We start from the raw sequence: 72,089 nt of genomic DNA, 5'->3' as shown, positions 1-72,089 counted from the left end.
TCATAAACTCCATTACCTATGAAATTTTATAATATAAAAGCAATCTGGACTAGACATAATCTAGCAATCTAGATTATGAATACCTAGAAGTGGCACTGTGTACTTTGGCATGTAAGAGAAGGGACCTTGGAGCCAGATAGCCTGGGTTCTAACCCAAAACTCACTATTTGAAAGCTGTATGACCCTTTGGTGCCTCAATTTTTTTAATCTATAAAGAAGGGATAATACTAGTACCCATATCACAGGGCTTTTATGAGGATTAACTGCGTTAACATTTGGAAGTGCTTGGCAGAACAGTGTGTGGCACATTCTATGCTGCGTGCTTGTTGTTGTTTAATTATTATTCACTTCAGTCGCTCAGTCGTGTCCGACTCTTTGCGACCCCATGCATTGCAGCACGCCAGGCCTCCCTGTCTATCACCATCTCCCGGAGTTCACTCAGACTCACGTCCATCGAGTCGGTGATGCCGTCACCTATTGAATTCTGTCCCCTAAACGTTCATAGGTTGAAACCTTAATCCCCAGTACCACAGAATGTGATCTAATTTGGAAACAGTGTGGCTGCAGGTGCAATCTGTTAAGACGAAATCACACTGGAAACGGGGAACCTGGACACAGACAGACATGCCTTCCAGGGAACACCCTGGGAGGATGAGGGCAGAGACAGGGGCGATGCTTCCGGTAGCCAAAGGATGGCAGAGATTTCCAGTGAACCTCCAGAAGCTGGGACAGGGCTTATGGGACTGATCCTCCCCCTGGGAAGGAACCAACCCTGCTGCCATCTTGATCTTGGCTTCCCAGCCTCTGGAGCTGCGAGACAATACACTTTTGTCTTTAAGCCATCCAGTTTCTGGTATTTTGTTACCGCAGCTCTGGCAAACGAATACATTAGATAAAATGCTCCTATCTAAAGAAATGACCAAGAAACCTGCGATAAACTTGCTTTCTCTTAAAAAAGACATCCACTTTCCTTAAAACACGGTGAGATATGACAAAGAATAGCCTCCCCAAATATTGATCACAGCTAGAGAGAACAGTGGCCATGTTCTTCACAGACAACCCACCCGTGGTGATAAGACACCGGCAGCCTGGGAATTCCCGGTGCCTGCCACGCAGCTTTCTGCATGCACACATACGGCCAGCATAGGATTCAATGTGTGTGCATTACGCCTCCTTCTGACTCAGAAAAACACCTGAGCCAATATGTCCAACATTTAAACTCAAGATCAACTACAACTCAGGATGGACTCAAAATGATCTGAAAAAGTATTTCTTTTCTCGTTGAAAAACCAACAGAGGGATTATTGATCAACATTTTCATCTCTCAGGTGATATGTCTTGGCATCTAATTTAATTGTTCATTTCTTCATCTCTACGTGAATAGCTTCTGCTCTTTCTTAGTTCAGTAGTTATGGCTCCTATACAGAATATAACCTTTAATGTTATGATTTGCTTCTGAAAGAATAATGCTAATTTTGCCTTCCTTAGTTGTCAGGAAACTAACAGAGTCTCTTTTTTTTACTCTTAAAAAAAGAAAAATACATATACATTCCCCATAGTCATGACCTCACAGAATTCAATCAAGAATATTTTATTATGAAATGCTCAGAAAAGATTAATCTATAGAGACAGAAAGTAGACTAGTGGCTGCCAGGGGCTGGGGAGAGGCTGCAATGGGCACGCAATCTTTGGGGAGTGACAGATATGTTCTGAAATTAGACTGTGGTTTCAAAATGAGTGAATTTTATGGTATATGAATTATTTCTCAATAAAGCTGCTGAAAATTTTTAATAAATATGTCTCCATGTGATTTGTATTTTCATAGCCAGCAACACAGAGCTGTAGACATATAGAATGGTAAAGTTTACAGTTGTTAAAAAAAAAAAAAGAAAAAACTGTTGCCATAGTACAGCTAATTAACATCTTTACTATCCCATTTCCTTCAACGAGCAAAAGTATCTCTGGTCATCTGCGCCATGGAAATATTCCTAGTATTGGCTTATATGTGTTCCTTTATTAGCTTTACAATCTCCATTTAAGGAAAAGCTAGTTGATTCCACGCCAGGACTGGCTGCCTAACATTCAGACAGTATCCACTCTTTCTTACGTTCAAGACATTGCCAATTGAGGAAGGATTATTTATCATGACAAATTTTAAATGGAGAATAAAACATAATTTAACTTGAAAAATGTTTCTGTGCCAGAATCATAAGTGCCTTGCCAGAGGGAAATCAGACTTCCCTTTAAAGTGGTTTTAATTATTCAGTCTATGACGTGGTTTCAATATAATCCAACCCAAATGCTGCCTGACTCTTCTGTGCAGCTCTGAAGAGCAGTCTGAAAGTGCACTGCGCTGTTTGGGAAGAATCCTTTTCCCTTCCCGACCGTGTGGGTTCCATACTCAAGCATCCTGAATCCCCGTGAAGACTGAGTCAGTGAACCGGAGGAGCTTACGTTAACTCAGCTTCCTGTGTATCTTAAACCCTCTTTGTATTCTTTTTTGGAACAAACTTTCAAGGGTCAGATCAACACAGGCTACAACCCCAGGTTCCTGGGCTGCCAAGTCACTCTTCCAGGAAGTCTTCACGATTTCCCCAGAAAGACACAGTCCTACAGTATCTTTTCATATTATCTTGCATAATTATTTTGTTTTTAAATTGAGGTGTAGCTGACTTACAACGTTATATTAATTTCAGGCATACAACACACTAATTTGATAGTTTTATACAACTGATCACCACTATGGGTCTAGTAAACATCTGTCACCATGCAAAGCTGTTATAATGTTACTGACTATATTACTGTGCTATACATTATATCCCTGTGACTCTTTATTTTATGACTGGAAGTTTGTACCTCTTAATCTCCTTCCCCTATTTCTCCTACTCGCCTCCCATTTCCTCTGGCATCCATAAATTTGTTCTTTGTATTGATGTGTCGGTTTCTGTTATGTTTGTTTGTTTGTATTTTAAGTTCCACATTGAAGTGGAATCATGCACCTTTTGTCTTTGTCTTATTTATTTCACTTAGCATAATACCCTCTAGGTCCATTCATGTTGTCACAAATGGCAATATTTCACTCTTCTCATGGCCATGTAGTATTCCATTGTCTGTACATGCATACACACCACATCTTCTTTAACCACGGACATGCTGGTTGCTTCCATATCTCAGGTACAATGTAATGCTGCTGCAGTGGAATGTGTTCTCTCTAGTCCTCTGTTCCCTTGGTGCTCATTTCTGCCAAAAAGCCTTACCTGTTCTTAAAGGTAGAGACCATGTCATTGTTGCTGTTGTTCAGTAGCCCAGTCGTGTCTGACTCTTTGTGACCCCATGGACTGCAGCACGCTAGGCCTCCCTGTCCCTCACCATCTCCCAAAGTTTTCCCAAGTTCATGTCCATTGCATCAGTGATGCCATCCAGCTACCTCGTCCTCTGACGCCCTCTTCTCCTTCTGCCTTCAATCTTTCCCAGTATCAGGGACTTTTCCAATGAGTCAGCTGTTTGCATCAAACGACCAAAATACTGGAGTTTCAGCTTCAGCATTAGTCCTTCTAATGACTATTCAGGGTTGATTTCCCTTCAGATTGACGGGTTAGATCTCCTTGCTGTCCAAGGGACTCTCAGGAGTCTACTCCAGCACCACAGTTCAAAGGCATCAATTCTTCTGCACTCCACCTTCTTTACCATCCAGGTCTCACAACTGTTCATGACACTGGGAAGACCATAGCCTTGACTATATGGACCTTCGTCGGCAGAGTAATGTCTCTGCTTTTCAATACACCATCTAGATTTGCCATAGCTTTCCGGCCAAGAAGCAAACGTCTTCTGATTTCATGGCTGCAGTCACCATCCACAATGATTTTACAGCCCAGGAAGAAGAAATCTGTCAGTATTTCCACTTTTTTCCTTCTATTTGCCATGAAACAATGGGGCCAGATATCATGATCTTAGTTTTTTAATATTCAGTTTTAAGCCGTTCTTTCACTCTCTTCCTTCACCCTCATCCAGAGGCTTTTTAGATCCTCTTCGCTGTCTGCCATGTCATTAATCACCTTCAAATATCCAACTATCAGATTTCATCCATTTTTCAAGAACTATCTCAATACTATCCCTTCCATAATATACTTATATCATCAATCATATATAATTTCTTATTTCTTGTATACCCTCTCTCTGCCGAATCATTTTTCCAAAATTACTGTACTCCCTTTTATTGTATAGTAACTTGAGTATCTCTCTTACTGCTCATTACACTGCAAGCCTGTGAAAACAGGAAGTGCTTTGGATTACCTTGAGTTCTCCATTTTGCTCCCAGCCCTCAAGCTTTCCCACTGTCATCCTCAGAATTAGAATGGATTCAATAACCTCAATTAAATCAAGTAGTAATGGTTTTGCCATCCTCACCTACACTTACGATATCCATGTACATTGACTCCAAAGTCAGAAACAACGAACAAAACATGCCTTATCTAGCTTCTTTATCTAAGGAGCAAAAAGAGAATACTTCTATTCAATGAGAACGTCTCTGTGAAAATTTTGAGGGGGTCACATCTCTTACCAAGATCCTTTTGCCAGTGTATCCACACACCTCCCCACTCTGTGTTTTGTATCCATCAGCATCTCGAGTGACTTTTGTATCCCTTTACCATCTGACACACAGAGCCGTGTGGGGTAGCCCAGAAGATGAGCGCTTTGCAGTCACTCGGACTCAGTTCATGATTATGTGGCTCAGCTGGAAGATCGTGGCAGGCTGCTCACCCTATCTGAATTCTGGATTTCTTTTCTGTAATGTGAAGATCAATAACAGTCCCACATGTTTACCGTGAAGATTACATGGGAAAATGTGTTTAAGATAATTTGCAATGCTCATTAAAAGTACTAACATATTAACATATTACCAGCATATTAAAAGTACTAACAATATTAAATTAAAGGTACCAAAACAACTAAACAAATATTTATTTGCATGCCCACTGAGGGCTTTGCGCAAATATGCTCTGAGGACCCAAAAATGAACAAGGCTGGCACAGGCCCTATTCTCAAAGAGCTTAGAGTCTAGTGAAGGAGACGGACACTTGAATATGCAAATAGAGGACCCATGACAAGCCCAGTAATTGCGGAAGTAAGCACAGCATGCTTGTAGGGCTCAAACAAGGGGCACCACGGCATCAGAAAAGACTTTTTCACTCTTCTGATATCTTCAAACTGCAGTGAGAACTTAGTGCCTACAAAGGATGGTCATTATTAACACAAAATCTCATGTTCCAGTGCTGAGGGCACAGTACAAGGTGCTGGGTACCAGCTAAGAGAAGCATCATGCCTTCCAGGGCATGTCACAGTCCCAAACCCACAAGCACAGTCATATGGAGAAACAGGAATCAAACCCACACACAAATATCCATCCATTAGATATGTAATACAAAAGAGCCTCAAGTCAAAAGCACAGTCAATACCCATGTTCTGTATTTGCATATTTTCCTATTCTGGGTAATAAGTCAAAACTCAATGTGAACAGAGACTGCTTAGCAGTTTCTGTAAAGCAGATGCTCTGTTATGCTTATAAGCCTGCTCTCTTCATTGTCTAAAATAGCATGCTAATTTTAAAAGGCAAAATAATGCAAGACACACAGAGTGGTGAGTGGAAAAGTTTCAAGGCTTACAAGTCCAATTTCTCATTACAAGTGGCCCCTGGGGAGTAATGAGAAACCACACTCCGCTCATCAAACAGGAACCTGTGTGGTTATTTTACACTTCACTGTACCTACAGCAGCCTCAGCTGACCAAGAAGCTTCCAGGGGGGGAAACATGAGTTAAGGTAAATGGTGGCTTTACTGTTTAACACAAAGGACAATGGTGACAGAGGGCCTTGAGTTCATCTGTAGGGGGCATGCCCTCTGCTTGAATGGGTTTGGCAAAGAGCTGCAGGAGGGAGGCCCACCATGTCTCCACACCTCCCCAGACAGGCATCACCACACTGCTGCTCTGCTCTGCGCCCAGGAGAGGGGTGAATATGCAGGCCCTGACATGTATCCTACAGCCTGAACGTCCTGGGCGAGTACAACCTACAAGTCTTCCATTTCCTTTCCATTTCTAGTCAGGTCTGCTCATATTGATTTCAAACATTGTCCTTTCTTATAATCAAATTACTTTGCTTGACTATGTCTTCCAGGTAATTGACAATTATACATAAATCACCATAAAATTTCTATAAAGCAGCATCCTCATACCTCTGGTCTACTTCCATTTCTTTTGCCTGGATTAAGTCTTCTGTGTTATCAACTGGAAAAAAAATAATGAAACTAACTACCATGAACTAATGCACACTCCAGCTCCAGCTCTTGCTTAGCAGAGGATGGGATGGAAGGGCCCCCACTAACTGCACTGCAGCCTGTCAGAGAAGAAGAGCTGCTGAAACTGCTAGAAGGCTGATGAAACCTAGGATCTGCTAACTAAGAGCCATGTGATATTGAGCCTTAGTCTTCTCCTCTGAAAAGTGAAAGTAATAAGCTCTCCCTCCAAAGGTGGTTGAAAGGATTGGGTGAAGTTCTGAGCTCACTGTGCCCATTGCAGGGCCTGTATAAATGATACTTATCGCTATTGTTATCACTCTGATCAACAGGCACTCCATAATAACCTTGGGACATATGTAAACATGAAATGCAACAGAATTCCTCAAGTCTAGGGATCATGGGCCTGAGTGCCCAGCAGACATGTGATATCAGGGAAAACCCTTGGACCAGAAGTCAAACCTATGGTCACTGGACACAGCTCTGCACACTCAGCTGTGTGGGCCACCCACAACCTTCTTCTCTTCCCATTTTCTCATTTGAAAATTGAAGCAGTTGACCTAAATTGTCTGTACTACCCTTGAGAGGCCACTGGCTGTTATTTTTATGAATCCTCTAGATTAAGCAGGCCCCAACCACAGTAGCTGAGAAAACGGAGGTCCGGTTCTGACCCCATACTTTACTTGGGGAGGAAAACACAACTAGATAATGCACAGGAGCTTTGGGGAGAGGACATGGACAGCACATAAGCCCTTTCCCTGCAGAACCGCTAAGCAGAGCACTTGAACTCCTAAACTTCTTCAGACCACATCCTCCAGGGTGATTGTGCAAGATCCCAAGTTCACTTTCTGTTGGAAGGAGCAGGCTACCATCCTGATTGATAAAGAGCCTATCTCTCAGGGCTCGAGCACTTGACAGATTTTATCACGCTAAACTGTTAAAGAGTCTGAGAGCAGTGAGGAGAGAAATCCTTCTACTGATAAGGAATCTGAAATACTGAAAAGTTAAGCGACTTTCTCTTGAGCACCAAGGAAGGCAAACGCCGGGGAACTCTGCAAATTCTCTTTACTCCTCAGACCTTCTAATTTGGTCAGCTACAAAGGCCCAGTCCACTTGGAAGGCCCCTGCTGTGGATCTCACCCCCGTGGCCACCACTGTGCTTCCTCCTTAGACCCCACCCCCTCATCTCAGTGCTCCCCCCATGTGACATTTGAAGCTGCCCTCACTCCACCATAAGCATCACTCTCAGCTCCAGCATGCAGCCTCTCCCCTCTCAACAACTTCAGGGTCCAAAGCCCTCCAGCCGCTTTATCCAATCACGAAGTCAGGAGGATAATTTAATGCCATCTCTCTAAACCCTATTACAGAGAACAGGATTTTCCACAGCCCAGACTAGAATTTATACAAAATTAGCCTCCTGGCATCTATCTCTTGACCTTTTATCTCCCTTTCCAGCAAGACCAGCTAAAGAATTTGTGGGGCCTAGTACAAAATTAAAACAAAGAGTCTTTTGTTAAAAAAAAAAAGAAGACGAATTCTAAGACCATTGCAGCAGAGCATTAAGCCAAGCCCCGGGCCTTGGGTCACTGTGGAACGTATCACCTGCACAAGATTGGGGCCCCGCCTCTCAGCATCTGTTCTTCATGAGCTCTGAACATGTTTAGAGATGTGTGCTCTATGTCTTCCTTCACCTGAAATGTTGTCCCTCCCCTACAGCTGCCTCCAGTGCTTGTCGGCCAACCCCTCCATCTCTGACACCACTGACATCCACGTGCCATCACAGCCCCTCAGAGACCAAGGTGCCAGCTAGTTAACTCACTAGATGAACTGTGCCACGTGTCAGCCTGGAGGCTCTAGCCCTCACAGCCCCATGTCAGCCAGGCATGGCCTCCGGAAACCTGGCTGCAATGCGAAGAAGAATCCATCACCGATGGGCCCAGGGGACCCTGTGTGTGTGTGTGTGTGTGTGTGTGTGTGTGTGTGTGTGCGCGTGTGTGCAGTGTGAATCCCAGCGCTAGTCAAGTGACCTTGCGCATGGCCCACCTGGAAAGAGGCTTAAGCCTGGAGAAGTTCTCTCAGTTGAGTTTCCTTTCTCTAGGAAGACAGACAAAAACATCTAATTTATCATTCTCTACAACCAAATGCACATTTGTCAGCTAAGAACAGCTCTGCCAATTAGCAGAGGCCGCAGCATGAATCAATAAACTGCAGCCTAAAAATAAAGCCACACGATCCCTTTGCAGTACTGCTTGACTCAAAACAGACCAAAGTGGAATATTCCTTAATTACCACTGTTTCATAATAGTTTTTTTTTTTTTTTTACCCTCTTTTCTCAGGCATGTTTGACTCACCAGGGTATTTCTAGGCATTGCAATTCAGCAATTTTAAATCTGTTTCTAATCTCCAGGCAGTATTGTTCATCCTACTAAACAACCCAGGGCCTTGACAGAAAGTAAAAATAAAATAATAAGAAGTATGTTTGATATTGTCCCAGAGGGCTCTGAGACTATTCTCAGTTCTTTTCATTCTTTTTACTTTATTCTGCTCTGGAAGTTATTTCCAATATTTTATCTTCCAGCTCATTGATTCACTCTTCCGCTTCAGACATTCTGCTATTGATTCCTTCTACAGAAGAGAAAAAAAAAGGGTACAAGAAATTTTTTGAAGGGATTAGAGTTGAAAATTTCCCCAACATGGAAAAGAAAATAGTCGATCAAGTCCAAGAGGCACAAAGAGTCCCATACAGGATAAACCCAAGGAGAAGCATGCCAAGACACATACTAATCAAACTAACAAAGACTAAACACAAAAAAAGAATATTAAAAGAAGCAAGGGAGAAGCAACAAGTAACATACAAGAGAAACCCCATATGCTTAACAGCTGATCTTTCAGCAGAAACTCTGCAGGCCAGAGGGGAATGGTAGGATATATCTAAAATACTGAAAGGGAAAAATCTACAACCAAGATTACTGTACCCAGCAAGGATCTCATTCAAAACTGATGGAGAAATAAAAAACTTTTCAGACAAGCAAAAGGTAAGAGAATTCAGTACCACCAAACCATTTTTACAACAAATGTTAGAAGGACTTATATAGTCAAGAAATACAAGAGAAGAAAAAAGATCTACAAAATCAATGACAATTAAGAAAATGGCAATAGGAACATATATATCAATAATTACTTTAAATGTAAATGGATTAAATGCTCCAACCAAAAGACAAAGATTGCCTGAATGGATACAAAACCAAGACGCATATATATGCTGTCTACAAGAAACCCACTTCAGACCTAAAGACACACATAGACTGAAACTGAGAGGATGGAAAAATAGATTCCATGCAAATGGAAAGAAAAATAAAGTTGGAGCAGCAATCCTCATATCAGACAAAATAGACCTTAAAATAAAGAAGATTACAAGAGATAAGGAAGGACACTACAAAATGATCAAGGGATCAATCCAAGAGGAAGACAACAATTGTAAATTCCAGTAGTCATGTATGGATGTGAGAGTTGGACTGTGAAGAAAGCTGAGCACCGAAGAATTGATGCTTTTGAACTGTGGTGTTGGAGAAGACTCTTAAGAATCCCTTGGACTGCAAGGAGATCCAACCAGTCCATTCTAAAGGAGATCAGTCCTGGGATTTCTTTGGAAGGAATGATGCTAAAGCTGAAACTCCACCTCATGCGAAGAGTTGACTCATTGGAAAAGACTCTGATGCTGGGAGGGATTGGGGGCAGGAGGAGAAGGGGACGACAGAGGATGAGATGGCTGGATGGCATCACCGACTCAATGGACCTGAGTTTGAGTGAACTCCAGGAGTTGGTGATGGACAGGGAGGCCTGGCGTGCTGCGATTCATGGGGTCACAAAGAGTCGGACATGACTGAGCAACTGAACTGAACTGATGCACCCAACATAGAAACACCTCAGTACATAAGACAAACACTAACAGACATAAAAGGAGAAATTGACAGTAACACAATAGTACGACACTTTAACACCCCACTCTCACATCAATAGATCCTCAAAACAGAAAATTAATAAGGAGACACAAGTCTTAAATGATACATTAGATGAGATGGATCTCATTGATATCTTCAGGACATTCCATCCAAATGAAGAAGAATATACCTTCTTCTCAAGTGCACGTGGAACATTCTCCAGGATAGACCACATCTTGGGTCACAAATCAAGCCTCAGTAAATTTAAGAAAATTTAAATCATATCAAGCATCTTCTCCAACTACAACACCATGAGACTAGATATCAATTACAAGAAAAAACTGTAAGAAACACAAACACATGGAGATTAAATAACACATTTCTAAATAACCAACAGGTTACTGAAGGAATCAAAAGGGAAATCAAAAAATTTCTAGAAACAAGGGACAATGAAAATACGACAACTCAACACATATGGCAAGCACCAAAAGCAATCCTAAGAGGGAAGTTTATAGCAATACAATCCTACCTCAGGAAACAAGAAAAACATCAAATAGACACCTAAAACAACTGGAAAAAGAACAACAACAACAACAACAAAAACAAAATTAGTAGAAAGAAAGAAATCATAAAGAACTGAGTAGAAATAAATGAACAAGAACTGAAAGAAACAATAGTAAAGATTAACAAAACTAAAAGCTGATTCTTTGAGAAGATAAACAAAAATGACAAACTTTTAGCCAGACTCATTAAGAAAAAAAGAGAGAAGAATCAAATCAACAAAATTATAAATGAAAGAGAGGTTACAAGAGACAATGCAGAAATACAAAGGATTATAAGAGACTATTATGAACTCTATGGCAATAAGATGGATTACCTGGAAAAAATGGACAGGTTCTTAGAAAAGTTCAATCTTCCAAGACTGAACTACAAAGAAACAGAAATTATGAACAACCCAATTACAAGCACTGAAATTGAAGCTGTCATAAAACATGTCCCAAAAAACAAAAGCCCAGGACCAGATGGCTTCACAGGAGAATTCTATCAAACATTTAAAGAAGAACTAATGCCTGTCCTGAGATGGGAATACCAGACCATCTCACCTGCCTCTTGAGAAACCTATATGCAGGTCAGGAAGCAACACTTAGAACTGGACATGGAACAACAGACTGGTTCCAAATAGGGAAAGGAGTACGTCAAGGCTGTATATTGTCACCCTGCTTATTTAACTTCTATGCAGAGTACATCATGAGAAACGCTGGGTTGGAAGAAGCACAAGCTGGAATCAAGACTGCCGGGAGAAATATCAATAACCTCAGATATGCAGATGACACCACCCTTCTGGCAGAAAGTGAAGAGGAACTAAAAAGCCTCTTGATGAAAGTGAAAAAGCAGAGTGAAAATGTTGGCTTAAAGCTCAACATTCAGAAAACGAAGATCATGGCATCTGGTCCCATCACTTCATGGGAAATAGATGAGGAAACAGTGGGAACAGTGTCAGGCTTTATTTTTGGGGGCTCCAAAATCACTGCAGATGGTGACTGCAGCCAGAAAATTAAAAGACGCTTACTCCTTGGAAGGAAAGTTATGACCAACCTAGATAGCATATTGAAAAGCAGAGACATTACTTTGCCAACAAAAGTCCATCTAGTCAAGACTATGGTTTTTCCTGTGGTCATGTATAGATGTGAGAGTTGGACTGTGAAGAAGGCTGAATGCTGAAGAATTGATGCTTTTGAACTGTGGTGTTGGAGAAGACTCTTGAGAGTCCCTTGGACTGCAAGGAGATCCAACCAGTCCATTCTGAAGATCAGTCCTGGGTGTTCTTTGGAAGGAATGATGCTAAAGCTGAAACTCCAGTACTTTGGCCACCTCATGTGAAGAGTTGACTCATTGGAAAAGACTCTGATGCTGGGAGGGATTGGGGGCAGGAGGAGAAGGGGACAAAAGAGGATGAGATGGCTGGCTGGCATCACCAACTCAAAGCATGTGAGTTTGAGTGAACTCTGGGAGTTGGTGATGGACAGGGAGGGCCAGCGTGCTGCGATTCATGGGGTTGCAAAGAGTCGGACACAACTGAGCGACTGAACTGAACTGAACTGAATGCCTATCCTTCTAAAATTCTTTCAAAAAACTGCAGAGGAAGGAACACTTCCAAGCTCATTCTACGAGGCCACCATCACCCTGATAACAAATCCAAAGACAACACAAAAAAGAAAACCACAGGCCAATATCACTGATGAAATAAGAAAAATCCTCAACAGAATTTTAGCAAAAATCCTCAACAGAATTTTAGCAAACAGAATTCAGCAAAAAGCTCATGATCAAGTTGAGTTTATTCCAGGGATGCACGGATTCTTCGATATATGCAAATCAATCAATGTGATATACCATATTAACAAATTGAAAGATAAAAACCATATGATCATCTCAGTAGATGCAGGAAAACCCTTTGACAAAATTTAGCACTTATTTATGATTAAAACTTGTCAAAAAAATGGGCATAGAAGGAACCTACCTCAACATAGTAAAGGCCATATATGATAAGCCTACAGGAAACATTATTCCCAATGGTGAAAAACTGAAAGCATTCCCCCTAAGATCAGGAACAAGACAAGGGTGTCCACTTTTGCTGCTGTTATTCAACATAGTTCTGGAAAGCCTAGCAACAGCAATCAGAGAAGAAAAAGAAATAAAGGGAATCCAGAAGGGAAAAGAAGTAGTAAAGTTCTCATCATTCACAGATGACATGATAACTGTACATAGAAAACCCTGAAGATAGTATCAGAAAATTACTAGAGCTAATCAGTGAATTTAGCAAAGTTGCAGGATACAAAATCAATACATAGAAATCACTTGCATTTCTATATACTAACAATGAAAAATCAGAAAGAGAAATTAAGGAATCAATCCCATTCACCACTGCAACAAAAGGAATTAAATATCTAGGAATAAACTTACCTAAGGAGACAAAAGAACTATACACAGAAAATTATAAGACATTGATGAAAGAAATCAAAAATGATATAAACAGATTGGAGAAATATTCTGTGTTCCTGGGTAGGAAGAATCAATACTGTGAAAATGACTATACTACCAAATGCAATCTACAGATTCAATGTGATCCATATCAAATTACCAATGGCATTTTTCACAGAACTAGAACAAAAAAATTCACATTCATATGGAAACACAAAAGACTCCATATAACCAAGCAGTCTTGAGAAAGAAGAATGGAGCTGGAGGAATCAACATTCCTCACTTCAGATTATACTACAAAGCTACAGTCATCAAGACAGTATGTTACTGGCACAAAAACAGAAATATAGACCAATGGAACAAGATAGAAAGCCCAGAAATAAACCCATGCACCTATGGGTACCTTATTTTTGACAAAGGAGGCAAAAATATACAATGGGGCAAAGACAGCCTCTTCAATAAATGGTGCTGGGAAAACCAGACAGCTACATGTAAAAGAATGAAATTAGAACACTTCCTAACACCATGCTGCTGCTGCTAAGTCACTTCAGTCGTGTCCGACTCTGTGTAACCCCATAGATGGCAGCCCACTTAGGCTCCTCTATCCCTGGGATTCTCCTAACACCATACACAAAGATAAACTCAAAATGGATTAAAGACCTAAATGTAAGACCAGAAACTATAAAACTCTTAGAGAAAAACTAAGGCAGAACACTTGATGACATAAATCAGAGTAAGATCTTCTATGACCCACCTCCTAGAGTAATGGAAATAAAAACAAAAGTAAACAAGTGGGACCTGACTAAACTTAAGAGCTTTTGCACAGCAAAGGAAACTATAAGCAAGGTGAAAAGACAACCCTCGGAATGGAAGAAAATAATAGCAAATGAAACAACTGACAAAGGATTAATTTCAAAAGTATACAAGCAGCTCGTATAACTCAAGGCCAGAAAAACAAACGACCTAATCAAAAAGTGGGAAAAAGACCTAAACAGACATTTCTCCAAAGAAGACATACAGATGGCTAACAAACACATGAAAAGATGCTTAACATAACTCATTATTAGAGAAATGCAAATCAAAACCACAATGAGATATCACCTCACACCAGTCAGAATGGCCATCATCAAAAAGTCTACAAGCAATAAATGCTGGAGAGGGTGTGGAGAAAAGGGAACGCTCTTGCACTGTTGGTGGGAATGTAAATTGACACTGCCACTGTGGAAGATGGTATGGAGATTCCTTAAAAAACTAGTAATAAAACCACCATATGACCTAGCAATCCCACTCCTAGGCATAAATCCTCAGAAAACCAGGGTTGAAAAAGACACATGTATCCCATTGTTCATTGGAGCACTATTTACAATAGCTAGAACATGGAAGCAACCTAGGTGCCCATTGACAGATGAATGGATAAAGAAGTAGTGGTACATATACACAATGGAATATTCAGTTCAGTTCAGTTCAGTCACTCAGTCGTGTCCAACTCTTTGCGACCCCATGAATTGTAGCATGACAGCCCTCCCTATCCATCACCAACTCCCAGAGTTCACTTAAACTCACATCCTTCGAGTTGGTGATGCCATCCAGCCATCTCATCCTCTGTCGTCCCCTTCTCCTCCTGCCCTCAATCCCTCCCAGCATCAGAGTCTTTTCCAATGAGTCAACTCTTCGCATGAGGTGGCCAAAGTACTGGAGTTTCAGCTTTAGCATCATTCCTTCCAAAGAACACCCAGGACTGATCTCCTTCAGAATGGACTGGTTGGATCTCCTTGCAGTCCAAGGACTCTCAAGAGTCTTCTCCAACACCACAGTTCAAAAGCATCAATTCTTCGGCATTCAGCCTTCTGCACAGTCCAACTCTCACATCTATACATGACCACAGGAAAAACCATAGCCTTGGCTAGATGGACCTTTGTTGGCAAAGTAATGTCTCTGCTTTTCAATATGCTATCTAGGTTGGTCATAACTTTCCTTCCAAGGAGTAAGCGTCTTTTAATTTCATGGCTGCAGTCACCATCTGCAGTGATTCTGGAGCCCAAAAAAATAAAGTCTGACACTGCTTCCACTGTTTCCCCATCTATTTCCCATGAAGTGATGGGACCAGATGCCATGATCTTCGTTTTCTGAATGTTGAGCTTTAAGCCAACATTTTCACTCTGCTCTTTCACTTTCATCAAGAGGCTTTTTAGTTCCTCTTCACTTTCTGCCAGAAGGGTGGTGTCATCTGCATATCTGAGGTTATTGATATTTCTCCCGGCAGTCTTGATTCCAGCTTGTGCTTCTTCCAGCATGTACTCTGCATATAAGTTAAATAAGCAGGGTGACAATATACAGCCTTGACATACGCCTTTTCCTATTTGGAACCTCAGCCATAAAAAGGAATGCATTTGAGTCAGTTCTGATGAGGTGGATAAACCTAGAACCTGTTTTACAGAGTGAAGTGAATCAGAAAGAGAAAGATAAATATCGTATTCTAAAGCACATATACAGAATCTAGAAAAATGGTACTGAAGAATTTATTTACAGGGCAGCAATGTAGAAACAGATATAGAGAACAGACTTACGGACATGGGGAGAGGGGAGGAGAGGGTGAAATGCATGGAAAGAGTAACATGGAAATTTACATCACCATATGTAAAATAGATAGCCAATGGGAATTTGCTGTATGGCTCAGGAAACTCAAACAGAGGCTCTGTATCAACCTAGAGGGGTGGGATGGGGAGGGAGAAGGGAGAGAGGTTCAAAAGGGAGGGGATATATGTGCTGATTCTAGTGGAGGTTTGACAGAAAACAACAAAATTCTGTAAAGCAATTATCCTTCAATAAAAAAATAAATTAAAAAAAAGAAGAAGAAGAAATGGGGTTCCTAGGTGGCACTAGTGGTAAAGAATCCACCTGCCAATGCCAGGGACAAAAGACATGTGAGTTTAATCCCTGGGTTGGGAAGATCCCCTGGAGGAGGGCATGGCAACTCGCTCCAGTATTCTTGCCTGGAGAATCCATGGACAGAGGAGCCTGGCGGGCTACAGTCTCGGGGCGGGGCGGAGGGGCGGGGGGGTGGGTCACAAAAAGTCAGACACCACTTAAGAGACTTAACATGCATATTTTAATAAGTACTGTCTATCAGCGCTCACATCATCCAACATGACCAGCATTTTGAACTGCCAGCGTTATTCAGAAAAGTCTGGTGTTTTTCAAGTGTCATCAAATTCAAGTACATTTTGCTTTATGTTACATTCTGAAATACTGAACAACAACTGAGTTTCAGAAATTTAAACTAGAGAAATTCACTAAGGGAATCGTTTCAGAATTCTTTTGTAAAATAAACCACTGCTTTCACTATGAATAATCATCGCATAATCTATATTTTCGTTCAGATATTTTACATATTCTGGCAGCAGGCAGCATATACTGTGCTTGGTCAAAGCATCATTGCCCATGCTGCATCATCTGAGACAGAGAGCTAAAATTTGAAGCACTGCATTCTATTTATTCAACTTATGAAACCTTGTTACTAACACTTCAGTGCAGAGGCCAAGTTCTCAATATGAAATGAATCAACTACAGTGAATACAGTGCAGCAAGAATAGGACAAGACTTATGTAACTACAGCATCTGTTCCACATGTCTTTCTGGTAAAGAAAGACATCTGGACACATGCGCCCGAAAACTCTCAGTTATTACATAAAACTTGAAATAAAAATGTAAGATACGTGCAATTCTCTAGTTCTCAGTCAGGAGTAAATCAGAAAAGGGATGTGAGACCTTACAGTAAAAAGAACACAAAGTTTAGGGGTTAGGAGTCCTGGGTTTTTTCTGATTTGGAACAATGAAAAATAAATCAGTTTCTCTGTCAATAAAATGAAGCTTTCAACTTGACTATCTCCAAAGTTCCTTTAAACTCTAAATTTCTTTGATAGAATTTCTGCTTTAAAACAGGATTGGAGAAGCAGCTCTAGTACAAGCTCTGCAACTCGTTACACAGAGAACACCAAGATTTAAACCTAGAAGTTTCACCCTTGTTATAAAAGTCTCATTCACAAAGCTGTTCAGCAAAGGTATTAAGAAAACAACCAATTAATATAATTTTCACACTTTTATTTACCCTCTGCCTACTTAGAAAAGCAATAAAAGGGGGTACATGTCCACTAACCTGAAAAAAATGCCATTTCCCTATTATATTTGAAAGTTTTCAGTAGTTAAACAAGTTTCATGTTTTATTAAACATTATTTTCTGTTTTATTTGAAAATATGTCTGGGGAAAATAGATGTTTGTGATGACAACTCAGAAATTTTTCTTTTTCAGACTCTGTCACACCTCAGTCCCTCTTATCTAATTCCTATTCTGCCCCTTTCCTTGACTTCACCTATAAAAATCATTCAATAATCTATATTATCATGGTGTTTATATTCAGAATGCCTCATATGATTCTATGTCCCCAGGATTATATTTTTTATAATGGCAATACTTCTCATTTTTCTTTGTATATAATTTTCTTTGGACCAAATTATTTTTCCTTTGTGTAAAAATGCTTTAAGCATAGATTTCTATATCTTGATAAAACACTTTTATTTAATTGACTAGTTCTACAGTTGCTAAAGCAATCCCCACATAGTCAAACTTGATGGAAGAAAATATGTATTTTTTTTATGGAGGCAGGCACATCAAAGTAGATTTCTAAAGCTCTGGGATTGCAATCTTTTTAATTTCCTGCTTTTCCTAAAAATTAAATGTACTTTAACTGATTTTATTTGCCCATAATATCATTCCAAAGGTTCTACTATGTAGTTTCATTTCATTTTTCAGATCCAAAGACAAACATTTCCTTTGTGTTTATTCTAGTTCCTTATTTGATAGACTCACAAGGACTCTATTGTTCAAATTTGCATGTTGCATAAAAGTACATATTTGAGTAAATTATACTTACAAAGCTCAGAATCTACTGACATCTGTCATTAACTACTATACTAATTATAGATTATAAAAAGGTTACAGGGAAGACACAGGGCTGTCTCTAAGGAAGGTTTGTGATGTGAAAACTTATGCAATATAATCCTTCTCCCTAAATTCCACAATTTTTACAAAAGTAGACATTGGCTAAAAGAACGTAAAGGGTAGTTTTTATTTTCAATGAGTCTTGTTAGAAAGGGAATACGTTCATGAATCGTTGAAATACTGACTGACCACCTACTTCCCCAGTCTCAGGGCCCCATCCACACATGCAGATGAAGCCTGGGTGAGAAGATGGGATTCCTTTGGTCAAGGAAGGAGAGGCATGCAAGCTGACCCTGAGTTCTCTACCCTTTGAAGTTCCCTCCCCGCCATGGAAGGAGTCATTTCTTCTCAGACTGACGTTTCCTCTGAGCTGCTACCCTGTCAGCTGCTTCCCTGAGTCCCTGGACACCACAGGGTCTTCATCACCACTTGCCACTGCCCTGGGGACAGATTTGTTTTGTTTCCAGAGTGTCAGCATGTTTTGCAGTAGTGATCTGCACAAGGGCCATTTTAATCTCTGCAATTAAATAAAAAATTAAACAAAGCACAGGAAATATGGCCCAGGTGTGTTTGTTCCTCCCATCTAGAGCAGAAAATTCACACACTTCACAGGAAATCCCTAGCTTGTATAAAGAATAAGGGTAGTGAGGTGAATTGTTTAGATGATGAGAAACCAGATGGGCCTCAGCTCTGCAACCATGTCCAGCACGCCCAGTATGTCTCTGGCACTTCTCACTTAAAGAAGCAAATGATGGTGTTTCCATCTGTGACAACAAGGAAATACTGGAGTTCCAGCTTCCTTGCTATTTCATTGCATTTAACTTTGTGAAAAAAATAAATGCATTATATATTATATATACATACAAAAGAAAAGATCTTCTCACTACCAGACACATAGAAATGTGAGGGAAAAAAAAATATTTTTATAACAAATAACCCCATTTAAATGCAGAGTTGAGCTCACGAAAGTTAAGAGAAACCCCCAAGGAAAAACAGAAGGGATTCCAAACCAGAGCAGGGCTGTAAACTAGAATGAAATGTATAGCTGAGCTTAGCATTTGCTAATCTCCTTTATCTAGAAGGCCAGCTCTTAGGAGTCCTTTGAAGGCCAGAAGGAGAGACTCCAGTCTGTATTAGGTAGGAAGATGAGTCAAAGACCCTCAACATGCTGCATCTTCAGTGAGAGAGCAGGCAGGAAAGCCCAGTTATCCGAAAAGACTGAGGACAAGACTGAGCAAGACTGCTGGATTCAGCCCACTACCAGGTGTGTGCTTTGCTGGATTTAGCATTTAAACTTACCCTATCTGTGTGGTCCAGGAACATCCCCCCACTCCCACCCCAAACCCCAAGTCAAAAACTAACAAAGCTGTCCTGAGTTGGAAGGGCCTGGGCCCCCTGACAGAGCCAATGCAAATCCTCTTTAAAGGGGTGTACCCTCAACTCCCAGCAGAGGCTTCCACAGATAATGTGAATGTACAATAAACCTAACAGATGCATCCCAGTCCAAATGAAGCAACTGTGCAATGTCCTCTTTTTTCCAGGAAAAGAACATCACTTTCCTAGCTAAGTTAATGTTGCTCTAAATATAGCAGGGAAAAACAATAAACTTCTTACTGGTCCCTGGAGCCTAATTGGTGAGGACAGAATGAGACTAATGGCTACATGCTCAGGAGAGAACGGAAACCAAGCAGGGCTGCTGTCTTTGTGCAATATGAACTGGAGATCAGGGTCCTGAGAGCATTACTGATTTCCTGGGAGGCCAAGAGAACAGATTCAGAACAGCCGCCACATGGAAACAGTAACGATCGCACATTAGTGACTGAGCTTTATAGGCTGGCAGAACCATGATTGTAACAAAGGCATCTTTAGCATCAATTATTTGAATGAATGCAGACAAAACTGAAAGCTAGTTTTAAGTGCTATTTAAGTGCATTCTGTCCTGGGAACAGTGTCCAATGCTCTGTTGACTTGCTTCTAATATATGTTGTCACTATGTTTCTGGCTCACACAGGGGAGAAGCCAAAATTAGACTGTGTCTAAATTGGCAGCAAACCAGAGCCGACAAGACCAGGAAGTGAGGCAGGGCTCGGTGGCAGACACGGGGCTACACACTAGGACACTGACCTTGAGTGCATGACGACAGATCCTGGCTCTGCCAGGATGCAACATGGGAAGGCAGTGCAGGCAGAGGGGGTCGGGTGCCAGGCTAGCGGCAGATCCAGAGTTGAAAGAAAGCAGGAGCAGACTCCAGTCATCCTGACCAGGGCACGGGTGGAATGAGCAGAAATCCACTCAGAAACCAAGGGGATCTGGGAGAGGCAATGCAATGCAATGAAATGAAATGAAATCCCTCATGAAATGCAAATCATGAATATGTGCTCACCCCAGAAAAAGGGCCTCATCTCTTATTTGGTGATACAATCAGGACAGTGGCTAAGAGACTAGCAGTCTGGGGAGTTTCTTAGAGCAAGATACTACGTATGAACGACAAAGAACTCAGATGTTTTCTAAATTTTTAGTAAAAATTTTGTATCTTTGTAGATAAGAACTTGAATAAAATGTCTTTAAATTCTTTAATGAAAGAATATAGAGCTAAAACAATTGCTTAAAAAATGCTTCTGTGAAAGTCTAAATAGGCTATGTCCGGCATATTCACCTCGCCCGAGACTGGCTTTGACAGATTGTTCCAATTCACTTTTTGTTTCACTTGTCTTTTTGAATTAGCAAACAGGAATAAGCATTTTTATACAGTACTAAGTATCACTGTGAATGTTTTTATAACTTATTATCTAACCATTTAATTTTCAGTTTAAAGGAAATAAACACGTTCTAATTGAGTTTTTCTAAGTATCAGATGAACACAGCTAGAAATAACTGCTGAATATGATTATAAAATTTGGTTTGAAAAGAAATATACCTCTGTGGGCAGGTAGAAAATAAAAGTCTGTACTTCCATAGAAGTTCTTCACAGCAGTAAGTGTAGTAACCATTGCATATGCTCTCAAAGCAGGTTTTGTGGATATGTCAGAAAATCTCCTCTGTGGGAATGAAAACACTGCCACAAACTGTCCACTCCTGGGTACATTTCTCTGAAGAACTCACCAGTGCCCCGTAGTCAAGACGCTAGGCATTTCTTTTGCATCTAGAATATGCTAAGAAGTGTTACCCTATGAATGAACACCAACAACTATGTAAGTAGGATGTACTGCAAATTGTAGGCTTCTTTCTTTTTTTTTTTTTAATTTTACTTTATTTTTAAACTCTACAACACAGGTATACCTGTGGCAGATTCATTTCGATATTTGGCAAAACTAATACAATGTAGGCTTATTTCTTAAACTACCACCACCACCACCACCACCACCAATCAGTATCCACTATTTCATTATTTTATTCCTATAAAGTTCATTTTGAATTTTAACCATACAAAAATATTAAATATTAACTGACTGTACGCATTTGAACTTGTGTGACTTTGGACTTAGTTTGGCTGAAATAGAAATAGAGTAAATGCAGATCGAAGTTAATCAGAAAAAAAAAAAAAAATAGCCTTTCAAAGGCAATGGCGATGCAGAGCTGCACCACCAGAAGCCCCAGGATCCTGGTACCCGCCTTGACCTGACACCACTGAATCAGTCACACCCCTTAGGCACCAAGAGCTGCACTGCTCCAACCCATTAATTGTCCTGACCTACACTTTTCCAGAGAAATCACAAATGCTATGGGATCTACCACAAGCGTCCACACCTGTTCTGGAATCCTTCCAGGACTGCCCTCTAACTCCCCACTCTGTTACTCTGTTCCACTGGCTTTTTTGTTCCCCAGCCCCTGTTGATATCCAGTTTTCACTCTAGAGGAAGATGCTCCAGTTTTGTTGGGTTAAACAATCTTTGAAACTGCCGCTCATTCAGAGTGTTACTTTCAGAAACTTCCTGCCTGCTTCCTGCACCCAAACCACGAGAAAGAGGAGTCATTCCTGAATCCCCGGCTCGGTGCCTGGAGAGTCTCAAATGTTCTAAGCTGGGGAAGGAACTGCATAGCTAGAAGCCAGTGAAAATGACTGCCTTAAGCAAACGACCTGGATGGTTCCCAACTAATCCAAACCTCACCCTTTATTTCCTGCAACATTGCTACATCTATTCAGCTTCTGACTTTCTGAAGTCTGTCTGCCTTTTCTACTCCCACACTTACCGTTTAGGCTTGACATATTCATTTCCCTGGGTTTAAACCTCAAAATCATAAAATACACATAAAGATAACCTTCTACATCATTAGGCTCCTAATTACTTTAAGAAACACTCCATCAACCACAGCCTGCTCTTCTTTCCTACTCTTTTATTTAGCATTCCTCCACCCCGCCTCCATTTCTCTCCCCCCATCACCCTACTCCTCCCCCGCCCCCGACACACACATTTACATCAGACATAGGACAGGGACACTGGCAATCTCACCACCCTCTAATTCACCAGTCCTCATCTGCAGCGCTGTGCTGTTTAGATTTTAACAGGTGTTTTAACAAACTGGAGAATAATGGGAAGTCCCAAAACTACCCTGTGAGGACCAGTCGAAAGAACTAGAAAGATTTAACTAGAAAATAGGCCTCTTTAGATCTTTTCCTTGTTATAAGTCTTTAGTAATTTGACTGCTCCAGATTGATTTTAATAGTTCTTGATAATTTGATAGCAAGTGTTTGCTGTGGTAGCCAACTTACTGGCATTCAGTTCCCTTTTTTAAAAGGGATATTTTAACTTTAAGCTATACATTTTCTAAAACTAGGAAAATGAATAACTGGGGGAAAAAAGTTGACTACTACACTGAAGATTTCATGGAGCTACGGCTTCCAATCATCTGATCATTTCAGATGGGCTGACAATGTTAGATAGAACCTCTTTATCAGCAATGCATCGCACCCCACAGCACTAATTTCCATAGACGACAAAACCTCTCTTTGCATAGATATGTATGTAAAAACAGAACATTCAGTACAGAGGCCAGAGTGCCGTCGAAGGTAATTACAGGGAGAGTAAAGTTCTTTTATGCCAGCAAAAACACTGGGTGTTTCAGGGAATTTCAGAACCTGATTTCAAAAGGATCATACAGGGAGGAACTAAAATTTAGCATGGTGGACTCCTCTACAGCATATATTTGTAAGTATGAGATTCTGTAAAATAGTTGAATACAATGATGTTTGCTTGATATAAATGACTGCTGGATGTTTATTTCAACAGCAGAAGTGTTAGCAGTTTCCTTCTACAAAAACAAACTAGTAAACACACAGTTGCGTGGCCTAGGTTTTGAATACTTAAAACTTAAAGTGACATGTGTATAAGTGAAGCTTCTAACAAGCAACAAAGGAAATATTACAGTTTTAGAGTATGGTCTTTAATTTTATGTGTTTTTTGAGTGATTGTGTGTATATGTTTAGATAAGAATATAAAGTCAGGTATTTCAAAATTGTTTGTTTCAAAAATCATGCATTACTAAATGATTAGTTCCATCACATAATAAGCTGTACTGATTTCAGGTGTAGCTTGTTAGTTTCTATGAAGCATTAACTTGATTTTATGAAATTTCTTCATTCTTTAATGTTATGCCTAAGCACAACTACACATATTACTTTTTTTTTTAAAGGCAATAATTTTGTGTGCAAAATTTTTTTACAAACAAAATCTCACTAAGATAAAATTTTTTCTAAATCTTATATGACATGTTACACTGTAAAATAAATGCATTTAAATGCCAACACAACTTATGAACAGAAAGACTATCAGGATAATAAAAATGTTTTTAAATATGTTAAAGCCTCCCTTTAAGAAAATGTATTTATTTTCCTATTAGTTTGAGAAATTCCATTTAAATATTAGAGGAAGTTGAATCTATTCCTGGCTATATTATATATCTGACTCTATTAATAATAATGCATTTAAAACCAGTCTACAAATTCAATCTCACAGATAAAAAAATTGTCTTTCTTTAAAATAATCAGGAAAGAAGTTGAAGTCAAAATCAAATGGAAACCTAAACTTGTTCTAAATATTCTAGGCTTAGATAGTAAAAGGGCATACTAGTTTTACGTAGAGGATATTAAATAATAGGTAAATTAACACACAATATTAAGTAAGAAAAAAATTTTTAATAAAGCAATGGAAAACACAAATTAAAAGTATAGGAATTTTTATAATATCAATGCATGAAACTAAAAAAAAAAAAACCTAAATAAAGAGTTAATAAATTAAAAATGGGGATAATCATAATCCAGAAGTTACAAAGTGGAAAAAATATTTGCTTAAAATGTAAGGCAGGGTATTTATAGAAATCTTTGCCAAATATGTGTTCTCCATAAAGCACGTGATAATTTTTTGTTTGTTTTTATTATTATTTTATCTTTAGGTCAATGGAATTTTTCCACATATCTTACCACCAGTATGAGAAAAAAATGATTATTGTTGATGTGAAGCTTGGTGAGTTTCTCCAATTTAAATCAATTCTATACCTTCTCAGTTTAAGTCACTCTTTCACAGGAAACTCTTTTTCTTGTCAAAATAGAATTGTAGTTCTAGGGAATAGTTGAGGCTCATTTCTATTTTTACCAGTAAATGACCATGTGTGCTCTGATTTAAAGGGGTCTAATTTCACCAAAAATGTTCTTAATTGGATTTAACTATAAGCAAGACAAATATGATTTATCAACAGGATATTTTAATCAAATTCTAACTGTCGAGAACTATACTTTAAATTTTCTTTAGAATTTACTCCTTTGGGGAACAAAAATATTTCTTAAAAGTTTGCAATTGTAAATAGGAAAGTGTTTCACTCTGTCACTCTATGTATTGGTAACTCTAAACGTGGATGCGCTACTTAATGATAGATATTGTTGAACACAGGACTGCAGACATTTCTCTTTAAAACCACTAGTTATTTTGGAAGTTCTTTGTCCTCACACTGTGAATTGTATTTTCTTCGTTTTGTCAGATGAAGTTCCAAAGTCTGCCTTTTCTATTCTCCTTTTAGAAAAAGGTATGAGAATTATAATTTCTAAAGTTTACCTGCACTCCATCTTCCAGAATTTGTTTGAAATACTTTGTTTTCTGTATCCTTGTTTAATCTCCCTTTCCCTTCATGTTTAAGCCTTATACATTCCTTTACTATAATTTTAGTAGTGTTGGTTGGAAGGAGTAATAAACTCAGAAGTTCACTCTGTTCTAGTACTAGAATCTGGGTTAAATATCTGTGCATCTATCTCTTGGTTTCAACGTCAAAGGCATCACAAGGACATGGGGAGTGTTCTGTGATGCTCCAGCAAAGTGGAGGTGCATATTGACACTGAATCCAGCAGCAATGGAAAGGGGGAACATAGGCATGCAAGGGACATGCAGTCCCAGGCATCTTACAAGATGAACAGTGTGATTCCAGGCACCAGGACAGTAACCAACAAGTTCCATCTCTTAGACTAGAAAACCAGAAAATGTCACCAAACACAGCTTTAGTGATCGAATTTTTCTATGTAAAATACATCTTCTACATAACTCTGTCACTAAATATTTACAAAGGAGGATTACAGGGAATGTATGCTGACACCCTGAAACACGAATAAGATTAACTAGAACAATTTAGGAAGTCTGAGCTGAACTTTACAAAGAGGAAGGAAGGCAGTCTGATAATGCATGCCTCCTGCGCATGCAGAAGACTTAGGAAATACTTTCTGAGGGGCAGGGTATAAGAAGCCGAAGGAGGATCAGTCAGATTAACTGGAACAGAAAGATTATGCACACGTGCTTTTTTTTCTAATATTTGCAGTTCCATTTTAGAGAAAAGGAAATTAGGCAACTGAGAGTTTAGTTAATACACCTAAGTTCACACAGGTAGTAAGAGCCTGAACTCAAGCACATGTATGTCTGGCTTCAGAGCCCAGGATTACTTTAATACACCCTGCCACCTCTCAGGAGCTGCAGGAGCCCCCTAAACGCCAGTGCACCTGGAAATTAACCTTTGCTGTGCTTCTGTCCTTGTGGGTGTTGCACACTAGAACTGCCTTGCTTTTGTCAAACAGATCCATGAAATTTTTAAAATAGGATGACTTATCAACAGACATGAACTTTAGAAACACAGGTCACCAATGTATGCACGTAGAGCCAGTAGATCAAGCAAGGCGACAATGAGGTATAAAAACTCTGAGTAAAGTAGAGCTGGGAGCATAAGTCCAGGCCAGTGGAAGGCAGAGATGACCCGCAACACTGACAGGAAAGGCATACGAAGGAAAGAAGTCCTCCACCATCCTCCCACTTACAAGACAGGCAGAGAGTCATCGGGGAATCTGTGTCTTAGAGGCCATGGCAGAGATGGAGAATCTTGAAACCTGGACAACATGAACATAGTTGAGGGTCTGTCTGATTTACACACAGGATCAGTTAAGTACAGCCAGTCACTGCAATGTTTTCTCAGCCTCCATTATTTCAGTGTTAATCATCTTCAGTCAGATTTGTTCTTCTAGAAAAAGACTTATTTTCATCACACTATTATTTAAAGTCCTCAGTGAGTTATTCCTACCAACAGAGTAGAGCCCAGCACTGAAGGCCATCCAGAATCTACCTGCATGAGCAAACACATCCCTATAATAAATTCTCCCTTTGCTTTAATTTGCATGTATCTATATTTGCACTCAAGAGTCCTAATTTTGTCCCAACCTACAGAGATATTTAACAATCTGTCCCTTGGTCCCCCTCACAGCAGAAACTCATACAGATAGTGGAGTCCATCAGATCACAGCATCCACAAGCTCTCACCCAAACCTGCAAATACTCTTAGATTTGCTCCTGCTTTCCCCACCCCTCCCAGTTACAAGGAGAGAGTAACTTCCTCCTGTGCTTCCATCAAGACGTCTCAAAGTCCAGGCTCCCCCATTCTGAATCCCTCCTCCTCCTCCTCATTTTCCAGAAACCTGAAATTCTACTGATTTTCTTTCTCCTATGGCTTCATCTTCGGCCAGCCTCAGGCTGAACCACTCCCAGTGTTGCCTTTGTGAATGATGTCCCCAGAGATGTGCGGGTCAGGATGGCCACACAGCGTAGCCCTGCCTCTCCATCTCCAGTATGCCTTTCTATCTACAGCTCTTAGAAGGAAGGAAGGAAAGAAGGAGGGAAAGAAAGTGCAAATAGTCTATATAAGCAGGCCTGTGTGTCCAGGTCTCCATTTCCTCTTATTTTCTTCCTTCTTCCTGCCCTTGCCACTCCACTGAAACCACACTCACTGGGGTTATAGATGACCTTCTTGCTTCTGATGCACAGTTTCAGTCCTTTGTTCTCTGAATTTCTACCCATCTATCTCTAAGAGTTAGCCATTTTTCCCTTTTGATAGTTCATACCTTGGTTTCTGTGACACTTTATTATTCTGATTTTCCTCCTGTAAGCCTCTCTTTATCAGTCTCCTTCTGAAATATGTGTGTTCATTCATCTGTCTGGAGCCACCTGCTTTTCTCAGGTTACACTGTCTCCTGGACCATCTCCCCTTTACTTTTGGCTTCTCCTATGTGTTCTTTGAAAACTGCCCATGTTTACTTTGAGGTTGAATCTCTTACCTGACCTTTTTTCCTTTCTTTCTCCCACCAGGAAGAGCCAATACATCAACATGTTTGGGAGGAGGAATTACCATAACATGTTGATGTATCCCTTCCCACTATTTCTGAGGCCACCTTCCTCATCTAAGCCTGTACTGTCCCTCCCCTGGACTCTTGCGGTCACCTCCTAACCGGTGTCCCCAGTTCCACCCTGGCCAGCCTACAATCCATTCTTTCACAAAACCAATTTCAAATGTTAACACGCCTATTCCATATTTTCAAACTTTCACTGACTTCCAGCTTCTTACTATGAAACTGATGGTATGGAAGGCCTACGGTGCTTGGCTTCTCCCTCCCTAATAACTTCATCTCCTACCACACTCCTACTGCAGTGAACACTTCAGAACCTCTTTGAGCTCTCTCCCTGCCACACTGTGGACTCACACAGTGACCACATCCTTTCATTTCCTCAGCGAGGATTTGACCCACTGCCTCCTGACCTGGATCCAAGCTGCATCTCTCCTTCACTCAGCAGTCCCTGCTCATCCCCTAGGTTCCACTTCACCTCAGTGCCTTCTCGCACCACCTCCAGGTCTGGTTAGGTTCTGCTCCCATGTGTACTCATGGGCCCTGTACTTTCTGTCCCAGAGTCCCCACCGCATAAATTTTCACTGCCTGTGAGTGAGGATGGGAAGAGGAAAGACAGGATCTATGTAGACCCCTGGCAGCCAGAACTTGACATATCACAAGTGTTCAACAGAGGATTCCCATGAGTCAATAAAGACTGATATAAAACTGTTTGTTCTTGATAACTCATTGTAGTTAAGTGTGAATATATATTTAGCAAAATATTTCCAGCCCTCATTATAAAGTGTAGATTTAATTATTAACAAGTGTTTGAGTTTTTTCCTCAAAATCCAGAATTAAAAACTTTCTATGCAATACATTGTCAGATAAAGCCTGGGCTGACTAAACTCTACCTGAATTTTAAAGTCAAAGTTACACTGACCGGAGTGGGGAAAGTCAGGTAAGCGACACTCCACTCAGAATTTGCCCTTAAAAAATCTCACTTTTTACTTGGCTATTTACAATGTTTTATTTGGTTAACTACAAAGAGGCCAGCTCTTGTTCCATATATTGAGAGATCTTCCTATAAAAATGAATTACTTGACATGAGAAGACTTGGAAGTTGGTGAATTCATTGTTGGGAGGCCCTACGTGGAAAGATTTTTTTGGAAGAGCTGTATTTTTTGTAAAGATGCTATTAGAGAATAGGTGGGCCAGATGGCTTCTAAAGTCACAACTCAAAGTGCGTATATTCCTATATTTTCAAAATTATTTATGACATATTTATGAGTCATTTTGTTCTCGTCCCTCCTTCTCATTCCCACAGTAGTTGTGCTCCATTAACTTCAAGAGCCCAGCCTTATATTTTATGATTAAACTTTCTGTGCTCTCTAGAAATAGACTCTAACATATAGTAATTTTAAATGACTAAATTATACTAAGTAAATGCTGTATTTCTCTAGAAAAATGAGCAGGCGGAATTGTTGGATTTGTAAGATGTGCAGAGATGAATCTAAGAGACCCCCTTCAAAGTAAGTCACATGTAAATTCTATTACCATTTTAATGCATATTTTTCACATGATAAGTAGGTGTATGTTTATTCAACTTCTGTCAATACATTTTGCTCAGAAAGTAAAATTTGCATTTATACATGAGTAATTCCACCAGAAGGGTAATCATGTATTACACTAAAGTTCCATTTTCATTATTCATAGTTTACACTTGAGAATTCAGCAAGTTAATGTTTTTAGAGTGTCTATTATGAACAAATATTCTTAGATTTTTTTTAAGTCCTATATAGCTAAAACTTTACATGTTAAGATGAGATTCTTTGATCCAAAATATTTACATAGTTCAAGTCCTTTATCTACAAAGTGCCAGACCTTATCCCTGGTTGGAAAAGGTGAGACTGGAGGGATAACCAAATGCTCATCAAGTGTCCAGGTCTCTTCTACACTTTGTCATAACTCAAAACGCAGCTGTTTGGATGGGGCAGTGGCTATACTAAAGTGGAAAGTGTAATGCCTGAGGAGGGTAACAAACCATTTGTGTGGATTTGCTCACCTCAAAGAACCCCCAGGTGGAGGATCCCTGTGGGGTTAGCCAGGGAGCCCGACCGTCTGCATGGAGACTCAGCTGTGGACACACGTCGCCATCCCCGTTACCATTGGAGATCCTGGAGTGCAGGCTCCCGCCCTGAAGTGCCCAGACATCCAAAGATGCTGACCAACTACCACATTTATGGGGAATGGAGAGTCTCTGGTGGTGGGTGGGAGAAGTGGGAAGACCCAAAGCTCAGCATTTCAACTGACCAGCTGACGCTGCTGAACTGCACAGACCTGTGTGAGAAGAAAGAGGAGAAGGCTGGTTTGGGGACAGCTTCCTTTGCTTCTGCTGATAATTTTCATAGAGCATCACCATCAGTGCTTGGCTTCCTTCTACCTGCCCTGGAAACCATCCTCCAGGAAGGCGAAGGCCAAGGAAAGAGAATTCATGTTCCTCACAAACCAGGACATAACGGTTACTTGATAAATGCTTTACATTCTTGACCTGACTTAATTTTCATGATAACTTTGTAGATAATAAAACTGAAGCTTGTAAATTTCAATTTAGACTAATAGCTATTGAGTCCAGCATAGGAATTAGAACCAAGGACTGTCAGACTCCAAACACTCCTCATTCCTCTCTGCACAATGTTGCAGCGGCTCAGATGTTCCCGCATCTGTTTGGTACCTGCTCTCTCTCTACCCAGAAGAAGGAGGGAGCACAGAAGTGGATCATGTTATCAGAGAATTCGGTAGAGGGAACAAATCTGATTAGGATTACTCTGATAAGGGAAAATGGTAGCCATGGGAAAGCATGAAATAGGAAAAACCACAAGCAAAACTGGGATTAAACCAAAACCAAATTTAGCTTCACAACTTTACCCCTAACCATAATCACCCTAATCATGATGTATCTCCATAAATCTTATGCCCCTTAGAGGCACAGGAATTCCCTTGCCAACGATCACCAACACCAAACTCTGAGCTACTCCAAGACAGCAACGGCCTCTCCTCCCATCATGAAGGTCTTCTTCTTTCCTACATGATGATTAGGTCTGCTTTACACCTTGCCAAACGCTTTTCATCTCACTGGATTGAAAAGGTTATTTTAGGCTTCTGTTTTTAGAGTTCTAATAAGAGAAGAGAACAATGAGTCAGACACCATTTCATGGAAATGTTTGTTGAAAGTGATATCCACGGCAGTGTACTGTTAAGCCTCAGCAATGATGCAAACAGCCCGTCTAGAACTAGCAAACGTCATCTGAAGGCTCAGAAAACAAAGGATATTGGACCATTTTAGGACTCCCAGCATTTTCCACGTCCCAGATTACTTTTTTAGCCTCTTTAATCTGCCTTCATTGTGTTAAGTACCTGCTAATGCTGATGGCTGTCTCGTCAACACTGAGTACTGAGCTAACTATACCAGGTAACAGCCGATGGGCAGTCCTTGCTGGTATCTGCAGTGGCCTTTGATTAGATGCAGTCATTACAACAAGGAAAATTAAGACTGTATCATAAACTGAATGGCAATTTATGCATTGAGTATTTTAAAGGGGGGAAATAAAATGACTCACAGGTAAGAACAGTCACCAGTTCACCTCAAAAAGCCCACTAAAATGAACAGAAATGAAGTCTTGAAGCCAGTATCTTCCACGGATATTTTCAAAACCGTAAATAGCTTCTCTCATATTGTTTGGATCAAATGTAACTTGACATATCATTCAGATTAATAAAAACTAAAACCCTCAATATGTAAAAAAAAAAAAAAAATCAAATAACCAACCAAGAAATATTTATCCATAGTAAATACAGAGTTACTAACCTTATCACATGAATGCAGGCCAATAGGTTTTGTGGATAAACTCTAAGATTCTAGTAAACATGTGGGCAAACACATGGCTGGTGGCCGCAGCATAAGACCGACCATCCTTTTTAAAGCATTAGTTCTACTCCTGTAAATCTCACAAGGAATTACCTTACCCGCAGGCATGGCAAGCCTCAATGACAGCTGGGGCATATTTGGTTTTATTGGTAAAAAATTAGAAATTATCAAAACACTCATTGAGAATAATTACATACACTATGGCATGCCCCCTTGCATGGCACTGTAAAGGATAGTGACTATCAGTGATTATAAATTTACAGTTATAAATTATAACACTATAAATGGTTATTAAGACAATTGTGAAGACAGAAAAGGCTGATTAAAAGGGTGTGTGTGTATATATACATATGTATGTGTACATGTATATATATACCCACACACACATAAAGCATGCACACAGACACATACACACACACAAACACACATACACACATGCTCAGAATGATTTACTTCTTGGTTAAAAGCACACAAACATGCCTACAACCAAAATACTAAAAAGAAATACATCACAACTTTAACAATAGCAATTTGGGGTACACAGACTGTAGACTGTAGAACACTGATTCTTCATCTTTTTAAAATTCATCTTAAAACATCTCATCAGATTTTCAAGTTTATTCTACTTTTATATTTTTATCATTCTAACCACTTAGTAAAAATAAAATGTAAAAGATCACTGAGGAAACAAATTTCCATCCAAAACTATAGAAAAAGAGAGTACAACTATATTGTGACATTATTTTCAAGATAGCGTATTTCTACTTACAAAAAAAAAAAAAAACCGCTTGAGAATATTTTAGTGCAATGAGAACCTTTTGTTTCTTTTCAAAGCCTGACTCTGGAAGAGGTATTACAGTGGGCCCAGTCTTTTGAAACACTGATGGCTACAAAATGTGAGTATCATGTATATGTCATTTGTTAATAACTAGTTAGTTTTATGCTTGGAGGAAAGGAGGCACTTGATGCATGTGCTGCTCTTCTCACATCCTTCTAAATGGCAATGGCCAGTTAAAACTAGAAACCTGAAAACAGTTTGTCGTGTCAACCACTATTACTTTCTTTGGTGTTAATTAAAGCAAGATTAGTCACTGTGAATGTTTATTCTTCACGGGTATATGTGTAAAATCCCATGGAAATATGCTTAAATAGTAACACATACTGAAATATACTACCTTACTGCAGCTTTCTAAAGTTATAATTAAAAACAAAAAAACCTGACAATTTGCTGTTCTCAGTGTCTTGAGAAGTAGAATAAATTTGAGTTTTGATGTTCTAAAACTCCTCAAAGTTTACTTCTAACTTTATCAGTGTCTGACTGAAGTGGGACTTTATATAAGTCCATATTTAGTTATATGTGTCAGCATTCAGATGGCATAAATGGAAGATGATAGCAGTGGATGTGAGAAAGATAAAGTCAGAGGCTCAACACAGGAAAGTGAAGGAGCAGTCAACTGCATTTGGTTGGAAAGTTGGGAGGCTACAAGGAATGATAAGGGCCTTCTTAGATGGTGCAGTGGTATAGAATCCACCTGCCAACGCAGGAGATGTGGGTTTGATCCCTGGGTCAGGAAGGTCCCCTGGAGAAGGAAATGGCAACCCACTCCAATATTCTTCCCTGGAAAATTCCATAGACAGGGGAGCCTGGTGGGCTACTGACCATGGGGTTGCAAAGAGTCGGACACAACTGAGTGACTGATCACATACACACACAGACACACACACACACACAGAGGAAATGATAAACACAGAAGACAGGTACAAAAACAATTAGGGGAAATGCAAAGAAAATTCCTTTGTTTGCTGAACTTGGCAATTTTTTCAAAATGCCATTTGTTCCCCTCAAATGTCTGCTAATGATTAATATCTCTTTTTACTTGAGAGTCCCTGTTAGCCTCTCTGTGACTGTTGAATCTGTTCACACCTATTGACTGCGGAAGTGGAGTTGGCTGTGCTTCCAATTTGGGCTTTCCACGTGGTGCTTGTAGTAAAGAATCCGCCTGCCACCAGTGCAGGAGACACAAGAGACCCAGGTTCAATCCCTGAGTCGGGATCATCCCTTGGAGTAGGAAATGCAAACCCACTCCAGTATTCTTGCCAGGGAAAGCCCATGGGCAGAGGAGCCTGGCGCGCTGCAGTTATTCTGGGCAGGGTACTTCCTGTCCCCAGGGGCTCGCCATGCTCTTCTGACTCCAGGGCCCCACCTGGTCTGGAGACTGCTGTTGCTGCCCGGCCTGCAGGGCCACGGCGCAGGCGCGGAGGCCTGCCCCGCCTCCTGGACCCTCGGCCAGCTGCCCTGGCTCTCACAGCCACGGCCCCGGCTCTGTCACCCCGAGCCCACCTGATGCAGCAGCCCTTCCTGGTGAGCAGGGAAGCCCACACCTCTTTCTCTGATGCCATCACCTTCGCCTCTCACTTTTCAGGGGGACCTCACAGTCTGTGATCCAGTTTGCCAGCATGATTGCCGATTTTAAGATACTCTTTCTGGTCAATTTTAGGACACTGGTATAGGAGGAAGAGACAAAGGTGTAAGTTCAGTTGACTACACTGACTAATCCTCTGTTAATAATTTGGAGTTCAGTCCCAACCACCAGCAATCCACATTGTGCAACATTGCCAAGATTAATTTCCCTCCTGGAGTTTATTATTCTTCATCTGTAGAATGGTCTGATGTCATCTCTCCCTTCAGCATTGCTGCGCAGATTAGATATACACCCCCTCGCTCAGTGCCTGATACAGATGAGGCACACAGTGATTGAGAGTTACTTTTCTTAGTAAAAAAGTGCTTGTTTTGAATACCATTCCTTTTTCTCCGCTGCCTACTCAGAAGTCCAAAATCTCCAACTTGGTTCAGCTCTGTACCTTACCCCAGTGCTCTTGCTAACACGGACCTCCAGCTCTGTCCCTTAACATACATGCTCTTCTGCCCATGTGATGACTGTTTCACCTTCTACATCCATGACTCCTTGGTCCAGCTCTGCACTAAGTCTTCTCTGGCTCCTTATCTACTCTGCCCACCCTTAAAGGAAACATTCAACTGCCACCCTCTCTTCTTGGAAAGCTCTTGGAAATATATTTTTTTCTCTCTTCTATTAGTTAATATCATTATTTACTTTGCTTCTAATTATAGCTGTTTTGTGTATTGGGTTTTTTCCCATATCCCCTTTCTCACTAGATTATAAATTCCTAAGAGCACAGATCACTTCTCATTCACCTTTCATCTTTCCTCCCAGAGGCTCAAAGCGTGCTTTGTACCTAATGGGCATGCAATAAATGTTTAATGAATAAATACGAGGCAAACGCTACTAAGAAAAGATCAAAACACCAAACCATATTATGTATGTGCCAGTCTTCTCAGCCTTATAAACAAAGTAAATGAAGTTAATTACTTGGAAAAAAATTTCAAGTGGGATCTTGGCTAGACTTGGCAATTTCGAGATCTAGCATTATGAGACTAAGTCTAAAGACAAGATGAGCAGAGGGAGACAGCATACTGCTCTTTACAGAAATCACCAAAACGGGGTAGGAATCTTACCAGAAGTTGAATTACTGTGAAACTCATGTAGAAATTCAACAATCACACAATTAAAGGCGGATAAAACAAATCATTTTCTGAGACATGCAATCAGAAACATAAAACTAAGAATATAAACATTAAATGTGCCAGAGAATAGAGTGTGTTTACATTAACCAAGGACAGGAGTAAAATGCTTCCTCTAGCTAAGACATGTAGATGCCTCCATATAGATTAAAAGACAGTTTCTAAGAACATGTAGTTCAGAAATCCACAGGGAAAAGTTTCTCTCAAGGGGCAAATTTTGAGCTGAGGCTTAAATGACTCAAATTTTTGTAATTTGATAAAGAGTTCTGACTCTAAGTGTGTTAAAGATAGGGAACAGTTTTAGAAGAAGTAAAGACTAATGAGTGCTTCTTTCAATGAAGGTATAGGATTCCTCAGGATTTGCTGTGAAAATTGGTCTCATTAAAAAATCTTCACAATGAATTAAATAAGAAAGTACCTTTCAAAAGATGATAGAAAGTCCAAGTTTCCAAACATCAACGATTTTATGAAAAAAAAAAATTATTTTCAAATGGCATAAAAGTAGTAACTTTTTGAATGGATCAGGAAATAATTTGTCTGAGCTATTTACTCACTGCCCCATAAAAACACCTGAGTATTATCAAAGATTTTCCTTGAGTGAAGCTGACCTAAAACATGTCATTGCACCCCAAACTATTACCAGAGTGAGAGGCATCACTAAGATGTAAAGTAGAAAGACAACCCTGTGGGTACTTCTGAAGGCTAAATCCAGTAGAACTAGAAAAGAGCAGAGGGCCAATGGTCACCTAAAACCTGAGGGCTCTACAAACTGGAAGGTCAAGACTGAAAAAGAATTAAAATCAAAACTTTGCTTAACCAAAGTTTTTATTATTATTTTGATTAAAATGTTAAAGAGTGCAGAAGGCTCATACATATATTTACCGACCAAATCTCAAAAGGTGAGGATAGAGGTTTATTTGTGTTCGAGTAAACATAAATAAAAATAAGTTTAAAACGGCAATTAATGCCCTTGGGTGAGTCATTAAATCCTTCCGTGTGCTGGGCTCCCTTTCAAGCACCAGACAGTGCAGTGAGAGGCCCAGAGGGTCACTGTGCTCAGCTCACGTGCACCCTCTAGAGGGAGGAGAGAGACAAACAGGCAAGCCACGCAATAGATCAATTAATTCCAGAAAGCAGTTAAGTGCTTTGAAGAGAATAAGCCAGGCTGTACGACAAAGAAAGGCAGGAGTAAGAAGGAAATTCAATGACATGATTAGAGACAAACTGTGCTGCTGCTGCTGCTAAGTCACTTCAGTCGTGTTCGACTCTGTGCGACCCCATAGACAGCAGCCCACCAGGCTCCCCCGTCCCTGGGATTCTCCAGGCAAGAACACTGGAGTGGGTTGCCATTTCCTTCTCCAATGCATGAAAGTGAAAAAATAAAGTGAAGTCGCTCAGTCGTGTCTGACTCCTAGCGACCCCATGGACTGCAGGCCACCAGGCCCCTCTGTCCATGGGATTTTCCAGGCAAGAGTACTGGAGTGGGGTGCCATTGCCTTCTCCCAGAGACAAACTGTAGGACAGTGTAAAGTTTTGAGCTCAGAACTGAATGACGAGGAGTGGCCAGTAGCACTGGGGTCAGAGAAACCCAAGCAGAAGACAGGCCCTGAAATATGAGTGAGGTTAGCATCTTCAATCAACCAAAAGAAATTTAGTAGGACAGGAGCACAAGGCCTTACAGGCCACATGAACAACCTTAAACAGCAGAGTAATGAGCATTAATGTACTTTTACAAGTACCCTTTGGTGGGGGGTGGGTAGGTAAGGGAGGAAAGGGTATTAAGAGGTACAAACTTCTAGGTATAAAATACATAAGATACAAGGATGCAATGTACAACACAGGGGATATTACCAATATTTTATGATAACTTTATACAGAGTACAATCTATAAAAATATCAAATCATTATGTTTTATCCCTGACAGTAATATAACAAGTCCATTAAAAAGTTAATAAAAGTACCCACTGAAAAAAAGAAGCTGAGAGACTAGTTAGAGGGCTATTTCAATAAACCAACTAGGACTGGAATTCAGTGGGGAAGACAAATCTAGGAATCATTAGCATATAGATGTTAATCAAAGCCACAGGGCCAAGAGATCACTTAGAGGGAGAGTTCAGAGAGGTCAGCAGAGATCCAGACAAGGGGCTTAGGTGCACAGGAATATTTCCAAATCCAGAGATGAGGAGGAGTTTGTGAAGGAGGTAGAAAGGAGGGTCAGGCGAGTGAAGGATGACCAGAACGGCTTATTTTCACTGGAGGCAAAGAAAAGAGCACTTCTGGGGGTGTGCACTGGCTAAGGCTGCAGGGGGGTCAGGGAAGAGGCAGAGGGGGTGACCATGGGGAGTGGCAACATGGAGATCAATGGTGCCCTGACTAGAGGAGTCTGGGGGTTATTACTGGTTTTACTTGGAAAATAGAGCAGCACATTTGCACATGACAGCAACCGTTAGTGAGGAAGAAACTGATGGCATAGAACAGAGGGGGGCGCCACTGTAAGAGCAAAGGAGAACCACAAGGTAACCGAGAAAGCAGAATTAGGTCGGAGCTACAAAAGAATTGTTTGGCCAACCCAAAAAGGAGCTGGGATCCTTCCCCTCAGGAAGAGAGTTAGAAAGGGCAGGTACAGTGGAGGGGGCTTGGTTGATTTGCTGGAGAGAAGATAAGGGAACCTCCGCCTGATTAAACGTGTGTCCTCAGCTAAGTCTGAGGCAGCAAACTGAGGAGAGGATGATTTGGCATTTTAAAAGGGCCAGTTCAGTTCAGTTGCTCAGTCGTGTCCGACTCTTTGAGACCCCATGGACTGCAGCACGCCAGGCTTCCCTGTCCATCACCAACTCCTGGAGCTTCCTCAAACTCATGTCCATAGAGTTGGTGATGCCATCCAACCATCTCATCCTCTGTCGTCCCCTTCTCCTCCTGCCTTCAATCTTACACAGCATCAGGGTCTTTTCCAATAAGTCAGTTCTTTGCATCAGGTGGCCAAAGTATTGGAATTTCAGCTTCAGCATCAGTCCTTCCAATGAATATTCAGGACTGATTTCCTTTAGGATGGACTGGCTGGATCTCCTCGCAGTCAAGGGACTCTCAAGAGTCTTCTCCAATACCACAATTCAAAAGCATCAGTTTAAAAGGGTAGAAAATTGTTTCTTGAGAGTTTGGAAAGGCACAATATTAGCGGAAGATAGCAGCATGACTATCACTCAGGGTGATACTGAGTGCCCATTTAAAAATTTTCAGTGATGATTTCAAGTGAGAAAGCACGTTGTATATTTTTCCTTGGCCTGTTTCCATTCACTGGGGCACAAACACAAGAAGAGACACGTAGTTAAGCACTTTTAGATCAGCACGTGTTCTGACTCTGAATTAAGATGGCATCAATCTTAATTTTGGTCAAAATCATCCTTAAGAGTACTGAATGCTTCCTTCGGTTTCTAAGCAGTCACAGCCACCGCGGACAGCCTTGGAAATGCCAGGTGGAAAGCGCAGGCTTATCGTAGTGCTGGAGGCACAGCGGCTGCTCCATGCCGTGAAAGCCTACGCTGCTGGGGAAGCTTCATCACGTCAGAGGGTGGACCCTGCAAGTCACTGAGGGACACCATCGTCCCTCCAGGGTGTCCCCTCAGCTCTCCACATCTGTGCTGCTCCCTGGGGACTGGCAGCTTCCTCCACCATCCTTTATTCTCTGCTTCGCTACCCACTGTGGTTGCCAATGGTCGCCCTCCTCAAGCTCATATTTCCAATGCTGCCACACCCAGTCCTTCCTGCTTGGCACTTTAGGTTTCTATAAGTTCTCATGCAAATGCTCACCTTGCAGGGAAAACAATCGAACAAAACCTGGCCTCTTCTAGACCTCGCTGTTCAGTTAGTACATCTTCTATTTTCCTCTCAATAAACCAAAAGTAGCAACAGTACCTCCTATAAGCCTCTGGTCTTTGGTGCTTCCTGGATGCTGAATAATTAGAGGCAGTCTCTTTACTTTCCTAAACCTATAGACAGTCTCTTTAAAATACAGACGCATGAGAGATCCAAAAGCCTGGATGGACCAACATTTCCTTATTGGGACCAATATTTCCTTATCTGCTATCTATGACGCAGCAGGTCGGCACAGGGCATGCAAAGGTGAGGGCAGGGCAGTCCTCGTTCTCAAGGGGCTGGCAGATGAGGCGAGAGTAAGAAGTAACCCAGCAAACAGAATAGACCCGGACACAGATGGAGATAGAATGAGAATGAAAATAAGTGTGGATGATGTGCTGTTTGTCAAATGACAGGAAGTACCTATTTAACCTACTGGAGGGACAGGGGCTTCAGAGAGATTTTTTTCAGAAACTGAGATACCGAACCTGCGTCTGAGATCAGGGTATAAAGCCCGCCACAAAGAACTGCATACACAGCAGCATGGTGGTCACACACTACCTGGCCAGGAACAAGGCTCACATCAGGATGGGGTTCAGGGGTGATGGGAGGAGGCTGGAGAGGTGGGGACTTACCATCAGAGCAATGGCAGAGGCTGAAGGCTATAAATAACCTTATAAATAATCTGGTCATGGCCAGATTTTTGATTCAGAGATTTTTCTCTAGTAAAAGTGCAGAAAAGACTGAAAGCAGATCGGATGGATGAACTTAGACTTTTTAAGGATAGAGAGTTTACAAATACTCCCCTCAAATCATAAACAAAAGTAACATATAAAAGTAAACAGACGATAATGCCATAAATAAAACAGATGGTGTCTTTAATATACAAAAAGATCTAGAAATTCAAGAATACACTAACAATGCAAAGGAAAACTAGGCAGAAGATTTGAAATTCACAGAAAGAAAGGAAATCAGCTAGAAGAAAGAAAACATGCTTAAGCATTAATATTTTAAAATACAAATTTAAATAATTACAAGTCACTGGTTTTACACAATCTGATTGGAATGGAAGGAGTGAGTGGGCATGTCAACACTGCTGTTACTAACGAAAAATAATGAAATCTTTCTGAAAGAATGTTATAATAGGTATCGGGAATCTCTAAAAATATTATATCATCAATCTAGTAATTCTACTCTTTCAATTCTAAGGAAATAATTAGAGATGTAAAGATTTATAACCCAAAATGTTCAATTGTAGTATAAGTTACAACATATAAAGGGTAAATAATCTAAACATTCAACAATGACAACTTGGCTAAATATAATATAGTGCAGCAGTCCCTGCAGTGGATCATTACAACCTTGAAGAGTTCAGTTTAATTCAGTCACTGAGGAAGGCTTTCTTATCTCTCCTTGCTTTTCTTTGAAACTCTGCATTCAATGGATGTATCTCTCCTTTTCTCCTTTGCCTTTAGCGTCTCTTTTCTCAGCTATTTGTAAGGCCTCCTCAGACAACCAATGAGTCAGTTATTTGCATCAGGTGGCCAAAGTATTGGAGTTTCAGCTTCAGCATCAGTCCTTCCAATGAATATTCAGGACTGATTTCCTTTAGGATTGACTGGTTTGACCTCCCTGCAGTCCAAGGGACTCTCAAGAGTCTTCTGCAACACCACAGTTCAAAAGCATCATTTCGCCAGCACTCAGCTTTCTTTATGGTCCAACTATTCAAAAGAATCAATTCTTTAGCACTCAGCCTTCTTTATGGTCCAACTCTCATATCCATACATGACTCCTGCAAAAACAATAGCTTTGACTACATGGACCTTTGTTGGCAAAGTAATGCCTCTGCTTTTTAATATGTTGTCTAGGTTGGTCATAGCTTTTTTTCTAAGGAGCAAGGGTCTTTTAATTTTAAGAGTAAACAGGAGAAAAAAAGGAGTAAAGAGAAAGTGTTTGCAAGAGTGATACAAAATTGCTGTCACTGTATAATGTCAATAAGGTAATTTGAGAGTGTGTCTGTGAAAATGAATGAATACTGTTTAGATAGAAAGTTAAACATGAGCAAAAGACTGAAAGCAAAAGGAAGTATATCAAGTTGTTAAATTCTGTATTTAAAAAACACTTAATAGTACTTTAAGTTCTTTTGCTGTACAATAATACAGCTAAAAGAAGTTAGGAGAAAAACCAGAAACGATTAATGTCATAGAAGTCAAATCAGAGAATTTTAATAAAACAGACTTATTTTAAAACTTCATGCAGAGGCTGGTAGAATTATGGAGCTCATTTTCCCTGGTGGTTTCTATTAAAAATAAAATGGATTCAATATTGCTTTAGAAACATTTCCGATGGCAGACAGCTGCACAGCTCACTCTTAGGATTTAATGCATGCCATGAGCCTTGCCGCCTTGCAGAAAATGGTCCTGGGATAGATGGGCCACCATTCTGACCCAGACAAGAGCAATGTCATGTTAGTTTCTTACATCAAGATACCAGCATGTGTCACCTTGTGCATCGTGGAAATACTAATTTTGGTGACTAATTTATGAAGAACACACTAGGGAGCACCAAAGACACCACTCTCATTCTTCAAGGAAAACAGTGTACACTATGTGTGACATAAGCGTAGTTCTTTCATCTTCTCAGTTTAATGAGCAGTTCTGCTGTTTATCCCTATTAGTCTGCTCAAGCAGAATCGAGGTCTCTGCAGCAGAGCGCTCAGAATGGACCAGAACAAGCCACACTGAGCTGCATCACCTGATTTGGAAAAAGCTTTCCCACCTTGTAATCCTCCTGTTGTAGAGTCAACAGAAATGCTAAAGTGAGCATCTCAGTTCTGACTTTAATAATAGCTTGGATTCCTGGAACTCTTGTACAAATGCATTGTAGGCTGCTTAACTTGCCTAACATAAAAAATTATCATATGAAAGACAAAATCCTATAAAACATACCCATCATGTGAGCACTTGTTCTACACATCAATCATATCAGAAAGTTCAGGTGGTCCCAGTCAGCTTTCACTAGGTTATGATACAGTAACACATGGTACGAAAACCCCCTAATTTATTACAAGAAAGATGTCTTTCTTGTTCACACTACACAATGACTGGGGTCAACTGTAGCTCTGGTGCAGGTCTGGCCTTCAGACTAAAGGAGCAGCTCTCCCAGAATGTGTCCTGCTCACAGTGGGGAGAGGAGCAATGGTGGAACTGCCTGATGAGCCTCGAGCCTTCTGTTTGACCTGCACATGGCTCTGTGCATCGCTGACACAAGTTCAGTGAGTAGGGCTGGTACAAAGGGGACGTGAAAGCACAATTCTCCTACAAGAAGGGCAGGGATAGTTGAGAACTATCACCTTCTACTACATTAGATATCTATATAAAATTACATGTGGCAACACAGAGATGGCTTCATCAGCAGAGGACTAGGGAATATTGAAAACTGTTGAACTACTTCAGTTCAGTTCAGTTCAGTCACTCAGTCGTGTCTGACTCTTTGCGACCCAAAGAATCGCAGCGCGCCAGGCCTCCCTGTCCATCACCAACTCCCAGAGTTCATTCAGACTCACGTCCATCGAGTCAGTGATGCCATCCAGCCATCTCATCCTCTGTCGTCCCCTTCTCCTCCTGCCCCCAATCCCTCCCAGCATCAGAGTCTTTTCCAATGAGTCAACTCTTTGCATGAGGTGGCCAAAGTACTGGAGTTTCAGCTTTAGCATCATTCCTTCTAAAGAACACCCAGGGCCGATCTCATTTAGAATGGACTGGTTGGATCTCCTTGCAGTCCAAGGGACTCTCAAGAGTCTTCTCCAACACCACACTTCAAAAGCATCAATTCTCCAGCACTCAGTTTTCTTCACAGTCCAACTCTCACACCCATACATGACCACTAGAGAAACCATAGCCTTGACTAGACGGACCTTTGTTGGCAAAGTAATGTCTCTGCTTTTGAATATGCTATCTAGGTTGGTCATAACTTTCCTTCCAAGGAGTAAGTGTCTTTTAATTTCATGGCTGCAGTCACCATCTGTAGCGATTTTGGAGCCCAGAAAAATAAAGTGTGACACTGTTTCCACTGTTTCCCCATCTATTTCCCATGAAGTGATGGGACCGGATGCCATGATCTTCGTTTTCTGAATGTTGAGCTTTAAGCCAACTTTTTCACTCTCCACTTTCACTTTCATCAAGAGGCTTTTGAGTTCCTCTTCACTTTCTGCCATGAGGGTAGTATCATCTGCATATCTGAGGTTATTGAGATTTCTCCCAGCAATCTTGATCCAGCTTGTGTTTCTTCCAGCCCAGCATTTCTCATGATGTACTCTGCATAAGTTAAATAAGCAGGGTGACAATATACAGCCTTGACGAACTCCTTTTCCTATTTGGAACCAGTCTGTTGTTCCATGTCCAGTTCTAACTGTTGCTTCCTGACCTGCATACAGATTTCTCAAGAGGCAGGTCAGGTGGTCTGATATTCCCATCTCTTTCAGAATTTTCCACAGTTTATTGTGATCCACACAGTCAAAGGCTTTGGCATAGTCAGTAAAGCAGAAATAGATGCTTTTCTGGAACTCTCTTGCTTTTTCCATGATCCAGCAGATGTTGGCAATTTAATTTCTGGTTCCTCTGCCTTTTCTAAAATCAGCTGGAACATCAGGAAGTTCCCAGTTCACGTATTGCTGAAGCCTGGCTTGGAGAATTTTGAGCATTATTTTACTAGCATGTGAGATGAGTGCAATTGTGCAGTAGTTTGAGCATTCTTGGGCATTGCCTTTCTTTGGGATTGGAATGAAAACTGACCTTTTCCAGTCCTGTGGCCACTGCTGAGTTTTCCAAATTTGCTGGCATATTGAGTGCAGCACTTTCACAGCATCATCTCTCAGGATTTGAAATAGCTCAACTGGAATTCCATCACCTCCACTAGCTTTGTTTGTAGTGATGCTTTCTAAGGCCCACTTGACTTCACATTTCAGGATGTCTGGCTCTAGGTCAGTGATCACATCATCGTGATTATCTGGGTCATGAAGATCTGTTTTGTACAGTTCTTCTGTGTATTCTTGCCACCTCTTCTTGATATCTTCTGCTTCTGTTAGATCCATACCATTTATATCCTTTAGGGAGCCCATCTTTGCATGAAATGTTCCCTTGGTATCTCTAATTTTCTTGGAGAGATCTCTAGTCTTTCCCATTCTGTTGTTTTCCTCTATTTCTTTGCATTGATTGCTGAGGAAGGCTTTCTTATCTCTTCTTGCTATTCTTTGGAACTCTGCATTCAGATGCTTATATCTTTCCTTTTCTCCTTTGCTTTTTGCTTCTCTTCTTTTCACAGCTATTTGTAAGGCCTCCCCAGACAGCCGTTTTGCTTTTTTGCATTTGTTTTCCATGGGGATGGTCTTGATCCCTGTCTCCTGTACGATGTCATGAACCTCATTCCATAGTTCATCAGGCACTCTATCTATCAGATCTAGGCCCTTAAATCTATTTCTCACTTCCACTGTATAATCATAAGGGATTTGATTTAGGTCATACCTGAATGGTCTAGTGGTTTTCCCTACTTTCTTCAATTTGAGTCTGAATTTGGTAATAAGGAGTTCATGGTCTGAGCCACAGTCAGTTCCTGGTCTTGTTTTTGTTGACTGTATAGAGCTTCTCCATCTTTGGCTGCAAAGAATATAATCAATCTGATTTCGGTGTTGACCATCTGGTGATGTCCATGTATAGAGTCTTCTCTTGTGTTGTTGGAAGAGGGTGTTTATTATGACCAGTGCATTTTCTTGGCAAAACTTTATTAGTCTTTGCCCTGCTTCATTCCATATTCCAAGGCCAAATTTGCCTGTTACTCCAGGTGTTTCTTGACTTCCTACTTTTGTATTCCAGTCCCCTATAATGAAAAGGACATCTTTTTTGGGTGTTAGTTCTAAAAGGTCTTGTAGGTCTTCATAGAACCGTTCAACTCCAGCTTCTTCAGTGTTACTGGTTGGGGCATAGACTTGGATTACTGTGATATTGGATGGTTTGCCTTGGAAACGAACAGAGATCATTCTGTCATTTTTGAGATTGCATCCAAGTACTGCATTTCGGACTCTTTTGTTGACCATGATGGCTGCTCCATTTCTTCTGAGGGATTCTTGCCTGCAGTAGTAGATATAATGGTCATGTGAGTTAAATTCACCCATTCCAGTCCATTTCATTTCGCTGATTCCTAGAATGTCGACGTTCACTCTTGCCGTCTCTTGTTTGACCACTTCCAATTTGCCTTGATTCATGGACCTGACATTCCAGGTTCCTATGCAATATTGCTCTTTACAGCATCGGACCTTGATTCTATCACCAGTCACATCCACAACTGGGTGTTGTTTTTGCTTTGGCTCCATCCCTTCATTCTTTCTGGAATTATTTCTCCACTGATCTCCAGTAGCATATTGGGCACCTACCAACCTGGGGAGTTCCTCTTGCAGTATCCTATCATTTTGCCTTTTCATACTATTCATGGGCTTCTCAAGGCAAGAATACCGAAGTGGTTTGCCATTTCCTTCTCCAGTGGACCACATTCTGTCAGATCTCTCCACCATGACCCGCCCGCCTTGGGTTGCCCCACGGGCATGGCTTAGTTTCATTGAGTTAGACAAGGCTGTGGTCCATGTGATTAGAGTAAACTACTAGTTTAGATTAGATTGAACTACTTGGCTGGCCCCAAAAGACCCTTCCTCTGCTCAATCAGGAGGGAAGTTAAGGAAGACACAGATGCAGGCAAGTTCTAGAATAAACTCTTCACTATAAAATGAAACTAAACATAAAGACAAACACAAATTCAGAATACTATAACATGGAATCTCATACTGGTTTCCAAATTATCCCCCTACCCCATTCCATCCACTCAACCCATGCAACCAGCCTGGTGGCTAAGTCTCATTCCAGGGTCTGTAGATTTCATCTGGCAGCTCATTTTTCCCCTATTCCACAACTTGTTTATTTTAGGATCCTGTTTTCTGTTCCTAATGAAGCACTCAGTCAAAATTTCTCCATGTACAAAGTATAAAAAATTGCTTTTTATTTTCTTAAATAGAATTCCAGTTCTTTCAATGCATACTGCAAATTATTGGCTTCCAGCTTTACTTGTTAGGCCAGAAATGGTTTTCTATTTTGATTTGTTTTGTTTCATGATGTGCCTGCCCATTCAGCTCTTTCTCTAACAGGAATGCCAATTGCTACATCTGTATTCTCTGACCCCAGTTTTCTGTGCCTGTGATGAGGTTAGATACATCTTAAACTGCTGTGAAAATAACGTTCTTGTTTTAAGTTTAAGGTATATTCCCCACTGGGTAGAAATATTGAATCCCATATCCTTTCCTGTGTTACATTTTCATATATGCCCTGCCCCCATCTCATCTGTCCTCTCAATTCAAACATGCTTCTTTTGAACCATCTTCCACCCAATGTTCTGAAGGCTACACTTGCTTCCATAATAATAATGAACTAAGCTCTAATTTTGTGTCTTCCTAGGGTAGCACATTTCTTGCAGATCACCAACTTTCCTGAACTCTAAAGCTTCCTCAGAAAGCATTATTAAAATCTGTCTCCATTTGAGTTTTTCTCATGAACACAAAATACCTTAATTGTCATCTTCATTTTTGTATATGTGCTAACAAGCAGTAGAATCCAGGAGTCAAGGAGCCTGGTTTCTATGCTAGGAAACTCATTAGATCCACTGTCTCATGTGAAGATTTAGGAAAATATGATTTTACTCACCATAGCCACTCCCTCTGATTACTATTATTTCTTGCAACAGTTAATGATTCTAAGTTATTGTTCATCAAAAGCCTATGTTTCTTCTTCATTGATAGCCTTCTTCTATCAATGGAAAGTTACCCCATTATCTACATTTAGCAATCCAGTTTCTCAGGTGTGCCAAGAGACTTCCTAGCCACCAAAAGATGTTTTATGTTTTCCTCAGAGTGTTCATCTTTAATCTTCACAATACTTGATCTCCTCAAAGATTCTTACTAAAGTGCTAGATTTGTGAAAGCTCACTTAACTCTCTTCTTCAAACACGAGCACCCACAGAATAGTGGCTTAATGGAGAATGTTCCTCCCACATGTCTGCCCTTATCTTCCCACTTCAGAAAAGACCAGAGCACAGGATGGCCATCTCTGGCATCAAGTGTCACTTAATGGTTGTTCTGCACACCCTCACTGTGCTGTTCTAGATTCTGGGACAGTTTCCAACACCCCATCTGAATTCCAGTCATTGACTAGTCCTTCATTTCTGGTGTGAACCCTAAACCAAGAACATGAAGTTCAATTTTTCATTATCCATATTCTCCTGCTTTAACTGCATATGAGACACATCCCAGGCTGTAGAGCCTGATCACTTTATCATTTCTACTTGGACTGGATATTTTCTTTTCAATCTTAACCAGCCTGTTTAGCTTTAAACCTTGCTCTTATTCTCTAGTTTGTCTCAAGGTTTTACATTTTTCATCTCAGTTTCATGATCAGAGCTCTGTCCACTGATCCCATTTAAGTTCTGTTTCTGGGTCCCTGTGACCTATCCCAGCCACATTAGTAGGCATCTTGCCCTGAGTTACACAGAATAAAGGGATGAAGGAATGACCCCACCACTGACTGGTGTTGTCAAAACACCCTTCCAATGCATAGAACTAAGTGAGATGTGGAATGTATATGTGTATCATTATATAATATATAATATATTGTTAAATAATTTGGGGTCTCTGATTCAGGCATTAGTTTTAAATTGTACTACATATTATTCAGATTTTTTTATGATTTTGACCCATGAAAATAAACTAATTTCTCCTCTACTTCTAGATGGCCCGGTGGTCTATGCAGCATACTTAAAAACAGAGCACAGTGATGAGAATATTAAATTCTGGATGGCATGTGAAACCTATAAGAAAACGGCCTCACAGTGGAGCAGAACTTCCAGAGCAAAGAAGCTTTATAAGGTTTACATCCAGCCACAGTCCCCTAGAGAGGTAACCACACCTGACTATGCCAGAAACTGGAAATCAACACCTCCCAGGAAAGCATTAGTGTCTGTCAACCACACATATGTGCCAGCAGTCTATACCCAGTACCTCCTATAATGCTATGAAGTTGGTATTGTTAACCTCAGTTTACAGATAAGAAACCTAAGAATCTGCAAAGTTAATTTATTAATACCTTCTCCAGTATCACACAGCAGTTAAGAGGCAAAATCAGGCCTGTCTGGCTCCAAAGCCTCTCCTCATTAAATTATCTTAATTCTCAGGAAAGTATAAAAAGAAGTCCTTGTAAGAAGAGTTGACTGCGCTACAAGGACCTACAGATACACATACCATAGTGGCGACTTCCCTAGTAGGGCAGGCAGAGTGGGCAGAGTCTGGCCCACCCCACCAGGGCTCCTGCTCTGCTTAGTTTAAAACCAGCAGAGGGGTCACACTGTTACTACTGCCCATCACTTACAACTGCAGAAAGAAAATAGAGTTACAATGAAATAGATACACTGAGACTCCTCCTGGTGGAGAGAGAACCAGGAGTGAAAATTCTGATCATGAGGATGAGGACAGATGGTTTATGAGATTCCAGTCTCTCAGGAGAGTCCGACATTAATTGACTTGTTCCTCAAAACTCTTGTCTGGAAAATACTTGGTTTATTGAAATAACCACTTCCCTCCCCTATTTTTCTACTTCTCTTCACTTTCTTCCCATTTCAGGAGATGTTCAGTTAAATCAACATCTATGACTATTTAAGGAAGGTAAACTTTAAAATAGCACCAACTTCCCTTTCCTTTAAAAGAGGACTCCATCTCATAAACGTCCTTCTTTGCAGACTCCACTAACAAACCACTTGCATCCGCCTAAGTAAGCAGTGGTTTCTGAGATTTCCTTGGTCATGGGCTTAATGTTTTGTGTGTACGTGTGGTTTTTTTTTTTTTTTTTTTTAATCTGGGATGTGGAGTTGGATGTTTATTTTTTAAAAAAGCAAGGAGCTTATCTCATACAAGTCTTTTAAGATGTCAATGAAAGTGCAGACAAAATTACCCTAGTCCACTGAAAAGTAGAGCAGGAAATAAATTAAACCTTTCCATTCTATTTTCATCTTCAATTATGCCTACTTATGCTTCACATGTAATTTTACTTTGCAGATTAACATTGACAGTTCAACAAGAGAAGCTATCATCAAAAATATTCAAGAACCCACTCAAACATGTTTTGAAGAGGCTCAAAAAATAGTGTACATGCACATGGAAAGGGATTCCTATCCCAGGTTTCTGAAGTCAGAAATGTACCAGAAACTTCTGAAGACTATTCAAGCCAACAACAATTCTTGACCACCACTCAAAAGCTTAAATTGAAGATGGTATACAGAAAGTGTTGGTTTTGTTCTTCTCATATAAAACTAAATAAACAAAATCAGAAATAGAGTAGAAAAGAAATATAAGAAATCAAGCCATAAGTTGATTTCTGGTTCTCAACTAGAAACAGATCCTGAAATGGACAGACTACAGAACTCTTATAACATGAATAACACAATCTATGGCATACTTATGTAGCTCACTTAATATATATGGAGAAGGAAGGTCTTTCTTCATAAATAACATACGTAACATAAATAACAAATAAATATGAAAAAGGGATTTTACTGTACAAATAAACTAAATGATAAGGTTTTTATTGTACAAATCAACTAAATGATAAACTTTTTACCATACAAATCAATTAAGTGGATTTTTTAATTAATGAGATTTTGCTGTCATAATGCAGATAGTTCAGTTCTTTAAAAATTGTAGCTATATGAGTTGTGTCTCTAGCATGAATGTATTCTTTGAACAGAGTGCTTATAGTAACTTTTTTAATAACTAGTAGACAAACCTGGTGCTCAGAGTATCATCAATAGTATTATATCATGAGCAATATAAAAAGATGTGTTCTTGAAAGATATTTTTAAATTTTCCTGATATTATGTTCATAACTCTACTTCTATATCATATATATCTTCCACATGTAAAAAATTCCAAATGAGTCTAAGCTATTTAAATGTATGAATTTCCTCATTTATTTCTATACTTATCTTGCTATAGGGTAGGAAATTTGGTTCCTATATTTTGAGATTTTTTTTCTCACAATGTGAATCCATCACAATCCTGATAATCAATAAATACAAATATAAACTAAAAACTTTATAAGTATGCTATTTTTTTCAAAGACATGATCAAGTTATTTTTCCAGCTAAAAGACTGTTTTATCTGCCCTATTATAGAAGCTTCTCTGACTCTGTCAGGAGATTCTAGAGAAAGAACTCATATGTCTGTTTGACTTGCTTTGTTCAGCACATAGCACAAGATAAATGTGCCATAGGAATGGATAAACATTCTTTACTTTTGATAGAGAGTAAGTTCCTTAAAATATTTAATATCATTTTTCCAAAGAATTAACTGTAGGAAAGTTTTTATTGAGAATTTTAGCTTTAGTAGGAAAAGTATTTCTCAGGTCTCGAATTTGATTGCAAAAGCATTTATTATAAAATGCCTATAAACCTAAGCTGTATCACATGAAGGTAAGGATTAACTTGAATCATTCTCATTAAACAAAGAATTATTATAACATAGAATCAATATTTAGGGGCTCATTTCTTTTTTTATTATTTTTTAAAATATATTTATTTTCATTGTAGGTTAATTACTTTACAATATTGTGGTGGTTTTTGCCATACTTTGACAAATGAACCAGCCATGGGTGAACTTGTGTCCCCCTGTCCTGAACCCACAGCCCACCTCCCTCTCCATCCCATTTCTCTGGGTTGTTTCAGTGCATCGGCTTTGAGTGCCCGGCTTCATGCATTGAACTTGGACTGGTCATCTATTTCACATATGGTAATATACATGTTTCAATGCTATCTTTCAAATGCTCCCACCCTCACCATCTCCCAATAGAGTCCAAAAGCCTGTTCTTTACATCCGTGTCTCTTTTGCCATCTTGCATATAGGGTCGGCATTACCATCTTTATAAATTCCATATGTATGTGTTAATATACTGTATTGATGTTTCTTTTTCTGACTGACCTCACTCTGTATAAAAGGTTTCAGTTTCATCCACCTCATTAAAACTGACTCAAATGCAGTCTTTTTTATAGTTGAATAATATTCCATTGTGTATATGTATCACAGCTTTCTTACCCATTTGTCTGCCAATGGACATCTAGGTTGCTTCCATGTCCTGGCTATTATAAACAGTGCTGTGATAAACATTGGGGTACACATGTCTCTTTCAATTCTGGTTTCCTCAGTGTGTATGCCCAGCAGTGGGATTGTTGTGTTATATGGAATTTCTATTTCCAGTTTTTTAAGGAATCTCCACACTGTTCTCCATAGTGGCTGTACTAGTTTGCATTCCCACCAACAGTGTAAGAGGGTTCCCTTTTCTCTGCACCCTGTCCAGCATTTATTGTTTGCAGACTTTTTGATGGCACCATTCTGACTGGCGTGAAATGGTACCTCATAGTGGTTTTGATCTGCATTTCTCTGATAATGAGTGACATTGAGCATATTTCATGTGTTTGTTAGCCATCTGTATGTCTTCTTTGGAGAAATGTCTGTTTAGATCTTTGGCCCATTTTTTAATTAAGTCATTTATTTTTCTGCTATTGAGCTGCACAAGCTGCTCATATATTTTGGAGATTAATTCTTTGTCAGTTGCTTCATTTGCTATTATTTTCTCCCGTTCTGAAGGCTGTCTTTTCACCTTGCTTATAGTTTCCTTCACCGTGTAAAAGCTTTTAAGTTTAATTAGGTCCCATTTGTTTATTTTTGCTTTTATTTCCATTATTCTGGGAGGTGGGTCATAGAGGATCTTGCTCTGATTTATGTCAGAGAGTGTTTTGCCTATGTTTTCCTCTAGGAGTTTTATAGTTTCTGGTCTGATCTTACATTTAGATCTTTAATCCATTTTGAGTTTATTTTTGTGTATGGTGCTACAAAATGTTCCAGTTTCATGCTTTTACAGGTGGTTGACCAGTTTTCCCAGTGCCACTTGTTAAAGAGATTGTCTTTTCTCCATTGTATATTTTTTCCTCCTTTGTCAAAGATAAGGTGTCCATAGGTAGGTGGCTTTATCGATGGGCATTCTATTTTGTTCCATTGATCTATATGTCTGTCTTTGTGCCAGTACCATACTGTCTTGATGACTGTAGCTTCATGACTGTAACTTGAAATCAGGCAGGTTGATTCCTCCAGTTCCATTCTTCTTTCTCAAGATTGCTTTGGCTATTTGAGGTTTTTTGTGTTTCCATACAAATTGGGAAATTATTTGTTCTAGTTCTATGAAAAATACCAATGGCAGCTTGATAGGGATTGCATTGGATCTATAGATTGTTTTGGGTAGTATACTCAATTTCACTATATTGATTATTCTGATCCATGAACATAGTATGTTTCTCCATCTATTTGTGTCATCTTTGATTTCTTTCATCAGTGCTTTATAGTTTTATATATCTAGGTCTTTTGTTTCTTCAGGTAAATTTATTCCTAACTATTTTATTCTTTTTATTGCAATGGTGAATAGGATGGTTTCCTTAATTTCTCTGTTTTATCATTGTTAGTGTATAGGAATGCAAGGGATTTCTGTGCATTACTTTTATATCCTGCAACTTTACTATATTCACTGATTAGCTCTAGTAATTTTCTGGTGGTGTCTTTAGGGTTTTCCATGTAAACAATTATGTCATCTGCAAAGAGTGAGAATTTTACTTCTTCTTTTCCAGTCTGGATTCCTTTTATTTCTTTTTCTTCTCTAATTGCTGTGCCTAGGACTTCCAAGAAGAAGGCAGTGGCACCCCACTCCAGTACTCTTGCCCAGAAAATCCCATGGATGGAGGAGCCTGGTAGGCTGCAGTCCATGGGGTTGCTAAGAGTCAGACACGACTGAGCGACTTCACTTTCACTTTTCACTTTCATGCATTGGAGAAGGAAATGGCAACCCACTCCAGTGTTCTTGCTTGGAGAATCCCATGGACAGAGAAGCCTGGTAGGCTGCAGTCCATGGGGTTGCACAGAGTCGGACACGACTGAAGTGATGCAGCAAGCAAGCAAGCAGCAAGGACTTCCAAAACTATGTTGAATAGTAGTCATAAAAGTGGGCACCCTTGTCTTGTTCTTGATTTTAGAGGAAATGCTTTCAATTTTTTGCCATTGAGGGTGTTTGCTGTGGGTTTATCAGAGATGGCTTTTATTTTGTTGAGGTACGTTCCTTCTATGCCTGCTTTCTGGAGAGCTTTTATCATAAATGGGTGTTGAATTTTGTCAAAGGCCTTCTCTGTGTCTATTGAGACAATCATATGGTTTTATCTTTCAATTTGTTAATATGGTGTATCACATTGATTGATTTGTGAATACTGAAGAAACCTTGTATCCCTGGGATAAAGCCCACTTGGTCATGATGTATGATCTTTTTAACGTGTTGTTGGACTCTGTTTGCTAGAATTTTGTTGAGGATTTTTGCATCTATATTCATCAGTGATATTGGCCTGTTTTGGGGGGCATCTCTATCTGGTTTTGGTATTAGGGTGATGGTGGCCTCATAGAATGAGTTTGGAACTTTACCTTCCTCTTCAATTTTCTCGAAGAGTTTGAGTAGGATAGTGTTAGCTCTTCTTTAAATTTTTGGTAGAATTCACCTGTGAAGCTATCTGGTCCTAGGCTTCTGTTTGTTGGAAGATTTTTGATTATAGTTTAGATTTCTGTGCTTGTGATGGGTCTGTTAAGATTTCCTTTTCTTCCTGGTTCAGTTTTGGAAGGTTATACTTTTCTAAGAATTTGTCCCTTTCTTCCAAGTTGTCCATTTTATTGGCATATAATTGCTGATAGTAGTCTCTTATGATCCTTTGTATTTCTGTGTTGTCTGTTGTGATTTCTCCATTTTCATTTCTAAATTTATTGATTTGATTCTTTTCCCTTTTTTTATTGATGATTCGGGCTAATAGTTTGTCTATTTTATTTATCTTCTCAAAGAGCCAGATTTTAGTCTTGTTGATTTTTGCTGTAATCTCCTTTATTTCTTTTTCAGTTATTTCTGCTCTGATTTTTATTATTTCTTTCCTTCTACTAACTTTGGGGTTTAGCTGTGCAAAATAAAATTTTTTCTTTGAAAGTTTAGAGTTGATTAATGAGGCTTTAGTTGCTTGTAGAAGGTGTTACAACAGTAGTCCAATTTTGTCTAATCCACTGAATTGAATTTATTTCTTTTGAAAATATCAATACAAGAATTCAAATTTAAGTCTTAGATATCTGAACTTGATAATGATCCCTAGGCACAATAGATCCCTTCCCTGGTGGCTCAGACAGTAAAGAATCCACCTGAAATGCAGGAGACTGGGTTCAATTCCAGGGTCAGGATGATCCCCTGGAGAGGGAAATGGCTACTCACTCCAGTATTCTTGCATGGAGAATCCCATGGACAGGGGAGCCTGGGAGACTACAGTCCATGGGGACATGGAAGAGCCAGACACAAATGAGTGAATAAATCACTGCAACAGGCACAAGAAGCCAGGAAAAATAAAAATGCTTCCACATGTGTCAAATAATCTCATCAACTTACTCCACTGGCAAATGAATATATTTATGGACAAATCAGAAAAGTCATATACCTATGCCCTTGAGACATGCGGTTTCAGGACACCTTGATCCCTTCTCATGCAATTATACTAAATCAGCCAGACACTAATGTGACTAACAAACAGAATAATCAGCATTGTTTACTACTTATTTTCCCCTTGTACTCCAATACAGGATAAGGCTGTTATGTGCTGACATTGCCTTCTAAATACACTCCCTCTGCCCAGCCCTCATAGCATGTTCACCTCATGCTGGGGAAACCCAGTGCTATGTGGTAACAAGAAACAAAAAGTTTGGGCCAAAGCCACTGGGCTAGTGTCTGTTCCTGCATCTGAAGTCTCTGCACCTCTAGTAACAACAGCCCTCAGTTTCCTCATCTATAAATGGGACTAGTTGATGGAGTGAACCCCATGCAGTATGCTTTAATACATCTGATTACTACTGTATTCATCATGTCCTTAAAGTCTGAAGTCATTTTGAAAAGTAATTCCTCCAAAAATTGACATATCCATGGGGAAGTGGATAACGAACTATTTCATGTTTAACACCAGTTGAAGGAGTTTTAAACTTTTTTACTTAGGAACAGAGAATTTAAAGTGCCATCCAGATGACATGATCCTCTACATAGAAAACCCTGAAGACTCCACCAGAAAATTACTAGAACTAATCAATGATTATAGTAAAGTTGCAGGATATAAAATCAACACACAGAAATCCCTTGCATTCCTATACACTAATAATGAGAAAACAGAAAGAGAAATTAAGGAAACAATTCCATTCACCATTGCAACAGAAAGAATAAAATACTTAGGTATATATCTACCTAAAGAAACTAAAGACCTATATATAGAAAACTATAAAACACTGGTGAAAGAAATCAAAGAGGACACTAATAGATGGAGAAATATACCATGTTCATGGGTTGGAAGAATCATATAGTGAAAATGAGTATACTACCCAAAGCAATTTATAGATTCAATGCAATCCCCATCAAGCTACCAATGGTATTCTTCACAGAGCTAGAACAAATAATTTCACAATTTGTATGGAAATACAAAAAACCTCGAATAGCCAAAGCTATCTTGAGAAAGAAGAAGGGAACTGGAGGAATCAACCTACCTGACTTCAGGCTCTACTACAAAGTCACAGTTATCAAGACAGTATGGTACTGGCACAAAGACAGAAATATTGATCAATGGAACAAAATAGAAAGCCCAGAGATAAATCCACGCACATATGGACACCTTATCTTTGACAGAGGAGGCAAGAATATACAATGGATTAAAGACAATCTCTTTAACAAGTGGTGCTGGGAAAACTGGTCAACCACTTGTAAAAGAATGAAACTAGAACACTTTCTAACACCATACACAAAAATAAACTCAAAATGGATTAAAGATCTCAACGTAAGACCAGAAACTATAAAACTCCTAGAGGAGAACATAGGCAAAACACTCTCTGACATACATCACAGCAGGATCCTCTATGACCCACCTCACAGAATATTGGAAATAAAAGCAAAAATAAACAAATGGGACCTAATTAAACTTAAAAGCTTCTGCACAACAAAGGAAACTATTAGCAAGGTGAAAAGGCAGCCTTCAGAATGGGAGAAAATAATAGCAAATGAAGCAACTGACAAACAACTAATCTCAAAAATATACAAGCAACTCCTACAGCTCAACTCCAAAAAAATAAATGACCCAATCAAAAAATGGGCCAAAGAACTAAACAGACATTTCTCCAAAGAAGATATACAGATGGCTAACAAACACATGAAAAGATGCTCAACATCATTCATTATCAGAGAAATGCAAATCAAAACCACTATGAGGTACCATTTCAAGCCAGTCAGAATGGCTGTGATCCAAAAGTCTACAAGCAATAAATGCTGGAGAGGGTGTGGAGAAAAGGGAACCCTCTTACACTGTTGGTGGGAATGCAAACTGTTACAGCCACTATGGAGAACAGTGTGGAGATTCCTTAAAAAACTGGAAATAGAACTGCCTTATGATCCAGCAATCCCACTGCTGGGCATACACATTGAGGAAACCAGAAGGGAAAGAGACACGTGTACCCCAATGTTCATCGCAGCACTGTTTATAATAGCCAGGACATGGAAGCAACCTAGATGTCCATCAGCAGATGAATGGATAAGAAAGCAGTGGTACATATACACAGTGGAGTATTACTCAGCCATTAAAAATAATACATTTGTATCAGTTCTAATGAGGTGGATGAAACTGGAACCTATTATACAGAGTGAAGTAAGCCAGAAAGAAAAACACCAACACAGTATACTAATACATATATATGGAATTTAGAAAGATGGTAACGATAACCCTGTGCATGAGACAGCAAAAGAGACACTGATGTATAGATCAGTCTTATGGATTCTGTGGGAGAGGGAGAGGAAGAGGGTGGGGAGATTTGGGAGAATGGCACTGAAACATGTATAATATCATGTATGAAACAAGTCGCCAGTCCAGGTTCGATGCACGATACTGGATGCTTGGGGCTGGTGCACTGGGACAACCCAGAGGGAGAGTATGGGGAGGGAGGAGGGAGGAGGGTTCAGGATGGGGAGCATGGGTGTACCTGTGGCAGATTCATTTCGATGTTTGGCAAAACGAATACAATATTGTAAAGTTTAAAAATAAAATAAAATTAAAAAAATAAATAAATAAAGTGCCATCCATTCAAGAATATATGGAAGTATATATTTCATGTGACTGATAGTTAAAATAGTTTTCAAACCATTTTAACTTAATATTTTAAATCTTGCTTGTTTTTCTCAGAATTCAAAAAAATAATACATATTTCATCATATTAAAATAATTCAAAAATTGATGTTATTTCTCAAATGGCTATGTAGACATGTTCATGCATTTTTACACATTTGTTTTATCCGTAGTATTTTCAGATTAATAAATTTAAAACATATATTCAATTTCTGATATAAAAACCTGGATGTATTTATAATTTTTTTCTCATTTTTAGATATATATTTTCAAATTTTGGAGATACAAGATAAGCCTTCATTGTTTCCTCATAAAAAATAAAGTCTTATCTTCTCCAAAAAAGATAACAAAGATGTGTAGAATTCAGATTCAAGCATCTTGGCAGAGATGAACACTTTCCTGTTTATAATATATCAGCCACACCATAGTTTCGTCAACTACAGAGGACTTTTTAACCAATTTTAGAAGGATGATTACAGAAAAGAAATATACAAAGCTTTCTCCAAACACATAATAGGGTGTGATTTGAAGAAAATCATAAGATTCCACAGCCCCAAAATAGTCTTCCCATATCTAAGGCCTGAAATTTCCATCATGATCATAAAAGATTAAAAATGGCATCTGATTTCAAGTTTTAAGTGAAGAATGAAACGCTAGTTCTGACATATTACCTGTTGACCAGAAGAAAGCAAAACTCCGAGAAAATAGGCACAGGCATATAGGGTCACACAGGAAAAAAGGCTGAGAGAACAAAGATATCAGGATAAATAGAGGTCACCACATACCAAATACAAGTGGGAAGTTGGAGGACAAGTGGAAAAGAATTTTCTTATTAAAATCCCCTTATGTTGCTAATAGAAAACCAAAAGGGGAAGGGGAGTTAGTTTAAAAAGCCAGGACTAAGAGGTACAAACTGTGCTAGGATGTTGCTCAGTTGTGTCTGACTCTTTGTGACCTTTTGGACTGTAGCCTGCCAGGCTCCTCTGTCAACGGGATTTTTTTCAGGCAAGAATACTGCAATGGGTTGTCATTTCCTAAGAGGTACAAAGTACTATATATAAAATAAATAAGCTATAAGAATATGTTGAGCAGCATAGAGAATATTGCCAATACTTTATGATAACTTCAAATGGAGTGTAATGTATTAAAACTTTGAATCCCTAATATGGTACACCTGAAAGTAATATAATATTATAAGTCAACTATGTGCTGTGCTGTGCTAAACTGCTTCAGTAGTATCTGACTCTCTGTGACGCTATGGACTGTAGCCCACCAGGCTCCTCTGTCTGTGGGATTCTCCACACAAGAATACTGGAGTGGGTTACCATTCCCTTCTCCATACGTCAACTATGCTGCTGCTGCATCGCTTCAGTCGTGTCCGACTCTGTGCGACCCCATAGATGGCAGCCCACCGGGCTCCCCTGCCCCCAGGATTCTCCAGGCAAGAACACTGGAGTGGGTTGCCATTTCCCTCTCCAATGCATGAAAGTGAAAAGTGAAAGTGAAGTCGCTCAGTTGTGTCTGACTCTTTGCAACCCCATGGACTGCAGCCCACCAGGCTCCTCCATCCATGGGATTTTCTAGGCAAGAGTACTGGAGTGGGGTGCGATTGCCTTCTCTGTATGTCAACTATACCTCAGTAAAAAAATTAATAATAATAAAATATATGAGAAAAAATCCACCTGTACAGGCTATTTTGAAATACTATTTCCCACTGAATAAAGAGATGTTGAATGATTGAATAAAAGGCAGTAATTTCCTGTTAATTTCACATTTTAATATCAAAAAATGAATAGCATGCCTATAAAAATAAAGTACCAAGTATTATATTTCCCAACAAATAGTATTTATAGAAGCATTCCTTTCATCAAAACACCTATCCAGTTCCTACTGAGTACAGATACTATACATATGGACATTAATTAGATGAGGTTTCTGCTCTGAAGGACATGTAAGCTGACAATTAAAATGCAAAATAATGGCCAAGGCTGACATGTAACATAGTGCTGTGGAACCCCGCCAAAGCATCTGTTTCTACCCTGGAGAATTTGGAAAGAGGTGAAGAGATGCTGTACAAGATGATTCTTGAAGAGTGGTTAAGGGAACATTCAGAGGAAGGGGGAAAGGCAGTGTAGACGGAAACAAGGGCTCAGGATGGGGAATTCAGCAGCACTGAGGAAGGTATAAAAGCTGGTGGAGGCTTTGAAATCAGATCTAAGCTCAAATTCAACAGTGAGTGACTCTGGGAATTTACGAAACTACTTAAACTCACCGAACTTTTTTTCTGTGCATCTGTAAAATGATAATAACAATAACATTAATAACATATACCCCATCCCTGGTGGCTCAGACAGTAAAGAATTTGCTTCCAAGGCAGGAGACCCGGGTTCAATCCCTGTGTCAGGAAGATCCCCTGGAGAAGGAAATGGCAATCCACTTCAGTGTTCTTGCTGGGGAAATCCCATGGACAAAAGAGCCTGGCAGGCTGCAGTCCATGAGATCACAAAGAGTTGGACACAACCGAGCGACTTTCACTTCACTGTAATTCACCTCATAGGCTTCTCTATGTTTAAATGTATTCTTATAGACTCTGTGGGAGAGGGAGAGGGTGGGAAGATTTGAGAGAATGACATTGAAACATGTAAAATATCATGTAAGAAACGAGTTGCCAGTCCAGGTTCGATACATGATACTGGATGCTTGGGGCTGGTGCACTGGGACGACCCAGAGGGATGGTATGGGGAGGGAGGAGGGAGGAGGGTTCAGGATGAGGAACACATGTATACCTGTGGCAGATTCATTTTGATATTTGGCAAAACTAATACAATTATGTAAAGTTTAAAAATAAAATAAAATTAAAAAAAAATAAATGTATATCAAGTCTTGACACTGTGTTCAATAAAATTTAATCATATTATGAAACTGCCTTCAAAGTCCAAATGGGAGGCAATGTAGTCAGAGCTAGGCAAGTGAGGAAAGAGAGATGTTTTTGAGGGACAAACTGTGAACTGGTCAGACAAGGGCAATCAGGGCAAGATCAAGGCTGATCTGAAGATCCTAATTTGAGCATCAGGGTTGGTACTGTGCCATGAACAGAGAGAGGCAGACTGGGAAAGGTGAGCAGGACTGAGACCTGCTGAATGAGTGTCCACAAGCCACACCTGGGAATCCAGAGGGAGGCAGAAATGCAGATCTGGGCATTGTTAGTATGGCTGAGTCCCTGAGCAGAGATTGTTTAACAGGGAAACAGAGGGTAGAAACCCAAAGCACTCACCTAAACCTTAGAGAAAAAAATAACATACAAATGACTCCTAGATTCTCACTGTAAGCTCATCATATTTACAGTAATGATAATGATCATTTATTGAGTTACTCTGTGGATACTGTGGATATTGTGCCAAGGGTTTGGTTACATTATTCATCATTCAACAGGCACAGAGCACCTGTCAAATTCAACATGGTTCTCAGGAGAGAACCTGAGATTCACCAAAAAGCCAGGCAGAAGACATGGCTACCGCTTGCATCGTCTTGGTGTAACAAAACCATTAACAAATAAAGAATATGACATCAGATTATGACACATGCTACAAAGAAAGGGAAAGAAAATAATATGATATAAGTAGGACGGGGACAGCTAGAGAAAGATCAGGGGATCCTCTCTATACAGTTCGTGTGCTCCTCCGTCCTAACAACCCTAACTGAGGCTGACTCCAAAGTTTTGAGAAATTAAATAACTTTTTCAGATTTTTCTAGCCAATACCATAACCACAATAAGTACAGACTCCTGCAAACAAGCTAAATGGCAAGTAAGTGCACAATAAATATATTAAAATATGCATTCAAGTATAAAGTGCCATTACCTACACAGACAGTTTTAACATGGAAGATCACTGTCACATTGTCATAGCCATCACCAGGCACTGCTGCTAATAAACTCACACAGGTGGGTTTAAACATCACTGAGGCTTAGGTCTCTTCCAGAAAGAATTACCAGGCAACTGATTGATGTAATGATGCCCAAGTTCCAATAATAAGAGGAAACCTCCTCTCTTTAGTTAGCAAATACAATGTTTAGGCCAGGAACTGAAACACACATTCTGAGTAGTCAGCATATATCCATGGAAGCAAAGGCAGGAGACTGAAGAGGAGCCGTTATCAGCCTGGCAAGAGGCTGAGGTCATGGTACTCACCATGCAGCATCCCATGCTCTCACCACTGTCCTGGGTGGAAAATGAGCAGGAGACCCAGGCTCAGGACCACAGCTATGGCCTGTCAGTAGTAACAGCTGCATCTTCAGTTTGAAAGCCTGGAGGAACAGGTGTAGGCAAATAGTGGAAAATGTCTTTAGAAACAACAAAAACCAAAGAAAGAAAATGCTGAAGGAATCTAGGCTCTACAGCTGACGAACTTATAGAAAATAAAGTAGGAAATCATGAGTGTATTTTATCTATTTTAACAAGCAGCATCTTTCTCATCTGCGGTCATTTAAAAAAAAATCTGTCAGCCATACATGCAGCAGCATTTGCCACTTCCTGAAGACACCACCCAACATCTGGCACCTATCACAGTCACTTTGTCCTATGGTTTTGTTTAAAACTAGGAACCAGTCACTTAGGGGGTTAGATCATTTACCTAACTAGAAAGAGATGTGTTTACTAAAAGGATTTGACCAGTGGTATTTTCAAATTTGAACACTTTATGGGCATAATGGCTTAGAAAGAATAACTCCTTTTCAATAATCAGTGATGTCTTCAGAGTCACGAAAAATATTGATATCCATTAATTTTACTTGTGCCTCAAAACAATCCTACCACAATGCATTTTTACCCCTCATGTATAGAGAAGGAGAATGGTGAGGGCCAAAGAGCACATGGGACCGTGGTTGAGTTGGGAGGTTGGGGGGGAGTCCTAACTGCAAACAAAAATGCAGTAGCAGGGAGTAACTGGAACTGCCCCACAGACGTGCAGCGTGAAGTGAGTTGATGGATCAGACGCCCAGACCACTGTAACTGGCAGGTCACCGTGAGCCTAAAAGGGGTGTTATTCAGACAGAGTGTGGAATTTAGACAGTAATGGCATGTGAGAACAAAAGTGGAGGAAAGCTGCAGATGGAATGCAAAAGAAAAATAAAATGAAACACACGAAATTAAAACAAGAGAAGCAGTGTTGTAAATGCAGGGGAGCAGCAGTCTCAGATGGCAAATGCCAGAAAGGAGGAGGGGGAAATGAAGAAATAAGCTGCATGCAGAAGTGCAATGATAGTAAATAAGCAGCACTAACAGTGATAAACTCTTCATTAGAGAGCTTCCACTCTTAATAAGGAAAGGAAACTTTTCAATACAAGAAAAGAACTTTCCAGATCTATAAACATACTTAGTTTGAAACTTATTCTTTAAAAGGAATGGTATACAGAAAGAGGGCTTCCCTAGGAGATGGGAAAACCTACTGGATCATTTGACTTCTTGACAGGATTATAGCTCGTCTTGTTGCTTCTAATTAATAATGCATTTAGCTATATTATTAGACATTTAGATGTGTTTTTCTGGCAGCAGCAGTAACTGAGTTCTTTCTCACCGACCTCTGCTAGTAAGAGGGATAACAAAAGACAGTCAAGGTAAATACAGCCTGCTGTTAAGCTGTAAGGCTGTCTGTTAGCACCCCAGCCCTTCAGTGACTCATACGCAAGTTACATCCAAAGCCACTAACCCTAAAACTGGACTATGCGTGCTAGCTCAGATTGTGTGTCTTAGTGTGGCAGTTTGTTTCCAGAGTTGCCACAAATGAATGTTATTATTAACTCAAAGAACTGGTGAAAAGTGACATTGATACTTACTCTTTGAGAAGAGGAAACAGAAAAAAGAAAAAAAAAAGTTGCTGACATGCTGTGTCCAGGGAAAGAACTTGGACACTACTAGGTGCCAGGCACTGCGATGGTCATTTTGCACTTCTTGTCTCATTTTAGTCTTACAGTAAATGTGCAATGAAGTTATTATTAACTACATTTTAAGCTTGAGAAAACTGAGGTTCAGAGAGATTAGAAACTAGTCCAAGTTCCCTCCAGGAACCAGGAAACCAAGCCAGAACTAAACCTAGGAACATTCTGACTCTGAAATACCCAATTGTCCCATAAATCAAACAAGATTTTGCCAATTAAAGACCAAAATTGCAGCTTCTTTCAGTCAGTCACATGCTTACAACTCAGCCTCTGAAATTGAGGAGACTCTTGTGACAAATAATGACTGATTTAAAAAATAAATCTCAAATGAGATACTGTCATTAAATTATATTGTAAGGATGGTCACAGTCATCATCCTAAAAATGGACAAGTTAGAGAGTTCTTTGTATGGAATATGGAACAGTTATTGATATGTGCATATTTTAAGGGAAAAAACACAAAGACAATTTTAAAAGACATTACTATCTTTAGTAATTCCCTGTCTTCCCAAAAGCAAGAAAATTATCCAGATAAACTGAACTGAATAATCTGAACTTTTGGAACTGAGTAACCATTCAGAAAACAGGAGGATGTTTAGCAATCGTCATGCCCTTTCTTCTTGCTAGACTTCTCTGGAGTGGCCTCTCCCCTGCTGCAGCATCACCAATCTGCTTCCCCCAGCTGAGAGTCCCACCTGAACTCCAGACCAGCACTGTGCAAGGCCACCACACCTCAGAACCACCATGTACCCTGCACTCTCTTTGTCACTTACTGCACTAAAGATGGAAGAGATTATTATCCCTCATCCTCAATAACTCTGAAAGGGGGGTGACCTGAATCCCATTTTTCAGATGATGAAACCAAAATCATAAACCAGATGATGAAACCTGAAGTCATAAACCTAACAACTGAAGGAGCCAGGCAGCAATTCAAGCCCAGGTATTTCTGATTCCAAGGTGGATTCTTGTGCCCCACGTCCTGGCTGCCTCTCCGTGTACTTCTCAATTTCCACTTGGCAGTTCCAGAGCTCTCCTGATTTTTTTGTGTCTATAACTGAATGCCACTGTTTCTCCTTAATTTATCTCTGCTTTATTTTTCTCCTGGATTCCTTTTTAGGATGCATGGCATCACTTGCAAACTGTAATATATTTGTATGTTCACTTACCTTTCTCTTCTAGTAAGTTCTCAGTTACCCTTGTGTGCCTACACCCTTTCAGAAAGGCTGGCAAAGAGTTTGACACACTAATACACAATTATTTGTGAAGTAAATGATGCTCTCCAGTCACCTTAACCAGAACTCCACAGGTCAATCAAGACTCATTCCTCTCCTGTCCCCAAGACCTGTTAGTAATGAAGTCTCTTTATTACTTTAAATATCTCATGATGCTCTCTTCAGTTCTTCATCATGGCTGACTTAGATATGGGTTCTGCCACTCTTGCTTGGATTGCCACAGTTTTCTTCTGAATGATGGAAATACCCTTCTCTATGAGGTGATTCCCATCAAAACACTAAGTGTGGTCCAGTTTTTCAGTAACTCATCGCCTCTTCCACGATACATGTCTCTTCAGAGCTCTTACCCTTGCAAACCACTCTAACCTCAGCATTTACTGGCTCTCTTTTGCCTTCTCCCTCCCTCCATCTCGCCACCTTCTCCAACACTCACAGCTGCACGTTTGCACACAAAACACATACACACACAGAGCATGATCCAGCCATTATAAAATGCTTATAAGCCCCTTAGATCTAAGTGACTTTTCTCCACTGTACGGTTTCCGGCACAAGAAATGCCCTTTTCCCATTTACTAACCTCATACATTCCTAAATACAAGGCCAGTCAAAGGTTAATAATTTGTCACCCTTTTAAAGTGACAGTCTTCACGTCTGGTGGATCAAGATGGCAGAGTAGGAGGCTCCTGAGTGCACCTCCCCCCACAGACACAACGAACCACAACCACACATAGAACAACTATCTCTGAGAACAACCTGAGGGCTACCAGGACAGATTTTCTACAATTAAGGATATAAAGAAAATGCCGTATGGAGATGGGTAGAAAGAGAAGAGATGCAGTCTAATCACAACACACACTCCCGATGCAGTGGCCCACAGGGTGGGGTGGGGGCGGGGAATGCCACAATCACAGATGTCCCCTGAGGAACAAAGGGTCCCCATCTCAGGGGACCTGCACAGGGAAGATGAGCCCCTTAACATCAGACCTTGAAAACCAGTGGGGACTTATTTCAGGGAGAGCCACTGCTGCTGCTGCTGCTGCTAACTCGCTTCAGTCGTGTCCGACTCTGTGTGACCCCATAGACGGCAGCCCACCAGGCTCCCCCGTCCCTGGGATTCTCCAGGTAAGAACACTGGAGTGGGTTGCCATTTCCTTCTCCAGTGCATGAAAGTGAAAAGTGAAAGTGAAGTAACTCAGTCGTGTCAGATTCTTCACAACCCCATGGACTGCAGCCCACCAGGCTCCTCCTTCCATGGGATTTTCCAGGCAAGAGTACTGGAGTGGGGTGACATTGCCTTCTCTGAGGGAGAGCCACAGGGCTGTGGAAAACCAAGATTCTGCCCCTGAAGAGTCTGTACAGACTCACACTGTGTCTTAGCACAGAAGAAGCAACTTGAAAACTGCCTGGGTCAGACAAGATCAACTGACTAATTTAGGCAGTGTGCTGGAGTGGCAGGGATCTGGTAACACTTTCTTTGTGACAGAAGCACTGGTAGGTGCCACTTTCTTTTGCTCTCTTTCTACCTGCCTGGCCTGGCACTGGCAGGTGCCATTTCTGTTACTTTCCATCATCTTGGTTAAAAAATGCTCCCGCCCAGGTGTTCTCCTGCCGAGGTCCAGCCCCCGCTGATCCAGGGTATTCAAAAGGGAGACGGCATCGGCGACTATTTATTTATTTATTCATCAAAGATATAAAGAATAATAGAATGAGGATAGCTCAGTAGGAAATTCAGTGGAGAAAAGAAGCTGAGTAGCTTGGTTTACACGGAAAATCAATATAACCCGTGACACCAGGTTAGCTCTGACCACGGAGGCCGCAGGCGCCCTCTCGAATAGCGGAAGGTGCCCCACCTTAGACACCTTCTCAAGTGGGTCTTAGAAGCCCAGGCAAATAAATGCTCCCAGAGGATATCCGCGCTCCAGATGGAGACTCCACTGGAAATTGAGAGGAAGAATGACATGGGGGGACCAAGCGTTGGTGAGCAAGGCCCATAGCTTTATTTTCAACAGGGGCTTTTATACCCTAAGTTACACATAGAGGATAATAGGGGATGCAAAGTCAGCAGTCTTTGATCCTTATCAAAAACCAGGGTTTCTTTCCTGCAAATTTATCGTATACAAATGGTTTAGGTGATTTACATCATCTTCTGGCCAGAAGGCCTATTAACATTTTATGGGTCTTGACAAAGACTTATCAACCGTAAGACTTATTTTCTCTAAGAGTAATTATTTTAAGGTTTGGCGCCATCTTCCGAAGATAAAATTGCATTTCTATAGGGCGGATGTGTAATGGGTTTACAACAAAGGAAAGAATTTATTACCTTAAGGGTCTAAAGTTACTAACACCAAGGCCACTACTTATTTTTTCTACATACCAACTATATTAATTAATACACATTCAAGGACACAATTCAGGGGATGTGAAAACTTGGCAACAAGCATTGGCTCATCAATGAAATCTTTTACTAGTTTTATTCTGACAGTTTCTAACTCTCTGAGAGGCTCTAAGCTATTTGAATATCTTAAGCTTCCTGTGCCTCTCGAGGCTGGGAGACTGTAAACAATCGTATGCATAGCTGTAGGAGTCCGGGTAAACTTGTCAGGCGAGTTAGAGAGCTATCTGAGGGGTTTGGATTTAAACACTCCTAATTGCCCAGGAACTTTTATTAATTGGAGCTGTAAGTTAACTCTTTGACAGAGAGAGCGAGATAGTGGTGGGGGACAGCCCCCAGTAAAGTCAGAGGTGAGAGCACAAAGCAATAAAGTGAGCAGACTCTGGTTTTTTGGGGGTAGATGCTCGAGAATATCTAGGGGGACTCCTGAGGCTCGATCCCACCTTTGCGTATGCCGAGCCTCCTTCCTCATGACCTTTGTCACGAGTGGAATGCCTCACCGGCTCCCGGCATTCTCCCAAGGTGTTATCTCCTGCTCAACACACCCATCCCAGAGGGCCTCTCCAAAGCAGCTCCCAGCCCACCCGCCCAGCAAGTGTCCTCTACCAGCATCAGTGGCCCCTCCAAAGCAGCTGCTGCTCCAGAGGGTCAGCCCCCAACCACAGCATGTTCACAACAGCCATAGCAAGGCTTCAGAGCCAGTCACAGTGGGGGCCAGTCCCACATTTCAACAAGCTCACAGCAATCACATGCAGACCTCTCAGCCAGCTGGCCTGAGGACCAACCCTGCCAAACAGCATTCCTGCAGCAATCGCAGTCCAACCACAGCAAAAGGACACACACAGCCCACACAGGGGATACACAGGGAGCAGCTGGCTCTGGTGACCAGGGGACTGCGTCACCGGGCCCTATGGGACAACATCTACATAAGGCTACTCTTCAAAGACTGGGAGATACACCTCATATGCCTAATACATAGAAACAAACACAAAGAGTTAAGCAAAATGAGGAGGCAAAAACAATACCTTCCAAACAAAAGAAACAAGACAAAAGTTTCAGGAAAATAACTAAACAGAATGGAAATATAAAATTTACCAGGTAAAGAGTCAAAATAAATATTCATAAAGATTCTAACTGAACTTGTAGAAGAATGGATGAACTCAGTGAGAACTTCAGCAAAGAGATAGAAAATACAAAAAAGAACCAATCAGAATTGAAGAATACAATAGCTGAAATGAAAACTACACTACAGGGAATCAACAGCAGGTTAGAGGATGCAGAAGAACAGATCAGCAATCTGGAAGATAGGGAAATGGAAATTAATCTACTGGAAGAGCAAATAATAATAGTAATCCAAAAAATGAGGATAGTTTAAGGGTCCTCTAGGCAACCCACTCCAGTGTTCTTGCCTGGAGAATCCCAGGGACGGGGAAGCCTGGTGGGCTGCCATCTATGGGGTTGCATAGAGTCGGACATGACTGAAGCGACTTAGCAGCAGCAGCAGCAGCAGCAGGACAACATCAAGTGTGCTAACATTCACATGATAGAGATCCCAGAAGGAGAGAAAAAAATTAACAACAACAGAAAACATCTGAAAATATAATGGCTGAAAACCTTCCTAACCTGGTGAAGAAAACAGTTGTCCAAATCCAAGAAGTTAAAAAAAAAAAAAAAAAAAGGAACATTACAGGTGAAAATCCCCGAGGAACATAAATTCAGAAATCCTCAACAAAATACTAGCATGTCAAATTCAACAACACATTGAAAGGATTATTCACTATCAAGTGATTATTTATATTCCATAGATGCAAGGATGATTCAATACAGGCAAATCAAACAATGCGATGCACCATATTAACCAAATGAATAATTAAAATCATATGATTATATAAATAAGCACAGAAAAACCATTTGATATAATTTAACATTCATTCATGATTCTAAAAAAACTTTTAATAAGTTAATAATACATAGTAAATTAGGCATAGAAGGAACATGTATCAACATAATAAAACCGGTATATAAACACAGCTAGCATCATATTCAGTGGTGAAAGTCTGAAAGCATTTCCTCTAAAATCAGGAAAGAGATCAGGATGCTCAATATTTCCATTTTTATTAAACACTGTACTGGAAGCCCTAGCCACAGCAATCAGAAAAGGAAGGAAATAAAAGGCATTCAAATTGGAAAGGAAGAAGTAAATCTGCAGATGACATGATTCTATATACAGAAAACCCCCTAAAGAGTCCATCAAAAAATTATTAGAACTAACAAATAAATTAATAAAGTTGCAGGATCAAAATAAATATACATAAATCTGTTATAATTCTACACAATGGACATGGAACAACAGACTGGTTTCAAATTGGGAAAGGAGTATGTCAGGCTGTATATTGTCACCCTGCTTATTTAACTTATATGCAGAGTACATCATGAGAAATTCTGGACTGGATGAACACAAGCTGGAATCAAGATTTCTGGGAGAAATATCAATAACTTCAGATATGCAGATGACACCACCCTTACAGCAGAAAGCAAAGGAGAACTAAAGAGCCTCTTGATGAAAGTGAAAGAGGAGAGTGAAAAAGTTGGCTTAAAACGCAACATTCAGAAAACTAAGATCATGACATCTGGTCCCATCACTTCATGGCAAATAGATGGGGAAACAATGGAAATAGTGACAGACTTTATATTTGGGGGCTCCAAAATCACTGCAGATGGTGATTGCAGCCATGAAATTAAAAGATGCTTGCTCCTTGTAAAAAAAGTTATGACCAACCTAGACACCATATAAAAAAGCAGAGACATTACTTTGCCAACAAAGGTCCATTTAGTCAAAGCTATGGTTTTTCCAGTAGTCATGTATCGATATCAGAGTTGGACTATAAAGAAAGCTGAGCACCAAAAAACTGATGCTTGAACTGTGGTGTTGGAGAAGACTCCTGAGAGTCCCTTGAACTACAAGGAGCTCCAAACAGTCCATCCTAAAGGAAATCAGTCCTGAATATTCATTGGAAGGACTGATGCTGAAGCTGAAACTCCAATACTTTGGCTACCTGATGTGAAGAACTGACTCACTGGAAAAGACCCTCATGCTGGGAAAGATTGAAGGCAGTAGGAGAAGGGAATGACAAAGGATGAGATGGTTGGATGGCATCACCATTCAATGGACATAAGTTTGAGTAAACGCTGGGAGTTGGTGATGGACAGGGAGGCCTGGTGTGCTGCAGTCCATGGGGTTGCAAAGAGTCAGACACAATTGGGCAACTGAACTGAACTGAACAAACTATCAGAAAGATAAATTAAGAAAATCCCATGTACAACTGTATAAAAAAGAAAAAAATACTTAGGAATAAATTCAACCAAGAAGGTGAAGAGCTATACTCTGGAAACTATAAAATATTGACAAAAGAAAGTGAAAACAACCAAACAAATGGAAAGATATACTGTCCTAGTGAATTAGAAGCATTAATGTCGTTAAGATGTCCATACTACCTCCAAGCAGTCTACAGATTCAATTAATACCTCTCAAAATGCCAATGGTATTTTTCATGGAATTGAAACAAATAATTCATAATTTTGTATTGAAAACAGACTATGAACAGAAGAAGAAATTTTAAGAAAGAAGAAGAAAGCTGAGGTATCATGCTCCCTGATTTCAAACTATACTACAAAGTTATAGTAATCAAAACTATATGATACGGGCACAAAAACAGATACATAGACCAATGGAAACAACAGAATTGGGAGCCCAGAAATAAAAATCATGCATATATGGTCAACTAATGTATGACAAGGGCTCCTTGGTGGCTCAGTGGTAAAGAATCTGTTTGCCAAGCAGGAGATACGGGTTCAATCCCTAGGTCAGGAAGATCCTCTGGAGAAGAAAATGCAACCCACTCCAGTATTCTTGCTTGGGAAATCCCATGGACAGAGGAGCCTGACAGGATATAGTCGCAAAAGAGTTGGACACAACGTAGTGACTAAACAACAACAACAACAACAAATAACAATGGGAAAATTGAAAAGCTACAAGGAACAGAATGAAACTGGACCACTTTCTTACATCACATATAAAAGTAAACTAAAAATAGATTCAGTTCAGTTCAGTCGCTCAGTGGTGTCTGACTCTTTGCAACGCTATGGACTGCAGCACGCCAGGTCTCCCTGTCCATCACCAACTCCCAGAGTTTACTCAAACTCATGTACATTGAGCGGTGATGCCATCCAACCATCTCATCCTCTGTCGTCCCCTTCTCCTCCCACCTTCAGTCATTCCCAACATCAGGGTCTTTTCAAATGAGTCAATTCTTCATATCAGGTGGCCAAAGGGTTGGAGTTTCAGCTTCAGCATCAGTCCTTCCAATGAATATTCAGGATTGATTTCCTTTAGGATGGACTGGTTGGATCTCCTTGTTGTCCAAGGGACTCTCAGGAGTCTTCTCCAACACCACAGTTCAAAAGCATCAGTTCTTTGGTGCTCAGCTTTCCTTATAATCCAACTCTGACATCTATACATGACTACTGGAAAAACCAAAGCTGTGACTGCTGCTGCTGCTGCTAAGTCGCTTCAGTCGTGTCTGACTCTGTGTGACCCCATGGACAGCAACCCACCAGGCTCCCCCGTCCCTGGGATTCTCCAGGCAAGAACACTGGAGTGGGTTGCCATTTCCTTCTCCAATGCATGAAAGTGAAAAGTGAAAGTGAAGTTGCTCGGTCGTGTCCAACTCCCAGTGACCCCATGGACTGCAGCCCACCAGGCTCCTCCGTCCATGGGATTTTCCAGGCAAGAGTACTGGAGTGGGGTGCCATTGCCTTCTCCAAAAGCTTTGACTACACAGACCTAAAACCTTAATTTTAAGACTGGAACCATAAAACTCCTTGAAGTAAACACTGGCAGTATGCTCTTTGACATCAGTCTTGGAAATATTTAGTTTGGATCTGTCTCCTCCGTCAAAGGAAGCAAAAGCAAATATT

The 72,089-nt window shown here is 40.2% G+C and overlaps 1 protein-coding gene across 4 annotated transcripts; it reads left to right on the top strand.

Moving 5' to 3' along the window:
- The first annotated feature begins 23,202 nt into the window (after positions 1-23,202).
- On the top strand, positions 23,203-50,383 carry RGS13 (regulator of G protein signaling 13). Of its 4 annotated transcripts, XM_005216766.5 has the most exons (6): positions 23,271-23,356; positions 24,600-24,670; positions 29,292-29,360; positions 32,591-32,652; positions 48,032-48,198; positions 49,351-50,383. In XM_005216766.5, exons 3-6 carry the CDS (start codon positions 29,296-29,298, stop codon positions 49,534-49,536), a joined length of 480 nt encoding a protein of 159 aa, XP_005216823.1. In that variant the 5' UTR covers positions 23,271-23,356; positions 24,600-24,670; positions 29,292-29,295; the 3' UTR covers positions 49,537-50,383. The 4 variants fall into 4 exon arrangements, with proteins under 4 accessions (NP_001073701.1, XP_005216823.1, XP_024831891.1 ...); XM_024976123.2 differs by lacking the exons at positions 23,271-23,356; positions 24,600-24,670 and adding an exon at positions 28,727-28,789; NM_001080232.3 differs by lacking the exons at positions 29,292-29,360; positions 32,591-32,652 and having other exon boundaries at positions 23,203-23,356.
- The last annotated feature ends 21,706 nt before the right edge of the window (positions 50,384-72,089 follow it).

This window comes from Bos taurus, chromosome 16, assembly GCF_002263795.3.
Source record: "Bos taurus isolate L1 Dominette 01449 registration number 42190680 breed Hereford chromosome 16, ARS-UCD2.0, whole genome shotgun sequence".
Lineage (NCBI taxonomy): Eukaryota > Metazoa > Chordata > Mammalia > Artiodactyla > Bovidae > Bos > Bos taurus.
The sequence above is the reverse complement of the archived record's forward strand: the minus strand, read 5'-3'. Positions and strand labels throughout refer to the sequence as shown.

Coding starts and splice junctions, on each gene's coding strand:
- RGS13 (XM_059875300.1), top strand. CDS start 29,275: ATGCTGTATTTCTCTAGAAAAATGAGCAGGCGGAATTGTTGGATTTGT. Junction 29,361..32,590: donor TCTAAGAGACCCCCTTCAAA/GTAAGTCACATG, acceptor TTCTTTTCAAAG/CCTGACTCTGGAAGAGGTAT. Junction 32,653..48,031: donor AACACTGATGGCTACAAAAT/GTGAGTATCATG, acceptor CTCTACTTCTAG/ATGGCCCGGTGGTCTATGCA.